The sequence below is a fragment of the Bos indicus genome, chromosome 9, assembly GCF_029378745.1.
Source record: "Bos indicus isolate NIAB-ARS_2022 breed Sahiwal x Tharparkar chromosome 9, NIAB-ARS_B.indTharparkar_mat_pri_1.0, whole genome shotgun sequence".
Lineage (NCBI taxonomy): Eukaryota > Metazoa > Chordata > Mammalia > Artiodactyla > Bovidae > Bos > Bos indicus.
This window is the reverse complement of record NC_091768.1, coordinates 2612213-2684301: the sequence shown is the minus strand read 5'-3', so window position 1 is coordinate 2684301 and position 72089 is coordinate 2612213.

The following is a 72089-nucleotide window of genomic DNA, read 5'->3' as shown; positions in this document are numbered from 1 at the left end:
GACGGAAATGACAACCCCCTTCATATTCCTACCTGAAAAATTCCATGGGCAGAGGAGCCTGCCAGGCTATGCAATAGTCCATGGAGTCGCAAAGAGCCAGACACAATTGAGGGACTGAGGACATAGACAGTCAACAATCTTACTTTGCAGCAATTTCATTAAATTGTATATATTTTTAAACATCCAAAGATTAAATGAAGTTGATAGTCTTGGTCTTTATAGCAAAGGCCATGGTGGAGGAGATGTGGAGACAGGAAGAGTGGGGATTGAAAACTAATACCTGTGACTCATAGTCTTCTGTACATCATCAAAAATATGGGTTTTCAAGGGCAATTTCCAGTTGTAAAAGTTTCCTAGAAATATGTGACAGCACTGTAAAGAGAATGTTATAAATCTGATTTTGTGTATTTTTATTTTAAAATGTGTACTTTCTCAGGTAATTATTATACATTTTATTAATCAGGTATTATATATACTAACATATATAATATGATATGATATATAATTTTCAAGACAAAAATATTTAATAAGCATAAAACAATCAGAAGTTTATAATTTGGGAAGCAAATATTTTGAGTTAACAAAATGTATCACAATTTTGAGTGGATTTTTAATTAATAAGAGAGCCCCTCTGTGGGCCTGTGTTACTCAAAATTTTTCATACATATCCATTAGCTTTCACCTACTATATAAACATACTCTTTCCATCATGTTATTAGACACTTACAGGTTCAGCAGGTCTAGACTTTCAGTTAAGAAGAAACATAGCTAGGATTAGTAGGAAATGGCAACCCACTACAGTATTCTTGCCTGGAAAATCCCATGGATAGAGGAGCCTAGACAGCTGTAGGTCATGGGATCACAACGAGTCAGACATAACTAAACGACTTTCACTTTATACCTAGTATTTCCTGGGGATTTATTCACATAAGGAATTAAGTGCAAATCACCTTGCTGCTTCCATGCCTTGTGCCTGAACTTTGTGCTGAAGTGTGTATGTGGATACCAAGGTGAAGCAGGGGCCTTTCTGTCTAATCTCACTAGTCAGGGTCATCCTACCACCCAGCCATTTTGTCCAAGATCTTAAGTACTTACTTCTCAGTTTTTAGTTCAAGACTTGAGTGCACGTTCTTTCCAATTCATCTCCATAGAATCCTTAACCGTCTCAAACTCTACCTGTAATACTGTAGAAGGAATAGAGGGAAAGTATATTTCTGATATTACATATACACAGGTCTTAAATGTAGATACACAGTCCTTAAACCCGTTGGGTCTGTCCATGTTTGAAGAAATAGCATTCTTCTTCCATGTCTGAGTTTGAACCAATGTGTAGTAAAATCACATCCATCAAACAGAGAACCAAAATATTAAACTGATTAATGATAGCATCTAGAAGAGTATAGCTAGTATAAGATCTACAGGGCATATTAGTCTGCAGGTCAGAATACTTAGGTTCTTACCTTCTTAGCTTCTTACCTGCCAGTGCTGTTGGAGACAATAGTATATTCTTCTGTAAACTGGACTTCAGAAAGATTAGCTCCACCTAAACTGAGAACTTTGAGCCAAAACTATTTCCTATCACACAAGTAATTCATCGCACCTATTTTTTGGGAAGAGTAACAGAAGGGGCAAAGAGGCCAAGGGTTTTGTTGTTGTAAAGATAAGATTCCTCTAAATGGAAACTAGGAACAGAAGACATTTCCTTCAACTGTAAATTTCTATCTGACTTGAACCCATCATTGGTGGAAGTGTTGATTTTTTCCCAGGCTCTTTGGATTAGGCTTCTTGGCAACAAGTCTGATTTTTGGCTATATATGAACAAGCTATAATTCTGACTTAATTTGAAATTAAAGGACCCTTCATCCAATTTTCCTTGTCAGACTATGTTCTGGCACTTACAGAAATTCTGCTGAGTCCCTTATTTTATTTTATTTTTCTACCTAGGAAGAAATTTAAAACATCAGGCTGTACAGTGAAATATTTGTTTATAATAAATTTAGTGGGTTTTTTAAAAGTTATTACTATATCCAAAGCCAAATACACCTAAAAGGAATTTAATTAAAATCAATTCAGTAGCTTCCCGACTGATAATGACTAGATTAATAAGCAAATTTTTCTGAGGATTAAAAGTCATTTATGTATAATTTCAGAAAGATAAATTCTAAAATAGATTGAGTTCGTTTCTTTCTAAAATTCTTTTTAAAATATATTATCATGCGGTTTTATCTCTATGTAATTTTTATATACTAATATACTCTGCATTCCAGCAATTCATTAACTCGCTTGACATTTGTAATGAAGTCTACTACTGCTGCTGCTAAGTCGCTTCAGTCGTGTCCAATTCTGTGCGACCCCATAGACGCAGCCCACCAGGTTCCTCCATCCCTGGGATTCTCCAGGCAGGAACACTGGAGTGCGTTGCCATTTCCTTACTGTTTTGTTGTTACAGAAACAATTGCAGGACAAGGTTCTCACTCTTAATTTTCTACTGTGAGAAATGACAACTAAAAATAAGAAATATACAAGGACTCATATGCATGTATGTTTCTCTGTGTATATACATTAATAAGGTCCATACAGCAAAATAAAACAGGGTGATATGAGAGAGTAACCAGAAAGCTAAGATAAACTACTTCAAGGAGTCTTCATTTTCACTAAAGTCTAAATAAGCAAGAGTTATCCCAGTGATAACATTCCAGGTTGAGAGGGCTGCTGCTACAGAACCCACAGGTTAGGATGTGTTAGGAAACTGAAGGTGCCCAGTGTATCTGGAAACTAATTAAGCAAGAAAATAGTGATGTGGGTTGCTATCTGATGGGTTGTCAGTGGCCATATCATATACACCAAAGAGGCTGCATTTTATTTGAAGTTCTAACATAAGTCATCATACTGTTTTATATATTGTAATTATATTAGATTTTTAAAAAGCACTCTAGATGTGATGTGTATGGTAGTATAGTGAGTGTTAGCACAAGGAAAGCAGTTAAAATATTATTTTCATTTGGGAGGGAAATCATTTTGATGGACTTGAATGTTAGTAATTGAGATGGTAATAAATAGACACATTTGGGCTATTTTTTACAGGTAAAGTAGCCAGAACCTGCTGATAAATGCAATGATTCATGGGGTTGCAAAGAGTCAGACACGACTGAGAGACTGAACTGAACTGAACTGAAGGAAAAATAATTTACAGTTAAGATTTTTAAATTTTCATCATAAATAAGGGAAAATAAAGATAGGGCTGCTCAGAGTGTTTTGCTTGCTCTTGTTACATTTGTGATGCCTACTAGATATTCCAGTGGTGTTACTATTGTGTAAAGTTAGTCATTCAATCCTGGAGTCCAGTCAGGAATGGAAATTTTAACTCCAGGGTCATGATATGGTTAATGTTTGCTTCACATTGGTTGATGGTTTTAGTTATGTGATCTGGAAATAGTAGGTGAAAATTAGATGCCTGAATAAGTAAATAATGAATAAGTAAATAGTGAATAAGTAAAAGATGACAGCAACAACCAATGGGCAGAAGATGATTGGAAAATATTTCAGGATCTGGGCAAACCACAAAAAATATAAACGGTATGAAGGAACTGAAGAGATAGAGTAAAGAAAGTATACACTGTTTGATATACTGTGTGTGAAACAGGAATCTGATTATTATATTTGTTTCCTGGTCCCTGGATCATCCCTCCTTTATGGTTTCTGTGAAGAAAATCCTAGCACAATCTGAGTGAGCCCAGAGGAAAAAAAGAAGTTGAAGAAACTATCATCAAGAAACAGATAAAAAGCTAGCTTAACATTGAAAAAAATTGAAACCGTGTGAGTTTGTGTCAGAATTGAAACACAGACCTAACATATATTAGGAAGAAAAATTGTTTATTAGAAATTAGCATCTAAAAATTATTTTAAAATAACATGTATAACACTTGATTATTTGTATTCTAGAAATTCAAAACCTGAAAGGATGCAAGATTGCTATTTTATTGAATGTATTCAAACTGGTTATGCTTAATAATTTGTCAAACAAGAAAAGATTTTACTACAGCTCACTGAATCAAATTATAAATCTCATTTAAATTCCATCTACATTTTGGCAATGAAAGCTTTTAAATGGTATACATGCACACCTTAAATACAGCCTATTGTTGTCAAATCATGTGGAACATAATCAGAAATTGAAAATAGTCAATCATAAATTATGTTTCTGACAAACTTAATGATATTCATTATATCACTTGGAATTTTAGTGTTTTGTTAATGATTTTTCCTAAATGGAATTGGGAATGATTATCTGTCCTTAAGAGACATAATATCCTTGCCATTTAGTGCATTCAGTCACTGTTACTTTTGCTTTCATTTAGCAAATATTTTTTGAGCACAATATGTGTTAGTAGCTATTCCAAGTGCCAGAAATACCAGAATGAATACTTACATTTTTTTTTCTTTCATAAACCTAAATTTTAAAGCAAAAGACAGATGCATAAGCACCTGCTTGCAGAAAAAGGTGTAAATGCTATAGAAACTGGTAATAATTGCCTGTACCTGGAAAGAATAGGCTGAAGTTTCCCAGGTTGACTTTTGATTGATATTTTAAAAAGAAGCCACACACGATTGCAGGCACTTAAAAAGTCATTGTTTCTTGGAGCAGAGGGTGACTGGAAAAAGGAGCACGTTGAGAGAGATATTGCCAGAAAGGTAAACCAGACACATATTCTGCTGTATGAAGGACTTTTTACTTTACCCTCTAAGTCTGTACTTCTCAGGTAGAGCTATATACTCTGGGGATTTATTTAAGGTCTCTTGTGGAGGCACAGGTCAACAGTGGCCTTCCACAGGGACAGGAGCTCTGGCTGTAGCAGACCTTGTCATGCAGCATGTTGCATAAGCCCTCTTGGAGGAGGTAGGCATTAGCCCCACCATACTTCAGGTGAGCAGATGATCCACAAACTGCAGAACAATTATACCAAAGAAATTTTCACACTGTTAAGAAAGTTCCAGGACCCACAACAGATTTCCCAATCTGGGGATCAGGCAAAGGGACTGAGAAGCCCCAGCGAATCTGATTTTGGAGCACAGTGAGATTTGATTACAGACTTTCACAGGACTGGGGAAACAAACTCTTGGTGGGCAAAAACAAATGGGAGGGAGGTTCAAAAGGGAGGGGATATATGTATACCTATGGGTAATTCATGTTGAGGTTTGGCAGAAAACAGAAAAATTCCATAAAGCAATTATACTTCAAAATCTTGTGTGCACCAGGAGCAGGAGGATAAGAGCAGAGACCTCTCAAGAGACTCAGCCAGACTTCCTGTGAGTGTCCAGGGGTCTCCAGCAGAGGCATGGGTCGACAGTGGCCTGATGTGGGATCAGGAGCACTGAATACAACAGTACATGCACAAATCCTTTTGAAGGAGGTTGCCTTTACCCATACCATAGTTTGGCCTCAGGACAAACAAAAGGGAGAGAACACAACCCTGCCCAACAAAAGAAAATTGCATTAAAGATTTACTGAGCATAGCCCTGCCCATCAGAGCAAGACCCAGTTTCCCCCACAATCAGTCTCTCTTATCAGGAAAGAGTCCATAAGCCTCCTATCCTTATCCATCAGAGGGCAGACATTATGAAAACCACAATCACATAAAAAAACAATCAAACTGATCACATGGATCACAGCTGTGTCTAACTCAATGAAACTATGAGCCATGACATGTAGGGCCAGCCAAGCTGGAGAGTTCTGACAAAATGTATAGAAGAAGAGAATGGCAAACCACTTCAGTATTCTCTCCTTAGTAGCCCAATGAACAATATGAAAAGGCAAAAACATATGACACTGAAAGATAAACTCCCTAGGTCAGCAGGTGCCAATATGCTACTGGAGAAGAGTGGAGAAATAACTCCAGAAAGGTTGAAGAGATGGAGCCAAGGCAAAACACACACACACACACACACACACATACACACACAAAATCCCGGTTTTGGATGTAACTAGTGATGGAAGTTAAGACTGATGCTGTAAAGAACAATATTGTGTGAGATCCTGGAATGTTAGGTCCATGAATCAAGGTTAATTGGAAGTGTCCAAAGACGAGATAACAAGAGTGAACATCAGCATTTAGGGAATCAGTGAACTAAAATGGACCGGAATGGGCAAAATTAATTCAGTTGACCTGTATATTTACTACTGTGGCAAGAATCCCCTAGAAGAAATGAAGAATTGCTCATAGTCAACAAAAGAGTCCAAAATGCAGTCCTTTGGTGCAGTCTCAAAAGTGGCAGAATGATACCAAGGCAAAACATTCAGTATCACAGTATCCAAGTCTATGGCTCAAACACTAATGCCAAAGAAGCTGATATTGAACAGTTCTATGATGAACTACAAGACCTTCCAGAACTAACACCAAAAAAAAAAAAAAAGTCTTTTTCATCATAGGGTACTAGAATGCAAAAGTAGGAAGTCAAAAGATACCTGGAGCAAGAGACAAGTTTGGCCTTGGAGAACAAAGATATGCAGAGCTTTTGCCAAGGGGCAAAATAGTTTTGCCAAGAGAACACACTGGTCATAGCAAACACAACACACAAGAGAGGACTCTACACATAGACATCACCAGATGGTCAATAACAAAATCAGACTGATTATATTCTTTGCAGCCAAAGATGGAGAAGCTTTATACAGTCAGCAAAAAAAAAAAAAAAAAAAAAGACCAGAAACTGACTGTGGCTCAGATCATTAATTCCTTACTACAAAATTCAGACTTAAATGTAAGAAAGTAGGGAAAACCACTAGACCATTCAAATATGGCATAAATCAAATGCCTTACGATTATACAGTGGAAGCGTTAAACAGATCCAAGGGATTAGATCTGATAGAGTGCCAAATAAATAAGGTCAGGCATATGTTACATTGTATAGGAGGTAGTGATCAAGACCATCCCCAAGAAAAACAAATGAAAAAATACAAAATGGTGTCTGAAGATGCCTTACAAATAGCTGGGAAAAGAAGAGAAACTAAAGGCAGAAGAGAAAAGGAAAATTATACCCATCAGAATGGAGAGTTCCAAAGACTAGCAAGGAGAGATAAGAAAACCTTCCTCAGTGGTCAATGTAAAAAAAAAAAAAATAAAAAAAAAAGAAAGAAAGAAAAAAGAAATAGAGGAAAACACTATAATGGGAAAGACTAGAGATCTCTTCAAGAAAATTAGAGATACCAAGGGAATATTGCATGCAAAGACGGGCACGATAAAGGAGAAAAACGCTATGGACATAACAGAAGCAGAAATTCTAAGAAGAGGTGGCAAGAATACACAGAGCTATTTAAAAAAATCTTAATGACCCAAATAATCATCATGGTGTGATCGCTCACCTAGAGCCAGATACAGTGGAATGCAAAGTCAAATGGGACTTAGGAAGCATCACTATGAACAAAGCTGGTTGAGGTGATGAAATTTTGGTTAAGCCATTTCAAATCCTTAAAGATGATGTTGATAAAGTGCTGCACTCAATATGCCAGAAAATTTGGAAGTCACACAGTAATGGCCACAGGCCTGGAAATGGTCAATTTATACTCAAATCCCAAAGAAAGGCAATGTCAAAGAGTGTTCAAACCACTGCACAATTTCATGCTTCTTGCACACTAGCAAAGTAATGCTCAAAATTCTCCAAACAAGGCTTCAACCGTATGTGAACTTCCAGATGTTCACACTGAATTTAGAAAAGGCAGAGAAACCAGAGATCAAATTGCCAGCATCCATTGGATCATAGGAAAAGCAAGAGAGTTATAGGAAAACAAACAAACAAAAAACAAACAAACAAAAAACCTCTGCATCCACTTTACTGATAACACCAAAGCCTTTAACTGTGTGGATCACAACAAACTGAAAATTACTAAAGAGATAGGAAAACCAGGCCACCTGATCTGCCTCCTGAAAAATCTGTATGAACGTCAAGAAGCAACCTTCAGAACCAGACATGGAACAATGGAATGGTTCCAAATTGGGAAAGGAGTATGTCAGGCTGTATTTTGTCACCCTGCTTATTTATCTTATATGCAGAGTACATAATGAGAAATGCAAGGATGGATGAAGCACAAGCTGGAATCAAGATTTCTGAGAGAATTATTAATGTCAAAAATGCAAATGACACCACCCTATGGCAGAAAGTGAAGAGGAAGGAAAGAACCTTTTGATGAAAGTGATAGAGGAGAGAGAAAAAGCTGGCTTAAAACTCAACATTCAAAATCCTAAGATCACAGCCTCCAGTCCCATCAGTTCAGTTCAGTCACTCAGTTGTGTCTGACTCCTTGCGACCCCATGAACCACAGAATGTTAGGCCTCCCTGTCCATCACCAACTTCTGGAGTCCACCCAAACCCATGTCCATTGAATCAGTGATGCCATCCAATCATTTCATCTTCTGTTGTCCCCTTTTCCTCCTGCCCTCATTCTTTCCCAGCATTAGGGTCTTTTCAAATGAGTCAGTTCTTCATATGAGGTGGAGAAAGTACTGGACTTTCAGCTTTAGTATCATTCCCTCCAAAGAAATCCCAGGGCTGATCTCTTTCAGAATGGACTGGTTGGATCTCCTTGCAGTTCAAGGGACTCTCAAGAGTCTTCTCCAACACCACAGTTCATAAGCATCAGTACTTCGATGCTCAGTTTTCTTTATAGTCCAACTCTCATATCCATACATGGCCACTGGAAAAACCATAGCCTTGACTAGACCAACTTTTGTTGACAAAGTGATGTCTCTACTTTTTAATAGGGTGTCTAGATTGGTCATAACTTTCCTTCCAAGGAGCAAGTGTCTTTTACTTTCATGGCTGCATCACAATCTGCAGTGATTTTGAAGCCCAGAAAAATAAAGTCAGCCACTGTTTCCCCATCTATTTGCTCTATCATAATAAATAGATGGAGAAACAATAGAAACAGAGACAGACAGAAAATAAACAGGACTTTATTTTTTGGGGCTCCTAAATCACTGAAGATGGTGATCAGATCAGATCAGATCAGTTGCTCAGTCGTGTCTGACTCTTTGCGACCTCATGAATCGCAGTACGCCAGGCCTCCCTGTCCATCACCAACTCCCGGAGTTGACTCAGACTCACGTCCATCGAGTCAGTGATGCCATCCAGCCATCTCATTCTCTGTTGTCCCCTTCTCCTCTTGCCCCTAATCCCTCCCAGCATCAGAGATTTTTCAATGAGTCAACTCTTCTCATGAGGTGGCCAAAGTACTGGAGTTTCAGCTTTAGCATCATTCCTTCCAAAGAAATCCCAGGAATGATCTTCAGAATGGACTAGTTGGATTTCCTTGCAGTCCAAGGGACTCTCAAGAGTCTTCTCCAACACTGCAGTTTAAAAGCATCAATTCTTCGGCGCTCAGCATTCTTCACAGTCCAACACTCACATCCATACATGACCACAGGAAAAACCATAGCCTTGACTAGACTTGAACCTTTGTTGGCAAAGTATAAGGCAGCCATGAAATTAAAAGACACTTGCTCCTTTGAAGAAAAGCTATGACCAAATTAGAGAGCATGTTAAAAAACAGAGCCATTACTCTGTGGACAAAGGTTGTCTAATCAAAGCTATGATTTTCCCAGTAATCCTGTATGGATGTGAGAGTTGGACCATAAGGAAAGCTTAGCACCAAAGAATTGATGCTTTTGAACTGTGGTGCAAGAAGATCAAACCAATCAATCCTAAAGGAAATTATTTCTGAATATTCATTGGAAGGGCTGATGCTGAAGCTCCAATATTTTGGGCACCTGAATCAAAGTACTGATTCATTGAAAAATACCCTGATGCTGGGACTGATTGAAGGCAGGAGGTAAAGGGGATGGCGGATGACAGAAGATGAGGTTTGGATGGTATCACTGATTCAATGGATATGAGTTTGAACAATCTCTGTGTGTTGGTGATGGACAGGGAAGTTTGGTATGCTTCAGTTTGTGGGGTTGCAAAGAACGACTGAACTTATACTGGCTAGTTAACATCACAAAAGTAATTGAAGTTTCATCTTTGACTTTCAAGTTTTCTTGCAGGTTGATATGCAGTGTGATGTTGAATGAATGATATTTAAGAAGTATAAAATATGCTATAAAATTCAAGATTTCTATAACTTTAAAATCAAAGCTTCAAACAAACAAAACAAGACAAAAACCTTACTTGTAGGTATCTTGTCAAACTTTCCTAATGCCTGAGATCATACACCCCTTCCCTTCATCAATTAAAACTTTTATAGAGATGAGTTTAAATGTATAGATAAAGGGTGGGGACAAATTGAAGACTTAAGTCTAGGATATTTCATGACAGTTTGTTTTAGAAATATAAGTTGGTAGCAGTAAATATTCTGTGTGATTGGAGGAAGCTGAGATCAGACGACTCAGACATACTAAACGATCAGGACCTGAGTGAGGACTGCTGATCCATTTCACCTAGTGTGGAGAGAAGACCCACGTTTCCCTGACTTCACCAGAGAGTAGGATTAGAATCAAATTGAAAATATGAAGTTGTATTTTTTTAACATCTTTCCACTGCAGCCATGAAATTAAAAGACGCTTACTCCTTGGAAGAAAAGTTATGACCAACCTAGATAGCATATTGAAAAGCATAGACATTACTTTGCCAACAAAGGTCCATCTAGTCAAGGCTATGGTTTTTCCAGTGGTCATGTATGGATGTGAGAGTTGGACTGTGAAGAAAGCTGAGCGCTGAAGAATTGATGCTTTTGAACTGTGGTGTTGGAGAAGACTCTTGAGAGTCCCTTGGACTGCAAGGAGATCCAACCAGTCCATTCTGAAGGAGATCATTCCTGGGATTTCTCTGGAGGGAATGATGCTAAAGCTGAAACTCCAGTACCTTGGCCCCCTCATGCGAAGAGTTGACTCATTGGAAAAGGCTCTGATGCTGGGAGGGATTGGGGGCAAGAGGAGAAGGGGACGACAGAGGATGAGATGGCTGGATGGCATCACTGACTCGATGGATGTGAGTCTGAGTGAACCCCGGGAGTTGGTGATGGACAGGGAGGCCTGGCATGCTGTGATTCATGGCATCTCAAAGAGTCGGACATGACTGAGCAACTGAACTGAACTGAACTGATGCTTTGGGAACTCCAAGGCTGTAGGAATCTTCACCAAGTATCTCACCAGTCACAAGACTTTAACCTGGACTTTGCCCTCAGGTTCACTGAAGTTTAGACAAGGTCCTCTGCCCTTCCTGCCTCCCTCTCACCACCACCCTCACCTTGACAGAGTCAAAAATACCTAGCATGGATTGCTCTCCCCTCCCTTTTCTTAAAGCATTTGGTTCAGCAAAATTTGTAAATGTTGTGTCTTCCCCTGTTCCTTTGAAGATTTCTTTACTAATGAAACTGTATAAAACAGTTAAGTAATGAGAGCTTACTGTATGGTAATAATCCATGGAATTCTACTCTATACTCTGTAGTGACCTGAATAGGAAGGAAATCCAAAAGGGAAGAGATATCTGTGTACATATGGTGGGTTCAGTTTGCTGTACAGTAGAAACTAACACAACATTGTAAAGCAACTATATGTGTGCTTAATCACTCAGTCATGTCCAACTCTTTACAACCCCATGGACTGTAGGCCTCCTTGGTACTATGTCCTTGGGACTTCTCAGGCAAGATTACTGGAGTGAGTTGTCCATTCCTCCTCTTCCCAACCCAGAGATCAAACTTATGTCTCCTATATTGGCAGGCAGATTCTATGCCAGTTTTTTTTTTTTTCTTAATTAATTTTTGTTGGTGAAAAGCAACTATACTCCAATAAATTTAATTAAATATATAGGTATATAAATTAATTGAATATATATATATATATATATATATATATATATATATATATACACACACACACACACACACCAGTTCTGCAGTTCAGGGCAGCCTCTTAAGGACATGAATTATGCCCTTTGTGATGAACTCACTAGAGAGGATAGGCCCCTGCCTCTGGATTTCTGGTGAACAGAAGCCTAAGTTTGGCAGACACCTTGATCCAAGTTGTTAAACTTCCTCCTGTCTTGAAGATTAAGAAAGTTTACTTTTGTTTTGGGTAATACCAATTAGAAACACAGATAGCCTGTGATCACCAGTCCTAGTTTTATAAACTCTTTCCTCCTTCGGTACACTGGAACAAAGTCCGGCTCACACTGAATTCTGGCCTCTCTCCCTTATTTCAATAACCTTAAATAATGTCTGTCTTGCTCTTTATCTTTAGTGAAACTTTCGTTTGACAATAGACTCCCCAATTTCTAGTAAATTACATCACCATACCCGGGATACTTGTGCAAACTCAATTGTTTGCTGATACATGCACCTTTTAGATTTTAGTGAAAGCAACATACCACCTCTTCTAGGATATATTAGTTAGTACATACTAACTAATATATATATAATCTAAAGCTTATGTCCTATCAATATTTATAAAAAAATAAACTAGAGGGGAAAAATTGTCTTGAAAGCAATATATAAATATATCTCTGCCTCAGCTATCCCATAATCAATTTTTGAATATCATTAAGAAGAATGTACTAAATTCTATAGGATTGTTTTACTTGTTTGTTAGGTCCATACCATTTCTGTCCTTTACTGAGCCCACCTTTGCATGAAATGTTCCCTTGGTATCTCTAATTTTCTTGAAGAGATCACTAGTCTTTCCCATTCTGTTGTTTTCCTCTATTTCTTTACATTGATCGCTGAGGAAGGCTTTCTTATCTCTCCTTGCTATTCTTTGGAACTCAGCATTCAAATGGGTATGTCTTTCCTTTTCTCCTTTGCTTTTTGCTTCTCTTTTCACAGCTATTTGTAAGGCCTCCTAAGACATCTATTTTGCTATTTTCCATTTCTTTTTCTTGGGGATGATCTTGCTCCCTGTCTCCTGTATAATGTCATGAACCTCCATCCATACTTTATCAGGCACTCTGTCTATCATATCTAGTTCCTTGAATCTATTTCTCACTTCCACTGTATAATCCTAAGGGATTTGATTTAGGTCATATCTGAATGGTCTAGTGGTTTTCCCTACTTTCTTAAGTTTAAGTCTGAATTTGGCAATAAGGAGTTCATGATCTGAGTCACAGTCAGCTCTCAGTCTTGTTTTTGCTAACTGTATAGAGGTTCTCCATCTTTGGCTGCAAACAATAGAATCAATCTGATTTCGGTGTTGACCATCTGGTGATGTCCATGTGTAGAGTCTTCTCTTGTGTTGTTGGAAAAAGGTGTTTGCTATGATCAGTGCGTTCTCTTGGCAAACTCTATTAGCCTTTGACCTGCTTCATTCTGTACTCCAACGTCGAATTTGCCTGTTACTTCAGGTATTTCTTGACTTCCTACTTTTGCTTTCAAGTCCCCTATAATGAAAAGGACATCTTTTTTTTGGGGGGGGGGGAGGGGCGATGTTAGTTCTAAAAGTTCTTGTAGGTCTTCAAAGAACCATTTAACTTCAGCTTTTTCAGCATTATGGTCAGGGCATAGACTTGAAATACCATGATATTGAAAGGTATGCCTTGAAAACAAACAGAGGTCATTCTGTCATTTTTGAGATTGCATCCAAATACTGCATTTCGGACTCCTTTGTTGATTATGATGGCTACACCATTTATTCTAAGGGATTCCTGCCCTCAGTAGTAGGTATAATGGTAATCTGACTTAAATTCACCCATTCCAGTCCATCTCAGTTCGTTGATTCTTTGAATGTTGATGTTAACTCTTGCCATCTCCTGTTTGACCACTTCCAATTTGCCTTGATTCATGGGCCTAATATTCCATGTTCCTATGCAATACTGCTCTTTACAGAATCAAACTTTACTTCCATCACCAGTCACATCCACAATTGGGTGCTGTTTTTGCTTTGGCTCTGGTCCTTCATTATTTCTGGAGTTATTTCTCCATTGATCTCCAGTAGCATACTGGGCACATACCAACCTAGGGAGTTCATCTTTCTGTGTCCTATCCTTTTGCCTTTTCATACTGTTCATGGGGTTCTCAAGGCAAGAATACTGAAGTGGTTTCCCATTCCCTTCTCCAGTGGACCACACTCTGTCAGACCTCTCCACCATGGCCTCTCCATCGTGGGTGGCCCCACACAGCATGGCTTAGTTTCACTGAGTTAGACAAGCTGTGGTCAGTGGATCAGATTGGCCAGTTGTCTGTAACTATGGTTTCAGTCTGTCTGCCTTCCAATGCCCTCTCTCAGGGCCTGCCATCTTGGGTTTCTCTTACCTTGGACTTGGGGTATCTCTTCACAGCTGCTTCAGCAAAGCACAGCTGCTGCTCCTTACTTTGGACGTGGGGTAGCTCCTCTCAGCCTCTGCCCCTGACCTTGGACATGGATAAGGAAGATAGAATTGGTCCTGTGTATTCCCATTTTTAATTTTTTTTTTTATTTGTAGTTTTTGTGTGTGATGTGTTTGTTTAACTATGTCTTATGTTTGTAGATTATAAGAAATGCATGTAATATGTTTGATAGAAGAAGATTGAAAAAAGTATTGGAATTGTTTAGAAATATCGGCAGGGCCATTATCTGTTTATATAGAACTAGGTGTTTTCATTACTGTAAAGCAAGCTAACAGGTGAGTTATAATGTGTTGTGTAGTTTTACCTTGGAGAGGTGTGGTCTATATAAAAGAATAATTTATATCAATACAGACATGTAAAAAAGAAGATGGAGAAAGTTTAGGGCAATGAGTAATAACTGGAATAAGAGCATATAATTTATTTTGTTGAGCAGAATGAAATTTAGTATGAAATACTATATTTTTTGAGAGACCAGAATGAGGCTTTGGCATTTTTTAGTTCAGTTCAATCACTCAGTCGTGTCCGACTCTTTGCGACCCCATGAATTGCAGCACACCAGGCCTCCCTGTCCATCACCAACTCCTGGAGTTCACTCAAACTCACGTCCATCGACTCGGTAATGCCATCCAGCCATCTCATCCTCTGTCTTCCCCTTTTCCTGCCCCCAATCTCTCCCAGCATCAGAGTCTTTTAGTCTCATTTAATAGAAAACATCAGTTTGAGGTATAGGTTGTGATGTAACAATATGAGAGATAATATAGTATTTTTAAAGAAATTTTAAAGTTTATTAGAAGGATAACAAAATGATTTGTTTTTTCAAGAGTCTAAGAAGGCTATTGGAAAATTGATAGAAGTTTGTAATGTATTCTTAAATTGAGCTTTATTAATAGGTAATGCTATTTTATGAGGACTGGAGCCAATTAAAGATGTAGTTTGTTTTTATTGATAACTATTCAAGATAAATCAAGATAGGGTGTAATTGACCTTGTCCCTTTAAAGTGGGTATAGACCCATTTTATCAGGTGTTTTTGTTGGGCAAGAAGTCCTGTGGGGGAAAGGAGAGAAGGGAGTACAAATAACTTTAGAGATAATTTAAGTCTAATATAAGTAAGAAACTGTTTTTTTAATTTATTTTGTAAAATACAGGGTTTTCTTGTGTCTCTTGTGAAAGTGAATGAGGGCTATTTAAATCAGGATCTCCTTTTAAAGTATTAAATAAATTAGTCAGTTGACAATTTGCAATGTTCAAAGAAGGTCTAATCCAGTTTATATCATCTAAAAGTTTTTGAAAATCATTTAAGGTTGATAATTTATCAACATGAATTTGTGTTAGTTGTGGAGTAATATGTTGTCTATTAACAATAGATCTTAAGTAATGGTAAGGTGTAGAGGTTTGGATTTTTTCAGGAGCAATAATTAATCCAGACTCTTTTAAGCATCATTGAGCTATATCAAACATATGTTAATTTTTTAAGCAGATGGAGTTGAAAATAATGTATTATCTATATAATGAATAACAAGAAAGTTAGGAAATTGTTTTCTCACAGGTTCAAGGTCTTTGGCTATGTAATATTAACATATAGTGGGAGACTTTTAAGGGAAATAAGATTATTTAATATGTTTTAATTTTAAATGTATATCAATAAGTTTCTTAGTAGTTTTTAGTTTCTGTTTTGTGAGGGGCCATTGTTTTGTCCAAATAGGCTCATTATTTTTTAAAGTTATTTTAATAATTGCATTGTTTTTAAGTGAGCAGTGGCCCCTAGGAAAAATGTGGAATACTTTGTCATTGTATAAGTAAATATTTTCATTAAATTAAGGGATGTATCTATCACATAAGGTCATAATGTTGTGGGCTGGCCTCTTGTTCCCTCACATGGATATATTTGGACACTTTGATAAACCTCTTGTATTTTGGTTTAAGAAACTCCTGTAATTTGGCAAGAAATTTTCTGTATAGGCCAAGATTTGGGCCATAAATGTTTGGAAATAATAGTAATATTATTATTATTATTTTATTTTTTTTGATGAACCATGCATCTTTATTGGTCTCAGCAATTGGTAGTACATTCATTTTGTCCAAGTTGGCCATTACTGTTTTAGTGATTTGTTCATCATTTAACAGTTCTAGATGAAATATTTGGGATGTAGGAAGCTTCTTTTCTTAAATTCAGAGTTACTTGAGGGAGAGAATCGTGCAGTTACCCCTAGCTGTCTTAATTTCCATTAATATTAGATTCAGTATCAAGAAGACCAGGACATTTTTTGCCATTAATTTTGATATTTATATTTGGTTGGGTATATTTAGATATTATTTATATTTATAAGGATTGTTTTTGATCTGTATTATCAAATCCACCTGTCTGTATGTTATCAGAGGAGTTAATAGAAATGTAAGATAAAAGAAGTAATTGAGCAATTTTGTCTCCGTTTTTGAATTGTTATAATATCTGAGATGACATCATAACTGGAATTTCTCTCTTATAATTTGAATCAATTACTCTAGGGTGAACAATATTGGCCAAATAAAAGACCAGAGGTTTGGGGGGGGGGTAGGGGTCTAAAAAGTCTGGTAGGTATTTTAGAAGGGACTACTTGAGGAAACAAGAGAAAATCATTTAAGGCTGATATATTGATGGCAGCATTGCTGGATATTGAGGGTTTGAGGAAAAAGAAGGAGCTTGCCCTTGTGTGTGTGTGTGTGTGTGTGTGTGTGTGTTTAATGGGGACCCGAGGAATCCCCAGCTTGGAGTTTTCTGAAATAGGCTTATTTTTAATATCATATTTAGATTGACATTTTCTGGCCCAATGTATCCCCTTATGGCAAAGAGGGCAAATTTCTGGAGGTTTTTTAATAGTTTCAATTTTTTCTGTGTGCTTTTTAGAACAATGCTATTTTAAAGGAGTTTTATGCCCACCTGCAAAACATCTTTTATATCTCTTTTTAAAGACAGCAACCATTGTTTCAGTTAATGTTTGTATTTTTTGAGTTTCTGATCCTAAATGTGATAAGCCTTTAAATAATAATCTTGATCTCATGAATTGGATTGATAGCTCTTTAACATTTTTGGTTTGTATTTTTATAAGCAAGCAGATTTTCAAGCTGTATTTTGACCTCTTCTCTGATAACATTATGGGAAATAGCAACTTTCAATCTAGCTAAAAAATCAGCATAGGCTTCATTAGGTGCTTGAAATATTTTAGTGTAGCTGTCTTCAGGTATTATTGACTTCTAACTTTTCAGGGGAAAATATGACATTGTGGTTTACTCACATCTATAGGTTGGGCTCAAAGAATGGACCATCTTTGTCAGAAATGGGTGGCTCAATTATTTGCAGTTTATATTTGGCAAGGATTTGGTCAACTAACAGCAGATGTGATGTGGTGAAGGCTAAAAAGAAATCGTTTTCCATGTCGCAGTCTAGTAACCCATAAAGCTTTTGTTGAGGAGAATGAGTAGAAAGTTTTTTCTTACAAATGTGAGGCTGTGTTAAAGGCTTGTCATTGTCATTAAAAAATTTATTGTTACCTTTAATATCAAAAAGAGCCTCAGAAGCGTCATGGTTAGAGTCATATTGTCTTTGAGTTGAGAGGACTTTAAATTTGGTGTTCGTTTTAAGAGGAGGAGGAGCACTTGGGGCAGCTAGAGCAGGGCTGGTGGGATAATTTGGAAATACTCTCAGTTCAGTTCAGTGGCTCAGTCGTGTCTGACTCTTTGTGACCCCATGAATTGCAGCACGCCAGGCCTCCCTGTCCATCACCAACTCCCGGAGTTCACTCAAACTCACATCCATCGACTTGGTGGTGCCATCCAGCCATCTCATCCTCTGTCGCCCCCTTCTCCTCCTGCCCCTAATCCCTCCCAGCATCAGAGTCTTTGCGATTAGTGAACTCTTCGCATGAGGTGGCCAAAGTACTGGAGTTTCAGCATTAGCATCAGTCCTTCCAAAGAACACCCAGGACTGATCTCTTTTAGAATGGACTGGATGGATCTCCTTGCAGTACAAGGGACTCTCAAGAGTCTTCTCCAACACCACAGTTCAAAAGCAGCAAATTTTCTGCACTCAGCCTTCTTCACAGTCCAACTCTCACATCCATACATGACCACTGGTAAAACCATAGCCTGGAGTAGATGGACCTTTTTTGGCAAAGTAATGTCTCTGCTTTTGAATATGCTATCTAGGTTAGTCATAACTTTCCTTCCAAGGAGTATAAGCGTCTTTTAATTTCATGGCTGCAATCACCATCTGCAGTTATTTTGGAGCCCCTGAAAATAAAGTCAGCCACTGTTTCCACTGTTTACCCATCTATTTCCCATGAAGTGATGGGACCAGATGCCATGATCTTCGTTTTCTTAATATTGAGCTTTAAGCCAATTCTTTCACTCTCCTCTTTCACTTTCATCAAGAGACGTTTTAGTTCCTCTTCACTTTCTGCCATAAGGGCGGTATTATCTGCATATTTGACGTTATTGATATTTCTCCTGGCAATCTTGATTTCAGCTTGTGCTTCTTCCAGCCCAGCGTTTCTCATGATGTACTCTGCATAGAAGTTAAATAAGCAGGGTGACAAGATACAGCCTTGACGAACTCCTTTTCCTATTTGGAACCAGTCTGTTGTTCCATGTCCAGTTCTAACTGTTGCTTCCTGACCTGCATATAGGTTTCTCAAGAGGCAGATCAGGTGGTCTGGTATTTCCATCTCTTTCAGAATTTTCCACAGTTTATTGTGATCCACACAGTCAAAGGCTTTGGCATAGTCACTGAAGCAGAAGTAGATGTTTTTCTTGAACTCTCTTCCTTTTTCTATGATCCAGCAGATGTTGGCAATTTCATCTCTGGTTCCTTTGCCTTTTCTAAAACCAGCTTGAACATCTGGAAGTTCACGGTTCATGTTTTGCTGAAGCCTGGCTTGGAGAATTTTGAGCATTACTTTACTAGCGTGTGAGATGAGTACAATTGTGTGGTAGTTTGAGCATTCTTTGGCATTGCCTTTCTTTGGGATTGGAATGAAAACTGACCTTTTCCAGTCCTGTAGCGACTGTTGAGTTTTCCAAATTTGCTGGCATATTACGTGTAGCACTTTCACAGCATCATCTTCCAGGATTTGAAATAGCTCAACTGGAATTCCATCACTTCCACTATGTTTGTTCATAGTGATACTTCCTAAGGCCCACTTGACTTCACATTCCAGGATGTCTTGCTCTAGGTTAGTGATCACACCATCATGATTATCTTGGTTGTGAAGTTTTTTTTTTTTTTTTTTTTTGGTACAGTTCTTCTGTGTATTCTTTTCACCTCTTCTTAATATCTTCTGCTTCTGTCGGGTCCATGCCATTTCTCTCCTTTATCAAGCTCATCTTTGCATGAAATGTTCCCTTGATATCTCTAATTTCCTTGAAGCAATCTCTAGTCTTTCCCATTCTGTTCTTTTTCTCTAGTTTATGCTGTTTGAATTGGGTCTTTTGTAAAATTTTATCATCTAATTTACATTCATGTAACAAGTATTCTGCCTCTATGAAGGGGCTAGAATTTTCTTGAAATGGCAAAATTATGGCTTTAATGAGGGCCCATAAGGGCCAGAAATCAATTGGAATGTTGCCCCCCACCCCCACTCATGCATATTGCAGCTCATTTAACATTTTTTCTAACCTGGTTCCAAATCTTTAAATCAATTTTTTTTTTTTTTTAATCAAGGAGCTAGGGCTTATGTTCAATTACCATTTGGAGATAAGCCTCTAATCATTATGCAAAACCAAAAGTCCTTGAACTTTAAATAAATAATGAAATACATTAAAAAAGTAGTGGTCTTTCCATCTATTTGTCCCATAACCCCGCACTTACCTGGCCTCAATAGGTCCCAGTCACTCCGTCCTGAACCCATGAATTCCAGGTCCCTGTTTGGGCAGCACTTGTTATGGTCTTCTTGACAGACTAGAACCTGGGGACAGGAGTTAATGAAAAGAAGGTGAAGAAAAGAAGTTCGTGGGGGACCCAAGTCTCTAGTGGAACAAGGGTACTTTATTTATGATAACGTGTGCTTATATATTATTATACAAAGAAATTTTAGGCAGAAAAATAGAGTTAAAAAAATGCCAAAATCAGATGCATAACAAGAGTAACTAAGGAAATAACAATTGTCATGGGGCCATAACAAAAGTAACTAAGGGAATAACAATCGTCATAGGCCAGAAGACAATCTATGTATTGGAAATAGGAACATGACTAAGTAGTTTTACAGAAAAATAAAAGGTTACTGAAGGGAATCCACGTATGCATTCCATCTCATGACCTCAGTCCTGAGAACTGCATGCAGCTCTGCTTGTTCCTATTTCCAGGAACTGATAAGGAACAGAAGGCCCTTGAGAAACAGAAAGCAACATAAAGGATTCCTTAAATTTAAATGTTCCCTGGCAGGGTAGCTCTTCTAGGTCGCCTCCCTGACCTTGGATGTGGATACCTCCTCTCGGCCACTCATGCGCTGTCTTGCATTTGTGGTTCCTTTGAAATGGTATTGAAATAACAGAAGCAGAAGATAATAAGAAGAGGTGGCAAGAATACACAGAAGAAGTCTACAAAAAAAGATCTTCACCACCCAGATAATCATGATGGTGTGATGACCTACTTAGAGCCAGACATCCTGGAATGTGAAGTCAAGTGGGCCTTAGGAAGTATCACTATGAACAAACATAGTGGAAGTGATGGAATTCCAGTTGAGCTATTTCAAATACTGGAAGATGATGCTGTGGAAGTGCTGCACGTAATATGCCAGCAAGTTTGGAAAACTTGACAGTGGCCAAAGGACTGGAAAAGGCCAGTTTTCATTCCAGTCCCAAAAAAGGCAATGCCAGAGAATGCTCAAACTACCGCACGGTTGTGCTCATCTCACACACTAGTAAAGTAATGCTCAAAATTCTCCAAGCCAGGCTTCAGGAATAAGTGAACCATGAACTTCCAGATGTTCAAGCTGGTTTTAGAAAAGGCAAAGGAACCAGGGACCAAATTTCCACATTCACTTAACCTTAAAAAAAAAAAAAAGAGAGTTTCAGAAAAACATCTATTTCAGCTTTATTGATTATGCCAAAGCCTTTGACTGTGTGGATCACAATAAACTGTGGAAAATTCTGAAAGAGATGGAAATACCAGACCACCTGACCTGCCTCTTGAGAAACCTATATGCAGGTCAGGAAGCAACAGTTAGAACAGGACATGGAACAGCAGACTGATTCCAAATAGGAAAAGGAGTATGTCAAGGCTGTATCTTGTCACCCTGCTTATTTAACTTATATGCAGAGTACATCATGAGAGATGCTGGGCTGGATGAAGCACAAACTGGAATCAAGATTGCTGGGAGAAATATCAATAACCTCAGATATGCAGATGACACCACCCTTAAGGTAGAAAGTGAAGAAGAACTAAACAGCCTCTTGATGAAAGTGAAAGAGGAAAATGAAAAAGTTGACTTAAAGCTCAACATTTGGAAAATTAAGTTCATGGCATCCGGGCCCATCACTTCATGGCATATAGATGGGTAAACAGTGGAAACAGTGGCTGACTTTATTTTTTCAGGTTCCAAAATCACTGCAGATGGTGACTGCAGCCATGAAATTAAAAGATGTTTACTCCTGGAAGGAAAGTTATGACTAACCTAGACAGTATATTATAAAGCAAAGACATTACTTAGTCAACAACGGTCCACCTAGTCAAGACTATGATTTTTCCAGTAGTCATGTATGGATGTGAGAGTTGGACTATAAAGAAAGCTGAGTGTCGAAGAACTGATGCTTTTGACTGTGGTGTTGGAGAAGACTTTTGAGTGTCCCTTGGTCTGCAAGGAGATCCAACCCGTCCATCCTAAAGGATATCGGTCCTGGGTGTTCATTGGAAGGACTGATATTGAAGCTGAAACTCCAATATTTTGGCCACCTGATGCAAAGAACTGAGTCATTTGAAAAGACCCTGAAGTTGGGAAAGATTGCAGGCAGAAGGAGAAGGGGATGACAAATGATCAAATGGTTAGATGGCATCATGGACTCAACAGACATGAGTTTGGGTAAACTCCGGGAGTTGGTGATGGACACATTTAAGTGAAAATGAGAACAGGCCTGGTATGCTGGGGTTCATGGGATTGCAAAGAGTCAGACACAACTGAACTACTGAACTGAACTTTACTTGTTTGAACTTTAATGGCCATAGCAACATTATATTGATGGAAGCTTTAAGAAACAAATCTATGAAACTCATCTTTTGTCATGTGCAAGAAGGTCTTGGAGAAGTCACCCATGCCCTCTCTTTGAGGACCTTCTAGTAACATTTCTCCTGGCTTTAATTAACTTGATTTCTATGGATTACATGTTAAAGTAATTTAAAGTAACTGCCTGTGAATATTATTATATAATACTTTATATAATATATATAAATATATATACATACATATATATGTACATCCATATGCATCTATATACATCCATACATATGTATATATACACATATATTAATATGTATGTATACATATACACATATATTAATATAATATATGCACATTAAATAATATATATAATATATTTACATATATTAAAATATGTATATAATATATTATATATTAATACATAATATAAATACAATATTATATATTATGCATTATATATTTTATATGACATATTTTCATGTATATTATATATATTTATATATATGGATATCATATATAATATAATTATAATATAATATATATAATATTATATATATATTATGTATATTGTATGTATACAAATGTATATACAATATATATACAATATATATAAGATTTATAATAAAATATAATATATATTAATATAATATATTAATATATAATATTATTGATATAGTAATATTAATATAGTAATATTAATGTATTATATCTTATATATTATATACATATATATTTAAATATAAATATATATAATATATTATATTATATTATATATAATACATAATACATAAATATATATTTTATATATTATATAAATACTATAATGTATATATGTATAAATTATGTTATATATATTTCATATTTTATATATATATTATATTTATATATGTTATATATGTTATATATAGTATATATGTATATATGTATAAATTATATTATATATATTATGTTTATTTATAATTATGCAGATGTATGTGATATATAATACAATATATATAATATATGTATATTATATATATTATATATACATATATATTATATCATATGTATACATATAATATATAATATATATACAATATATATTATATTTTATGTAATATATACATAAAATATATGAATATAATATATAAACATTATATATTATGTATGTCATATGTATATTATATATAAATATATACCATATATGTAATATATATTATATATATTATGTATTACATATACATATATTGCATAATATATATAAACATATATATAATATAAAGTGTGTATCATATATAAATACATTTATTTATATATATAAAATATATGATATATAAAATATGTATTAATATAAAATATAACATATACCATATACAATTTTTATATATTTATATGTATATAAACATATATAAATATATATTATAAATATATTATAATTATATATTATATAATTATATAATATATAATATAATATGTATAATTCATTTATTATATAAATATATACACATATGTTTATTATTTATAATTTATATAAATATATATGTATTATATATATATATATATACACACATAGCTTCTGTATAGCAACTCAGGTCTCATAAACTTTAGCACATTTCTTCCATTGATAACATGACTGATCTTCCTTTTATCTGTTTTTCCTATCTCCCTGTACTTCCTTTGAATGGTGTTCTACTTGAATTGGTTTTATATGTGACTTCATTTTTCTCTCATGTTTTCCTTAAGTGTGTTTTGCAGTATAATTTCTTTACTCTTATAAAATATTTTATTTCCACTTTAATATTTATCATTTCTTTTATGTATCATCTTATTTTGTGTATATAATGTTTTTCCATATTTTCATGTGAAAAATGACTGCAATTTTTGTAAAAAAATTCTCAATTTCTCATTAAATTTCCCCTGATTGGTTCTAGGACTCAATCATGAAAATCATTCTTCATTACCTTCTCAGCTCTGCCTCTGCTTCATCATTCACTCACTTATGTTAGCTTTCATCACTTTGAAATGTCATTCCACATAAAAATACTTCCCTTAATCAAACTCTTCCTCTTGAATATTCTTTTTTCTATTTATATGAAATCAAAAGAGTGGAATCAAAATGTCATGATATTTTTTAGTTAGGCAAAAATTCATAATTTTTCTAAAAATTTATATATTGTACATGTTTATATATATGCATACAAAAGCTTTTCTAATACACTTGATACAGTCTTGAGAAAGAACATAAAAAAAAGAAAAGAAGAAATGGAGAAATTGAAGCACAATAAGTACATTAAATGGGAGCATTAAGTATGAAATAGAAAAAAAATGAAACAAGATAAAAGTAAAAATTCATCATACAGTCCAGTTGTTTTTAAACAAAACTGCTTATTAGAAACATATCTAGAATTCTGGAGAAAAAAAAGCAGTACCTGAACATTTGTATTTTTCAAAAAATTTCAAGATAATTTTTAATATGCATCTGAATTTTTAAAAATGATTACAGATTTTTCTATTAGATACTAGTTTTGGTGATATAGAGTTCTATTATTTTTCTGTTGACCAATCATGATGCAATGGTATTAAGTGAGTAATAGTTACATAATCACATAATCACAATAGTAAATTCTGTTTATCAGTTTTCACTATCAATAGCCAGGCAAAAAATAAAAAGTAATTACAATTGCAAGCCATAATGCAAACGTGATTAACTTAACAATATAAAAAAATTGCATCCAAGTTGGGGAAAGGGTCAAGCAGAGTGATATGCTAAGTGGAAGTGCATACATGCACATGTTTTCATCCACCCAGCCAGTCTATGTCTTTTGATTGGTGCATTTAATCCATTTGCCTTTTAGGTAATTATCAATATGTATAATCCTATTGTGTGTGTGTGTGTGAACATCACTCAGTGGTGTCTGACTGTTTGCGATCCCATGGACTGTACCTGCAAGATTTTTCTGTCCATAGGATTTTCTAGGCAAGAATACTGGAGTGGGTAGACATTCTCTTCTCCAGGGGTCTTCCCAACCAGAGATCTAATGCAAATGTTACACATTGCAGGCAGATTCTTTACCATCTGAGCCACCAAAGAAGCCCCAAAATATTCCTAATACTCTTTTGTTAATTTGGGTTTATTTTGTGTAGGTCTTTCCCTTCTCTTGTGTTTTCTACCTAGATAAGTTCCTTTATCATTTGTTGTAAAGCTGGTTTGGTGATGCTGAATTATCTTACTTTTGCTTGTCTGGAAAGCTTTTGATTTCTTCATCAAATCTGAAGGAGAATGTTGCTGGTTAGAGTATTCTTGGTTGTAGTTTCTTCCCTTTCATCACTTTAAATTTATCATACCATTCCCTTCTGGCTTGCAGAGTTCCTGTGGAGAAATCAGCTGATAGCCTGATAGGAGTTCCCTTGTATGTTGCCATTTTCCCCTTGTTTTTTTTAATATTTTATCTCTGTCTTTAATTTTTGACTAGTTTGATTTTTTGGGTGTCTTGCTGCATTCCTCATTGGGTTTATCCTTCCTGTCACTCTCTGTGCTTCCTGGACTCGGTTGAGTATTTCCTTTCCCATGTTAAGGAAGTTTTCAGCTATTATCTCTTCAAATATTTTCTCAGGTTCTTTCTCTCTCTCTCCTCCTTCTAGTGTTCTGATAATGCAAATGTGGATGCATTTAATGTTGCCCCAGAGGTCTCTTAGGCTGTCTTCATTCCCTTTAATCCTTTTTTATTTTTTTTTAATATACATTCTGTTCTGAGGCAGTGATTTCCAGCATTCTGCCATCCAGATCACTTATTTGTTCTTCTGCCTCAGTTATTCTGCTATTAATCCATTCTAGTGTATTATTGCATCTCAGTTTATTTATTATTTATTTGTTTTTTATTCTAGGTCTTTGGTAAACTTTTCTTGCATCTTCTCAATCTTTGCCTCCATTCTTTTCTTGAGATCCTGGATCATCTTTACCATCATTATTCTGAATTATTTTTCTGGAAGGCTCCCTATCTCCACTTTAGTTGATTTCCTGGGGTTTTATCTTCCCCTTTATCTGGAACATAACTCTGCTTTTTCATTGTGATTAATTTTCTCTAATATGGTTTTTGTTTTAGCCTCTATCAGACTGTGTTTCCTCTTGCTTCTTCTGTCTACCCTTTGATGGATGAGGCTAAGAAGCTTGTGTAAGCTTCTTGATGGGAGGCAAAACTGGATCTTGCTCTGGTTGGCAGGGCCTTGCTTGGTCCATTGAGACCTCATGGAATGCAGTACTCCAGGATTCCCTGTCCATCACCAACTCCTGCAGTTTACTCAAACTCATGTCCATTAAGTCGTTGATTCAATCCATCCATCTCATCCTCTGTCATCCCCTTCTCCTCCCCTTCAATCTTTCCCAGCATCAAGGTCTTTTCAAATGAGTCAGTTCTTCGCATCAGGTGGCCAAAGCATTAGAATTTCAGCTTTAGCATCAGTCTTTCCAATGAATATTCAGGGCTGATTTCCTTTAGGATGGACTGATTGGATCTCCTTGCAATGCAGGGGACTCTCAAGAGTCTTCTCCAACACCACAGTTCAAAAGCATCAATTCATAGGCACTCAGCTTTCTTTGGAGTCCAACTCTCACATCCATACATGACTACTGGAACAACCATAGCCTTGGCTAGATGGACCTTTGCTGGAAAGTAATGTCTCTGCTTTTTAATATGCTGTATAGCTTGGTCATAAGTTTTCTTCCAAGGAGCAAGCGTCTTTTAATTTCATGGGACTTGCTCAGTAAGGGTTTAATCCAAATTACCTGCTAATGGGTAGGGTTGCACTCCTTCCATGATTGATTGGCCTGAGGGGACCCAGCCCTTAGGTCCACAGGCTCTAAAATAGGGTTAATACTTTACTTCAAGGGGGTTTAGACCAAGGGGGACCTTGCAGTCCCCATCCCTGTGGTGAACCCCTGACTACTGACACCTCTACAGGAGGCCCTCCAACACTAGTAGGCAGTTTTGGTTCGGTCTCCTGTGAGGTCACTGCTCCTCTCCTCTGCACCTTGGTGGATGAAAAATTTTATTTGTGTCCTCCAAGACTGTAGTCTCTGTTTCCCCCAGTCCTCTGGAAGTCCTACAATCAAATCCTGCTGTCAATGAAGGCCAGATTCCCTGGGGATTCAAAGCCCCTTTGTCAGATTCCCAGGCTGGGAAGACTAATGAGGGGTCCAGAACCTTCAGAAAAGTGCAAGACCTTCTTTGGTATTATTGCTTTCCAGTCTGTGGGTCACCCATCCAGCAAGATTGGTATTTGACTTTATCGTGATTGCGCCCCTCCTATCATCTTGCTCTGGCTTCTTTTTGCCTTTGGACATGGGATATCATTTTTTGGTGAGTTCCAGTGTCCTTCCCTGAATGTCTTTTTAAAAGCTAGTTGCAATTTTGGTGTTAAAGCAGGAGGAGATGAGTACATGTCCTTCTACTTTGCTATCTTGAACCAGAAGCTCCTTATTTTCCTTGTCTGTGTTTAAATAAGACATGCTCCTGTTATTTTGCTAAGCTATTTTTAAAGTAAATTATAGACATGACTCCTGACAAAGGCTATAATGAAAATCATGACAATAATATTCAAAAAAAGTTGCATTAAATAAATTTGCATGTAAACATTCTCCCTCTGTAAATAAAATGTATTGGTCTATGTTGTGATTACTGTCATGTATTCACTTCATAAGTATCAGACATAGGATAAAAATTATTCCTAAATTTTGCACTTGAAGATAATTTAGTAAACTATTATTGACTATTAATTATTATACCATTGATAAAAGCATTTTAATTGAAGAAGAATTTAGATTTTGCAAACAATATAACTAGGAATAATTCTGACAAAAATACTAGGAATTGAATCAAAAGCAAACCCCAAACTATGGTTGTAGGGAACATGTTATAGTAGTTTAAGAAAACCCCTTAGTGCAGAGGACACAGGGAGGAAAATAGGATGAATAGTGAATGCTTTGGAAAAAGCCAAGAGGCTAAGTGGGAGACAAAGGAAGAGGAAAATAAGTTAATGAAGACAGAAATGGGGGCCTAGAAATATGATTAAAACCCTACTCCATGTTATGCAACATAAGCCAATGATTTGAAAACAAAGTTAGCATTAGTGTTTCAGAAGATGGTAGTGGATTCTCACTATGATATGTTAATTTCTATTGATCTATCTTCAAATTCACTGATTATTTCTTCTTCCCTGTAACATCTGCTGTTAAGCTGTTAGAAAACTTTTCAGTTCAGTTATTTGAATTTTCAATATAGAAGTCCCTTAGACTTATGTTTAAAACTTGTCGTGTGTGTTTGTGTGTGTGCGTGTGTGTGTTCAGTAGCTCAGTTGTATCCAACACTTTGCAACCTTTGGACTGTAGCACACCAGGCTCTTCTGTCCATGGGATTTTCCAGGCAAGAATACGAGAGTAGTTTGCCATTTCCTCCAGAGGATCTTCCAGACCCAAGAATAAACACATGTCTCCTAGGTCGCCTGCATTGCAAAGGGATTCTTTATGGCTGAGCCACCAGCGAAGCCCAAAACTAAAACATATATATAAAAGAAAGAAATGTAAAACATCGTATTTCTTTTTATATACCACACCCATTTGTTACCATAGTAATTCTTACAGTGGCCTTTGTCAATGCAGTTTATCACTTATTTTGATAAAGAATTGTCATGCATTAAAATATTTTTTCCCTATGTGTGTGTGTGTGCTTGTGTATATTTTACATTAGGAGGAAGGTTTAATATAGATAAAACCTTTGTTTTCAAGAATGGAAAAAGTGGTAGAATGCTCAATACGTTTCTTATTGGTGAACAAATACCATACAACTGTCGTCATTACAAGTCATAATGTTGCTCCAATATATGCTCCCATGAACGATTCCTAGTTCTACTCCTGTGGGAATGATTGAAAAATAAAAGCAATGAATAATCTTGCTGCTGCTGCTAAGTCACTTCAGTGGTATCTGACTCTGTGTGACTCCATAGATGGCATCCCACCAGGCTTCCCTGTCACTGGGATTCTCCAGGCAAGAACACTGGCATGGGTTGCCATTTCCTTCTCCAGTGCATTAAAGTGAAAAGTGAAAGGGAAGTCGCTCATTCATGTCCGACTCTTAGCTACCCCTTGGACTGCAGCCTACCAGGCTTCTCCATCCATGGGATTTTCCAGGCAAGAGTACTGGAGTGGGTTTTCATTGCCTTCTCTGCATAATCTTTAGCCAATGAGTAATTGAAATTTGTTTTAAAAACCATGAATCCATCAGGTTTTTTTTTTTTTTCCTTATTAACTCTAAGAGACTGGTTTTAAGATGTGGTTAAGCATCTTAAGAACAATAATTTTCAGAAAATATGTGATCACCTATATAAACTTAATATACTGTTTTTAATGAACAAAAACTTAAGATTTAAAATTACATGACAGAAAGCAAAAATAAGATCTCTGGAGAGATGAATTTTGATATATCTCCAACTCCCAGGAACAAACAAAGATTTTCAAATGTGCCTTTATCTTCACAAAGCTGATCCACACTTAAAATTACCAAATAAATGTTTTTAAGGTATAAATAAAGAAGTTTTCATTCATTATTAACTTTCATTTCATTACTAATCATTTATTTATTTTTTGGCTGCATCTCAAGTCATGCACGGAGAAGGCAATGGCACCCTGCTCCAGTACTCTTGCCTAGAAAATCCCATGGATGGAGGAGCCTGGTAGGCTGCAGTCCATGGGGTCACTATGAGTCGGACATGACTGAGAGACTTCCCTTTCACTTTTCACTTTCATGCATTGGAGAAGGAAATGACAACCCACTCCAGTGTTCTTGCCTGGAGAATCCCAGGGACAGGGGAGCCTGGTGGGCTGCCGTCTATGGGGTCGCACAGAGTTGGACATGACTGAAATGACTTAGTAGCAGGAGCAACAGCAGCAAGTCATACAGGATCTTAGTTCTTCAACTAAGGATCAAAGCTGTGCCCCCTGCAGTGGGATCATGGATTCTTAACCACTGGATTGCTAGGGGAGTTCCTCATTACTAGTTATTAATCAATGAATTTAAATTAATTAATAATTTCACTTTTTCTTCACTTTATATTCTAAGTCATATTGTCAGTTAATATTTCATTGTGTCAGTGACAAAGGTAATATCAATAGATTTTATACATACTTATGTTCTTTTCCTTTTAGCTACATATTACATTAATTTTTCTCCAGCTCAGATTCATTTCACTATTTAGAGAAAAATTAATAATATTAGGAAGATTTCCATTCAACTAATTTATAAATACAGTGTGTTATGTGTCACTGTCTTTTTAAAAAATTTTTTTGTCAAATATTGGAAATGAATAGTTACTAGAAGTCAGTAATCAATTCAGTGTCAGTTTAGGCTATATTTCTAACTCTGAAAATTGACAAACAGTCAAAGTGATATAATATGAAGTCAGTTATAGCAACAAAAGTTCTAGGTGGAGCAGTAGTGGGAAATTTGGACTGGAGAACTAGTTAACAGGTAATGTTAAAACCATATAGTTAGCAGATGTTTCTGTTTTCCCTTATTTCTATATAGCCCTGGTTTGTTAACTAAACAGAAAGAGTTGTGATTCATCACCATGCCTCCAGAGTACTACACATAGCATGGATAAATTAAAATGCATCTGTTCCCTTGACTTTACTGGTAAGTAGTGTTTGACAATTGTGCCTTGTAAAGAACATTTAGCCCTGGGGGACATACATCAGGATATTATTGATTCATTAGTATTTCTTTTTTGTTGCTCTTTAAATTTCCCTTAGCTGAACATTTGATTTGCATTTCATTAACATGAAGCATCTATTCTACCGCTAGACTCCATATCAGAAGATAAATTAGTGCACATCTAAGCTGTCTTTGCCTACCAACTCAGGGATTAGTCTGCATTTAGTAACACCAAAAGAAGATTCTGCCATGTGTAATAAAATGAAATTAATGAGCTATGACACTAATATATGTGACATTCTTATCTGAGGAGTTTAATCTCAAATATCACTCCTGTAAGGGTTAAAATGCTTAAAATGGACAAATTTAAGAATGATAGCCTGGCACCTGCTTGTCTTATTAAAACTTACAATCTTTTTTTTTTTTCAAATTTATAAGATATGAAATAGATGTAGATGGGTATGGTTTACATATTTGGAAGAATGGAGCTGCCTGCATTGACCAAGCTGGTAATTACTGCAACCAATGAGTGCCTCTATTTAAAGGCAACAAACATGAAGGGAGAAGAAAAAGCAAACATAATTAACTTTAAAGAGCATTTCTTTCTCTTGTCTGATCTCATTTCAGACTCCCAACAACATTATTGAACCTTCATTCCCTTAAAGTCAGCTTGTAAAGTGATTAACCAATTATTCCTTATATAGAAAAAAGAATTAAATGAACTTTGTTTATACATACACCAAAATCATCAAGATTATAATTTTCCTATTAGAAATGCCACCCTACAATCAAATGATAAAATAAAAAGTAATGAAGAAATATATAATCGGTCTATCATGTTACATTGGAAATACTGTTTCTGTTATTCACCTTTTCATGTGATTGCTAAGGTTTCTTTTTTTTTCTTTCTTTCTAAACAATCATTTATCTAATTTTTGAATGTAGTCATACTGTGCTTGGAGAAGGCAATGGCACCCCACTCCAGTACTCTTGCCTGGAAAATCCCATGGACGGAGGAGCCTGGTAGGCTGCAATCCATGGGGTCGCTGAGGGTCGGACACGACTAAGCGACTTCACTTTCACTTTTCACTTTCATCATTGGAGGAGGAAATGGCAGCCCACTCCAGTGTTCTTGCCTGGAGAATCCCAGGGACGGTGGAGCCTGGTGGACTGTCGTATATGGGGTCGCATAGAGCAGGACACGACTGAAGCGACTTAGCAGCATACTGTGCTTAGCACATAGCAGACATTAACAAATACTTTTTTTTTTTTTTTCCACTAAGAAAAACAGAATCTTTATTACTTGAAAAAAAAATATTTTGCTCAATTGCAATGCATATGCTTATTTTGAGTACTTTCTCTCTTTTTTAAATTAATTTACAATATTGTGGTGATTTTTGCCATACAACAACACAAATCTGCCATGAATATATATGTATTCACCACATCCTGAACCCCCCTCCCACCTCCCTCCCAATCACATCCCTCTGGGTCATCCCAGCGCACCAACTTTGAGTGCCCAGTTTCAAGCATCAAACTTGAACTGGTCAACTATTTCACGTATGGTAACATACATGTTTCAATGCTATTCTGTCAAATTGTCCCACACCCACCTTCTCCCAAGGAGTCTAAAAGTCTGTTCTTTATATATGTGACTCTTTTGCTGTCTTCCATATAGGGGAGTCATTACAATATTTCTAAGTTCCATATATATGCATTAATAAACTGTATTGGTGTTTTTCTTTCTGACTTACTTCACTCTGTACAATAGGCTCCAGTTTCATTCACTTAATTGGAACTGATTCAAATTCATTTTTAATAGCTGTGTAGCATTACATTGTGTATATGTATCACAACTTTCTTATCCATTCATCTGTCAATGGACATCTAAGTTGCATCCATGTTCTAGCTATTGTAAACAGTGAGGCAATGAACATTGGGGTACATGTGTCTCTTTCAATTCTGGTTTCCTTGGTGTGTATACCAAACAGTGGGATTGCTGGGTCATATGGCAGTTCTATTTCCAATTTTTTAAGGAATCTCCACACTGTTTAGTTTGTTTTCAACTTTGATGATACTGTTCATTTTAAACTGAGAAATTATATTTTTTCTTCAAAAACTAAATAAATATACACTTTATCTTGTAAATATATGTTTTGATAAATTGCAAACTAGTATATAGAAGGTTAATCATTGAATATTTCCTTGAATTTTAGTATCTTTTTTTATGCTCTGAAATTTAAAAGTTGTGTCACTTACAGAAATAGAACCAATGGGATTTATATCTATACATCCATATCTATATGAAAGTGAAAATGTCAGTCGTTTGGTCCTATCCAACTCTTTCCAACCCCATGAAATGTAGCCCTCAAGGCTCCTATGTCCACAAAATTCTCCAGGCAAGAATGCTTGAGTGTATAGCCATTTCCTCCTCCAGGGGATCTTCCCGACCCATGGATCAAACCTGGGTCTCCTGCATTGTAGGCAGATTGTTTACCATCTGAGCCATCAGCCATATATCTATATCTATTATGAAGATGCATTATGAGGAACTGGCCCACATGGTGATGGAGGATAAAAATTGTCATGGTCTGCTACTGTTTTTGAGCTGAGAACCTGAAAATTGGTGGTAAAATTCCAGTTTGAGTTTAAACCCTGAGAACCAGGGAAGCCAATAGTGTGAATTCCAGTCCAAAGTCTGGAGAAAATGAATGTCCCAGTTCAAGGATGCAAGCAGGAAATGAACACATTTTCTCTTCTTTCATTTTCTGTTTTACTCAGTCCTTCTGCAGATTGAATAATGCCTACTCCTATTGGGGAGGGTCATCTACTTTAATGGGTCCACTGATTCAAATGTTAACCTCATTAGAGAACATCCTCACAGACACACCTAGAAATGATGTTTAATCTGAGCCTCCTATGACTCAGGCAAGTTATTAATAACATAAAATTAACAACCCCATTGTTCAACTTAAAATAATCAATTTAGACATTGTTAACTGTTAAACTTAACCTTGTTTTATAATTATTAATAAAAATACATATCATCTGGCCAAGTTCAAATGTTTAGCACTAAACTCACTATAGTGTTTTTATTTGTTAAATGGAGATAAGAAATATGTAATTGATTTTAATGCAAATTAGGTAGGACAAATCATATAAATACCACATTGCCAGATGGAAATGAACATTTTTCAAGTGTTTAATTGTAATTTTAAATAATTTTCTAACATGCATATGTAAAATCTATACAGTAAGTAATATTTTATAATGTTTAGATAGGTAGGATTCAATACGAATTTACTTAGACATTTTAAAGACCCATAGTATAAACAGTCTCAATCAAGAAAAACCTTAGATTTTATTTACAAAATAATAAAGTTTGCTCAGTGCAAAAATTATGATTTCTTATACTAATCTTGGTAAAAAGAACTAGATCTTCTTAGAGATCTAGTTGATTCTGGGACTATGACATGTAATATACAAATGATTGTGGAGACTTCAAATACTGAAGTACTCAAAAAACAAAACCATGAGAGAATGTCAAAGGAACAAAAGTGCCAACTCCCAATGACCAGAATCTTTTGAGCAGCAATATATAGGAACATTGGTTTATTATCCAAAATATAAAATAAATATCCATGAGTCCATACTCATAAAATAGGAAAAATAGGCACATCTATACAAAACAATCACAAGTAATTTGTGCAGATAAGTTACACTCAAAAAGACTGATGTTAATAGTAAAAACACTGATGTGCAAGCTGGTTTTAGAAAAGGCAGAGGAACCAGAGATCAAATTGGCAACATCCACTGGATCATGGAAAAAGCAAGAGAGTTCCAGAAAGGCATCTATTTCTGCTTTATTGACAATGCCAAAGCCTTTGACTGTGTGGATCACAATAAACTGTAGGAAATTCTGAAAGAGATGGGAATACCTGACCACCTGATCTGCCTCTTGAGAAATTTGTATGCAGGTCAGGAGGCAACAGTTAGAACTTGACATGGAACAACAGACTGGTTCCAAATAGGAAAAGGAGTACGTCAAGGCTGTATATTGTCACCCTGTTTATTTAACTTCTATGCAAAGTACATCATAAGAAACGCTGGACTGGAAGAAACACAAGCTGAAATCAAGATTGCTGGGAGAAATATCAATAACCTCAGATATGCAGATGACACCACCCTTATGGCAGAAAGTGAAGAGGAACTAAGAAGCCTCTTGATGAAAGTGAAAGTGGAGAGTGAAAAAGTTGGCTTAAAGCTCAACATTCAGAAAACAAAGATCATGGCATCTGGTCCCATCACTTCATGGGAAATATATAGGGAAGCAGTGGAAACAGTGTCAGACTTTATTTTTCTGGGCTCCAAAATCACTGCAGATGGTGACTGCAGCCATGAAATTAAAAGATGCTTGCTCCTTGGAAGGAAAGCTATGACCAACCTAGATAGTATATTCAAAACAGAGACATTACTTTGCCAACAAAGGTTCATCTAGTCAAGGCTATGGTTTTTCCTGTGGTTATGTATGGATGTGAGACTTGGACTGTGAAGAAGGCTGAGTGCTGAAGAATTGACGCTTTTGAACTGTGGTGTTGGAGCAGACTCTTGAGAGTCCCTTGGACTACAAGGAGATCCATCCAGTCCATTCTGAAGGAGATCAGCCCTGGGATTTCTTTGGAAGGAATGATGCTGAAGCTGAAACTCCAGTATTTTGGCCACCTCATGCGAAGAGTTGACTCATTGGAAAAGACCCTGATGCTGGGAGGGATTGGGGGCAGGAGGAGAAGGGGACGACAGAGGATGAGATGGCTGGATGGCATCACCAACTCAATGGACATGAATCTGAGTGAACTCCGGGAGTTGGTGATGGGCAGGGAGGCCTGGCGTGCTGCAATTCATGGGGTCACAGAGTCCGACACGACTGAGCGACTGATCTGATCTGATCTGATCCGATGAAGAAATGACAATGACACTTTATGAACTTCGGCTTAAAAGCATGTTCATTAAGTCTAAACATCAGAAATCATCAGGCAAATCTCACCCAAGGGACACTCCACAAAATGCTGGGTCAGTAGTCTTTATGAATGTCAAATCCATCAAAAGCAAGGAAAGTCTGTGGAGCTCTCAGGAGATATGACAAACGAAAGTAACAAGGTATCTTGGATTGGATCTTTGAAAAGAAAAGAAAGTGGTATTAGATTAAAACTATGCATATCCACGGAGAAGACAATGGCACCCCACTCCAGTATTCTTGCCTGGAAAATCCCATGGATGGAGGAGCCTGGAAGGCTGCAGTCCATGGGGTCGCTGAGGGTCAGACACGACTGAGCGACTTCACTTTCACTTTTCACTTTCATGCATTGGAGAAGGAAATGGCAACCCACTCCAGTGTTCTTGCCTCTAGAATCCCAGGGACGAGGGAGCCTGGTGGGCTGCCGTCTATGGGGTCGCACAGAGTCGGACACGACTGAAGTGACTTAGCAGCAAGGATATCCAAATAATATATGGGCCTTGGTAAAAAATTATTTATCAGTTTTGGTTCATTAATTGTGATAAATATAGCATAGTATTTAGCATAATGTATATATAGCAGTGGAAGCCAGTTACAGTGTTCAGTTTCACTGTACTATCTTTGTTTCTATTAAGCATATCTAAAACTATTCAAAAATAAAGTCATTTAATTAAAAATGAATGATTGCAAATAATTCCTAATTCAAAAGAGTTTACAGTTAAAGAAAACAGAAAATATGTAAAATATAGTAAACTTAGATAATCCTAAATGTTTAACCTTTTACATACTCATTTTTATTTTTATTAATATATGTGACTTAATATAAAATGACTACAGACATACCTTGTTTTACTGCTATTTATAGACATTACATTTTTCATAAAATAAGGTTTTCACAAAAAATGTTTGTAGCAACCCTATGTAGGCAGGTTATTGGCACCGTTTTTCTAACAGTATTCTCTCACTTTGTATGTCTGTGTCACATTTTGGTAATTCTGCAAATACTCCAAACTTTTCATTATTATTGTATTTATTATGATGATGTGTGATTAGTGATATTTAATGCTGCTATCGTAATTGCTTTGGAGCTGTAAGAATTGCATCAATATAAGATGGGAAATTTAATCAGTATATGTTGATTATGTTCTGACTGCTCCACTGACTGGCCGTTCCCTAGTCTCTCCTCAGGTCTACCTGTTCCCTGAGACACAATGATGTTGAAATTAGTCCAATTAATAACTTGGAAGTATTCAGGTGAAAGGAAGAGTCACATGTTTTTTCCCTTAAATCAAAAGTTGGAAATGATTAAGCTTAATGAGGAAGGAATATAGAAAGCTAAGACAGGCTGAAAGCTAGGCCTCTGGCACCAACAAACAAGTTGTGGATGCAAAGGAAAAGTTCCTGAGGAAAGTTAAACATGCTGTTGCAGTGAGCATGAATTAATAAAGAATTAAGAAAGTGAAACAGCCTTATTGTTCATACAGAGAAAGGTGTAGTGGTCTGAAAAGAAGATCAAACCAGTTACAAACATTATCTTAAGACAAAATCTAATCCAGAGCAAGGCCTATTAGACTCTGTTAAGGCTCAGCACAGTGGGAAGATACAGAAGGAAAACTTGAAGCTAGCAGAGGTTGGTTCATGGGGTTTAAGTAAAGAACCCATTTCCATAGCATGAAAGTACAAGGTGAATCAACAAGTACTGAAATAGAAGGTGAAGCAAGTTATCCAGAAGGTCTAGCAAAGATGATTCAAGAAGGTGACTACCCTAAACAACGATTTTCAGTGTAGATGAAACAGCCTTCTATTGGAAGATAACATCATCTAGGGTATTCATACCTAGAAAGGTTAAGCCAATGTCTTATTTCAAAGCTTCAAAGTCAGGCTCAAATTCTTGTTAGCAGCTAATGTAGCTAGTGACTTAACTTGAAGCCATTACTCATTCACCATTCTGAAAGTCCTAGGGTCCCAAAGAATTATGCTAAATCTACTCAGACTACACTCTATTAATGGAAGATCTTAGCCTGAATGACAGCACATCTGTTTACAACATGGTTTACTAAATATTTTAAGCTTACTGTTGAGACCTACTGCTCAGGAAAACAAAAAAAAGTATTCCAAAATATTGACTGCTCTCTTTGAAAATGCACCTGGTCATCTAAAAGCTCTGATGTAGATGGACAAAGGGATTAATAGTTTTCATGCCTGCTAACACAAGATCCATTCTGCAGCTCATAAATCAAGGAGTCACTTTGACTTTCAAATCTCATGATTTAAAAAATACATTTTTATAAAACTATAGTTGCCATAGTTAGTGATCCCTTTGATGGGTCTGAACAAAGTTAATTGAAAAAGTTTTGGAAAGGATTCACCATTCTGATTGCAATGAAAAACACTCACAATTCATAGGAAGAGGTCAAACTGTTAATTTTAATGGGAATTTGGAAGAAGTCATTTCAAACCCTCATGGATGACTTTGAAGGGAGCAATACTTCAGTGGAGGAAGTAACTGCTAGTGTAGTGGAAATAGCAAGATAGCTACAATTTGAAATGGAGCCTGAAGATGTGATTGAATTGCTGCAACCTCATGATAAAATTTGAATGGATAAGGTGTTGCTTCTTACCGATGGGGAAAGAAAGTGAGTTCCTGAAATTCTGTGAGGATAATTGTAATGGCAATAAAATAATTTAGAATATTCTATAAACTTAGTTGATAAAAATAGCACCAATATTTGAGAAATTTTACTCCAGTTTTGAAAGAAGTTCAATTGTGGGTAAACTGCTATCAAATAGCATTTCAAGCTACAGAGAAATCACTCAGAAAAGAAAGTCAATCAATGTGGCAAATCCCATTGCCCTATTTTAAAGAATTACTGCAACCTACCTCAACCTTAACCAGTGATCAACCTCTTGGCAAGATCCTCCATCAGCAAAAAGATTACAACCTGCTAAATGCTCAAAGAATTATTTGCATTTTTTAAGAAATAGAGTATATTTTAATTACGGCTTGGATGTGCATTTTTTAGACATAATGCTATTACACACTTAATAGACCACAGTAGGGTGTGAACATAACTTTTATATGCTCTTAGAAACCAATGACAAAACAATATATATAGAAGTGCTTTGTTGAGATTTTCAAATTTTGTTGTGGCCTGGAATCAAACCCAACATATCTCAGAGATATATCTGTACTAGTTAATATTAGTGCCCTATATTTGTAAAACATATTAAAATGTTTAAAGGGATTTCATATAAAGCAATAAATATAACAAGTAAATAAAATAAAATAAAATGCAGGAGGAAAAAAAAAAACAAATTAAACGAAAAAGCAAAAACAAAATTAAACAAAGTTAAATGAGCCTAATAATGCATATAGTATTTTTGGATAATCATGTGATTTAGTAACATTTATGCTAGAAATACTACATACAAAATACTATATAAAAACAATCGAGAATTTATAAATTATTTTGTATTTTTATACATCTGTCAGCAGAAAACTTGTAGTAGAAGCTATTTGCTTGGCTCTTATTTTCCTTTTCTGGTACAATCTTAATTATCCTGCATATATATGAGACTGTGTAAATGAGGTCTGACCAATTGAAAATGGATATTTTTATCTTGCAGTTACATTGATAAAACTGTCCTATAAATCTTTTGCTCTTTTTTTAAAAAATTTTATTGAAGTATAGTTGATTTAAAATGTAGTATTAAATTTCTGCTGTATAGCAAAGTTACTGAGTCATGTTTTTATTATTCAGTTGCTAAATCATGTCTGAGTCTTTGAGACCCCATGGATTGTAGCGTGCCAGACTTCCCTATCCTTCACTATCTCCCGGAATTTTCTCAAATTCATGTTCATTGAATTGGTGATGCTATCTAACCATCTCATACTCTGCTGCTTCTTCTCTTTTAGCCTTCAATCTTTCCCAGCATCAGGGTCTTTTCCAATAAGTCAGCTCTTCGCATCAGGTGGGCAAAGTTTTGGAGATTCAGCTTCAGGATCAGTCCTTCTATAATGTATATTCTGAGTTGATTTCCTTTAGGAGTGACTGGTTTGGTGTCCTTGGAATCCAAGGGACTCTCAAAAGTTTTCTCCAGCACCACAATTCAAAGGCATCAATTCTTAGGTGCTCAGCCCTCTTTATTATCCAACTCTCACATTTTTACATGACTGTTGGAAAAGCCTTAGCTTTGACTATGTGGACATTTTTCAGGAAAGTGATGCCTTTGTATTTTAATACTCTATCTATGTTTGTCATAGCTCTTCTTTCAAGGAGCAAGCATCTTTTAATTTCATGGCTGCAGTCACCATCCATATACACTTTATATATATATATATATATATATATATATATATATATATATATATATATAAATATAATTTTTCATATATATATTTCCATTATGGTTTATCCCCAGATACTGAATATAGTTGCCTAAACTCTACAGTAAGAAATTGTTCTATATCAGTTTTCTATATAATAGTTTCCATCTGTTAATCCCAAATTCCCAATTCTTCCCTTCCTCATCTCAGTATCCTTTTTCAACCATAAGTCCGTTCTCTATATCTGTGAACTTGTTTGTTTTGTTTTCATAAAAAAAAAATGTCTGTTTATGTTGCACTTTAGATTCCACAAAAGAATGATATTATGTGGTATGTGTTTTTCTCCAACTTACTGCACTTAGTGTGGTTATCACTAGGTCCATCTATGTTGCTACAAATGGAATTATTTCATTCTTTTTAAATTGTTGAGCACGGTTCCATTATATATATATATATATATATATATATATATATATATATATATATATATATCTCGGAGAAGACAATGGCAGCCCACTCCAGTACTCTTGCCTGGCAAATCCCATGGACCGAGGAGCCTGGTAGGCTGCAGTCCATTGGGTCACTAAGAGTTGGACACGACTGAGCGATTTCACTTTTAATTTTCACTTTCGTGTATTGGAGAAGGAAATGGCAATCCACTCCAGTGTTCTTGCCTGGAGAATCCCAGGGACGGGGGAGCCTGGTGGGCTGCTGTCTATGGGGTTGCACAGAGTTGGACAGACTGAAGCGACTTAGTATATATATATATATATATACATTCATATATATATATATATGAATGTATATATGTAGATATACACTTATATTGAATATATCATATATATATGTATGTCACGTCTTCATTTTCCATTCATGTTGATGGATATTTAAATTGCTTCTCTGCTTTGACTACTGCAAATAGTGTTGCAATGAATATATCTTTTCACTCCTTTTCTTCTTCAACATTTTTATTGAAAGTGAGACATCTGAAGAACTAAAGACAAGAGTCAGAAGTTGGAAGATCACAGGTCACTGAATAAATTCCCATGTAGAACATACTGATGACCAGGAACATCCACATGCACTCAGTGAATAAACAACAATAAAGAGAAAAGCTTGTTTTCTAAGATTAAAAAGAGAGATTAAAGATTTTAAAAAGATTAAAAAATCTTTCAGTTCAGTTCTGTTCAGTCAGTCAGTCGTATTAGACTCTGTGCGACCCCATGAATTGCAGCATGCCAGGCCTCCCTGTCCAGCACCAACTCCCAGAGTTCACTCAAACTCACGTCCATCGAGTCAGTGATGCCATCCAGCCATCTCATCGTCTTTCGTCCCCTTCTCCTCCTGCCCCCAATCCCTCCCAGCATCAGAGTCTTTTCCAATGAGTCAACTCTTTGCATGAGATGGCCAAAGTACTGGAGTTTCAGCTTTAGCATCATTCCTTCCAAAGAACACCCAGGGCTGATCTCCTTTAGGATGGACTGGTTGGATCTACTTGCAGTCCAAGGGACTCTCAAGAGTCTTCTCCAACACCACAGTTCAAAAGCATCAAATCTTTAAGGTTCAGCTTTCTTCACAGTCCAAATCTCACACCCATACATGACCCCTGGAAAAACCATAGCCTTGACTAGATGGACCATTGTTGGCAAATTAATATCTCTGCTTTTGAATATGCTGTCTAGTTTGGTCATAACTTTCCTTCCAAGGGCTAAGTGTCTTTTAATTTCATGGCTGCAATCACCATCTGCAGTGATTTTGGAGCCCCCCAAAATAAAGTCTGACACTGTTTCCACAGTTTCCCCATCTATTCCCCATGAAGTGTTGGGACTACATGCCATGATCTTCCTTTTCTGAATGTTGAGCTTTAAGCCAACTTTTCACTCCCTTCTTTAACTGTCATCAAGAGGCTCTTTTGTTCTTCTTCACTTTCTGCCATAAGGGTAGTGTCATCTGTATATCTGAGGTTATTGATATTTCTCCCGGCAATCTTGATTCCAGCTTGTGCTTCTTCCAGCCCAGCGTTTCTCATGATGTACTCTGCATATAAGTCAAATAAGCAGGGTAACAATATATAGCCTTGAAGTACTCCTTTTCCTATTTGCAACCAGTCTGTTTTTCCATGTCCAGTTCTAACTGTTGTTTCCTGACCTGTATATAGTTTTCTCAAAAAGCAGGTCAGGTGGTCTGGTATTCCCATCTCTTGAAGAATTTTCCACAGTTTATTGGGATCCACACTTTATAGCAACTAAAATCCTTTACAATTCTTTGAAAATATTATTACAATTAATTTTTTTAAATCCATGATTAATCTCTTTTTCTAAAGAGAAATAAAAAAATGTAATGCAGTTACAAATCCAGTTTTTATGTGAATATTCATAATTATTTAATTTTGTAATTATTCTATTATTAAGCTTTCTCTAAGCCTATAAGCAATTTCAAAATCTATTTCAAAAAGAAATAAAAAGTGCATTAAAATGAACTGTCAAAAGTGTTAAAATAGTGAGATAAAGTTTAGTAAATATTGAGTTATAATGGTAGGTGTTGCAAGAGGGCATCAGAGGGCAGACACACTGAAACCATAATCACATACAACTAGCCAATCTGATAGCATGGACCACAGCCTTGTCTAACTCAATGAAACTAAGCCATGCCATGTGGGGCCACCCAAGATGGGAGGGTCATGGTGGAGAAGTCTGACAGAATGTGGTCCACTGGAGAAAGGAGTGGCAAACCACTTCAGTATTCTTGCCTTGAGAACCCCATGAACAGTATGAAAAGGCAAAATGATAGGATACTGAAAGGGAACTCCCCAGGTCAATAGGTGCCCAATATGCTACTGAAGATCAGTGGAGAAATAACTCCAGAAAGAATGAAGGGATGGAGCCAAAGCAAAATCAATACCCAGTTGTGGATGTGCTGAAGCTGAAACTCCAATACTTTGGCCACCTCATGCGAAGAGTTCACTCATTGAAAAAGACCCTGATGCTGGGAGGGATTGGCGGCAGGTGCAGAATAGGACGTCAGAGGATGAGATGGCTGGATGGCATCACTTACTCGATGGACATGAGTTTGAGTGAACTCCAGGAGTTGGTGATGGACAGGGAGGCCTCGCGTGCTGCAATTCATCGGGTCGCAAAGAGTCGGACACGACTGAGCAACTGAACTGAACTGAAGGTTCTGTTCAGTTTAGTGGCTCAGTCTTGTCTGACTCTTTGTGAACCCAAGGAACGCAGCACTCCAGGCATGCCTGTCCATCATCAACTCCCAGAGCCTGCTCAAACTCATGTCCATTGAGTTGGTGATGCCATCCAACCATTTTCTCCCCTGTCTTCACTTTCTCCTCCTGGCTTCAATCTTTCCCAGAATGAAGGTCTTTTTCCAGTGAGTCAGTTCTTCACATCAGGTGGCCAAAGTATTGGAACTTCATCTTCAGCATCAGTCCTTCCAATGAACATTCTGGGTTGATTTCCTTTAGGATGGACTGATTGGATTGCCTTACAGTCCAAGGGACTCTCAAGAATCCTCCAACACCACATTTCAAAAGCATCAATTCTTCTGCACTCAGCTTTCTTTATCATCCAACTCTCATACCCATACGTGATTACTGGAAAAACCATAGCCTTAACTGGATGGACCTTTGTGGGCAAAGTAATAACCTTTGCTTTTCAATATACTCTCTAGGATGATCATAGCTGTTCTGCCAAGCAGCAAGCATCTTTTCATTTCATGGCTGAGGTCACCATCTGCAGTGATTTTGAAGTCCAAGAAAATAAAGTCTGTCACTGTTTCCATTGTTTCCCCATCTATTAGCATAAAGTGATGAGACTGGATGACATGATCTTAGTTTTTTGAATGTTGGGTTTTAAACCAGCTTTTTCATGCTCCTGTTTCATTTTCATCAAGAGGGTCTTCAGTTCCTCTTTGCTTTCTGACATAAGGGTGATGTTATCTGCATGTCTGAGGTTATTGATGTATCTCCCAGCAATCTTGATTCCAGCTTGTGTTTCATCCAGCCAGGCATTCTGCATTATGTACTCTGTATATAAATTAAATAAACAGAGTGACAATATACAGCCTTGACATGTTATCAGCAAAATACGTTACAATAGTGGGATTAAGTTTAGTAAATATTGTAATAATTTTTTTGTGAATTTTATTATATTAAATATAGTAGTAAATTTTAGTGAAAAATTAAAATTCAGTAAGGTTAGTCTTTTGTGTTAGTGAACTGTCCAGTAGGGGAAGTCCAAGCTCCTCCCTGTTGGTGCATCTCATGATCAGCACACTCATCCATTTATATACTATTGACAACCATTTTAGACAGAATTTAGAGTGCATTGAGCTGCCAAGTCTAAATCATTAATTATGTGGCTGTTTCAAAACATGTTTATTGACCCTAGGTATAACTATAGAAAATACTCAATAATCCATTTTTTAAACTCTGTCTTATGGACTTCTGTTTTGTGTAATCCAAGTTTCCAATTCTGGTTCTTTATCTAGATATCATATATTTTGTTATAGTGATGTAAAAGTATTTTTATAGGCAAATGTAATTCTATTTCATTGTACTAGAGGAATATCATACTTATTTCATTCTAAGTAAAATTTATGCCAGAAAAAATGATACATTCATAAATGCATGAGAATTTTTTTTTGAAAAACCTTAAAAAATATGTACAATCACTGTTTACCAGCTATTTGAGTTTATAAAGTATAGTTTTTTAAGTGTTTAGTTTGAGTCAATACTCTAGTTAAAACATTTTGCCATTTAGAGAGATTATATTTCATTTAGTCATAACAGTAAAGCATCCACAGAAAAATTAATGTATCCAAAAAGTTAATTGTGATTATACAGTTCATTTATGGGTATAATAGAAAAAAATATTTACCTAATTACTTCTGAAAAATTAAGTGATTTTAATGCTTTTATAGTGAGTTATTGTCCAGCATCATAATTACAGATCTTCCACAAATACTATATCTTTCACACATAATGTTTAATGCTGTATGTGTCTTTTGAAATCTATAGACTTTGTTTTTCTATTTTCACAAAGTGTAAAATAAAATAAAAAATCTTTTTATAAATGAATAAGAAAGAATAAATTCCTCTATACAATCATTCTTCCATACTGGTTAGTGAGAGTTTGCATCTATGTTGTTTAGCCACTAAGTCATGTCCCATGGACCTTAGCCCTCCAGGCTTCTCTGTCCTTGGGGTTTCCCAGGCAAGAGTACTGAAGTGGTTTGCCATTTCTTATTTGAGGGGATCTCTCCAACCAAGGGATCAAACCCATGTTTCCTGAGTCTCCTGCATAGACAGGCAGACTCTTTACCACTGTGCCACCTAGGAAGATTAATTAGAATACAAATATATTAATCAATCATTGTCAATGATCTATATTAACATGAGCCAGTTTGTTGTCGTGGCTAGTCACTGTTCCCTAGCTCTCGCTACTGAGACCACCACTTCCAAACAATGAAGTGATATTAATAGTAAATTATCTTGCTGTGCAAAATGTCCTTTGTTGTTATTTTATTTTATTTATTTATTTATTTTAATTGGAGGCTAATTACAATATTGTGGTGGTTTTGCCATACATTGACATGAATCAGCCACAGGTGTACATGTATTCCTCACCCTGAACCCCCCTCCCACCTCCCTCCCCATCCCATTCTCAGGGTCATCCCAGTGCACCATCCCTGAGTGCCCTGTCTCATGCATCAAACCTGGACTGGCGATCTGTTTCACATATGATAATATACATGTTTCAATGCTATTCCCTCAAATCATCCCACTCTCGCCTTCTCCCACAGAGTCCAAAAGACTGTTCTATACATCTATGTCTGTTTTGCTGTCTTGCATATAGGGTGCCTGGAGAATCCCAGGGATGGGGGAGCCTGGTGGGCTGCCATCTATGGGGTCTCACAGAGTCGGATACGACTGAAGCAACTTAGCAGTTAGCATATAGGGTTATTGTTACCATCTTTCTAAATTCCATATATATGCATAAGTATACAGTATTGGTGCTTTTCTTTCTGACTTACTTCACTCTGTATAATAGGCTCCAGTTTCTTCAACCTCATTAGAACTGATTCAAATATATTCTTTTCAATTTTCATTTATATTTCATATGAAGAAAGAAAATTTACACAATTTGTCCTAATGGAGACAAATCAGCCTTTAATGTGTAAATTTTCCTTCTTCATATGAAATATAAAAGAAAATTATCATTACACACAGATACATATTTACACACACAGATCTTGGGTTAAGTACACTTATTCATCCTCCCTCCAGGATTAAATGCAATTGTTAACATGGTCATGTTTTACAGAAGTTAATTATTACTCTTTATTAAAAAGGCATAATCATTGTTAAATAGTAAGTCATTTTCCAATCATCAATTTTAAATTGCATTAATAATATCCATAAAATATAATGGAGGTAAAAGAGAGTTGTGATGATGGCTAGCTATAATGAAAATATTGCTCCTGATAAATTCAGCCTGTGATTCAATTAAAGAGGCAAAGTCTGTCTCAGAATTTGGAATGTTTCTTAGTAGATGAAGCTGGCCCAAACTCTCAAATTGCCTACATTGAACTTCGAGTGACACTAAAGTAATGTGATTCTCCATAGAAAAGTATGATTCAGTTAAGTTCAGTCACTCAATCATGTCTGACTCTTTGCGACCCCATGAATTTCAGTACGCCAGGCCTCCCTGTCCATCACCAACTCTCGAAGTTCACTCAAACTCATGTCCATCGATTGGTGATGCCACCCAGATATCTCATCCTCCGTCGTTCCCTTCTCCTCCTGCCCCCAATCCCTCCCTGCATCAGAGTCTTTTCCAATGAGTCAACTCTTCGCATGAGGTGACCAAAGTATTGGAGTTTCAGCTTCAGCATCAGGCTTTCCAAAGAACACCCAGGGCTGATCTCCTTTAGGATGGACTGGTGGGATCTCCTTGCAGTTCAAGGGACTTTCAAGAGTCTTCTCCAACACCACAGTTCAAAAGCATCAACTCTTCGGCGTTCAGCTTTCTTTAGAGTCCGACTCTCACATCCATACATGACTAATATTTGGCAAAACTAATACAATTATGTAAAGTTTAAAAATAAAATTAAAAAAAAAAAAAAAGAAAGAAAAACTATAGCCTTGACTAGACGGATCTTTGTTGGCAAAGTAACGTCTCTGCTTTTCAATATACTATCTAGGTTGGTCATAACTTTTCTTCCAAGAAGTAAGCCTCTTTTAATTTCATGGCTGCAATCACCATCTGCAGTGATTTTGGAGCCCCCCAAAATAAAGTCTGACACTGTTTCCACAGTTTCCCCATCTATTCCCCATGAAGTGTTGGGACCAGATGCCATGATCTTAGTTTTCTGAATGTTGAGCTGTGGCTGGGAGGAGCTACCCCACGCCTGAGGTCAGGGGTGACGGCTGAGAGGAGCAACCCCATGTCCAAGGAGCGGTGGCTGCCTGGGAGCAGGAGGGCTGAGAGGAGCTACTCTACGTTCAAGATCAGGAGGGGCAACTGTGAGGAGATATCCCTTATCCAAAGTAAGGAGGAGTGGCTGTGCTTTGCTGGAGCAGCTGTGAAGAGATACCCCACTTCCAAGGTAAGAGAAACCCAAGTAAGACTACCTGTAGGTGTTGCAAGAAGGCATCAGAGGGCAGACACACTGAAACCATAATCACATACAACTAGCCAATCTGATCACAAGCACCATGGCCTTGTCTAACTCAATGAAACTAAGCCATGCCATGTGGGGCCACCCAAGTTGGGCGGGTCATGGTGGAGATGTCTGACAGAATGTGGTCCACTGGAGAAAGGAATTGCAAACCACTTCAGTATTCTTGCCTTGAGAACCCCATGAACAGTATGAAAAGGCAAAATGATAGGATACTGAAAGGGGAACTCCCCAGGTCAATAGGTGCCTAATATGCTACTGGAGATCAGTGGAGAAATAACTCCAGAAAGAATGAAGGGATGGAGCCAAAGCAAAATCAATACCCAGTTGTGAATGTGACTGGTGATAGAAGCAAGGTCTGATGCTGTAAAGAGCAATATTGCATAGGAACCTGGAATGTTAGGTCCATGAATCAAGGCAAATTGGAAGTGGTCAAACAGGAGATGGCAAGAGTGAACATTGACATTCTAAGAGTCAGCTAACTAAAATGTACTGGAATGGGTGAATTTAGCTCTGATGACCATTATATCTACTACTGTGTGCAGGAATCCCTTAGAAAAAATGGAGTAACCATCATGGTCAACAAAAGAGTCTGATAAGTATGATGGGTCAATTCAAATTTTAAGTGTATATTAACTAGGAATTAACTAATCTGTTGATGAATTTATAATTCTTGAATGATTTGCATATTGAATTTCAGTAATTAATGTAATACCAAAAGAAAATAATATTGCATATATACTGATACTGAAGCTGAAGCTACACTATTTGATCACCTGATGCAAAGAGCTGACTGATTTGAAAGGACCTTAATGCTGGGAAAGACTGAGGGTAGGAGGAGAAGGGGGTGACAGAGGATGAGATGATCAGATGGCACCATTAACTCAATGAACATGAGTTTGAGCAAACTCTGAGAGATAGTACAGACTAGGGAAGCCTGACATGCTCTCTTTCATGGAGTTGCAAAAAGTTGGACGTGGTTTAGTGACTAAACAACAACAATATACCATTATTATAACATTAGTCTTTCTATTTCCACCACATTTTGATGGTGAGAAATAAGTTGTTACTTTTTGTTTCCTAAAATATAAAGGCTTCCAATATCTAACACAAAGAAGACATCCTTGATGTAAATTCTTGTTTGGTTCTCAAGTAATAAGTGGTTAAGCAAATAAGAACACCATTTTAGCAAGACTAGGTATGAGGAAGTGAAATTGAAATATTATTTGAGCAAAACTTATCTGCTAAAACTTTAATGACACACATCTCTAAATGTGTAACAAATGACATTTTAAAAAAAGAAGTGGTGGTTAGCCATTAAACATGTTGGCAAATGAAAGTAAACAACAACAACATAAAAGAAAACACAACAAAATGCTTAAAAATGCACTGTATGTTGAAAATCTGAATAGTGTTCTATGGATAGGATTTTTTGTGTGTGTGATGAGAACTTGATAACTAGAAAGTAGATTTAAGCACATATTTTTAAGTGTTTGTAAAAAGAAAAAGACTAGGATATAGGATATAAAATTAATTTGAGCTTCCACAGGCCATAGCACAATCACTTTTATGCTGAGTCATGGTAGAACTAGAAATGTTGTGATTCATTGCTCCAGAGCAGCCAATCCACAGTTAGACTAACATTCCCAGAGGCAACATATTTCACCAGGGCTACACAAGCCCATATCTAATTTTCTGAAAATTTCTCAAATTCAACTACAGATCTTTTTATTATACTAACAGAAAGTCAATTTTCTTTATTTTAATGAAAGTAATAATATGTGTTACTTTGAAGGGGCTAAATAAATGAGCTGAACTATAAAGTACTGAGTTCCTAACAAGAATCTGATAGAAAAAAAAAAAAAAAAAAATTAATAGATGGTGTTCCTTCTCCTCTGCAAAAAAGTTAAAGAAACATATCAAGCACCATAAAAATAAATTTGTGCCCAAATTTCAACAGAAGAATGAAAATTAGATCAACAAGATGGTCATTGCTATACCATCAAATTCACCAATGATCAAAATCAACCTCCAGATTCAATAATATGCGTAGTTTGATAAATTACAGTTCATCATTTCAGCAGAATATTAAATGACTAAAGTTAACTTCAAGATTATTCTGGATATTTTAAATCTTTAACAAACTTTGATATAATTTTAAGTTTTTAAAAATTGTAAAATTTCACACTATTTTTACAGCTTTGTAAAACATTGATGTCATTAAACCAAAATAATGGACCCCCCCAAAAAGTCAATGGTTTTCACTATGTATGATTTTCAAGATGACCAAATCTATTCATATGAGCTGACAAATTTATTCCCATGATGTGGAAAATGAAATTTTATCTTCAGATTGAAAGAACTACCTGCTGATGATTTATAAACTGTCATGTATATCTTAACACTATGACTGTTGCAGGAAGAAATTTCAAATAAAATAACATATGGTGAGCAGAGAAAGAAAGCATGGGAATTCAAAGGACTCAAAGATGTTCAGTGTAGACAAAAATTACTCTGAGAGCAATGAGGTTGGTGTATTAGGTACAATCAAAATCAGAAACATCATCTTAGGAATATTTAGGACAATGGGGAGCTGTTAAACTGATAAATTTAATCAAATGTAGAGTTTGAGAGGTAATTCTAATCATAAAACAGGATGGGGAACACATGTACAATTTTTCATGTTGATGTATGGCAAAACCAATACAATATTGTAAAGTTATTAGCCTCCAATTAAAATAAATAAATTTATATTAAAATAATAAATAATACATTCTAAAAAATAATATAATTTTATTTCTTCCTTTTCTTTTATAGAAGGGTTACATATGAAGGAGGGAAAAATGTCAAATGCTCGCAACAATCAGTTGTCTAGAGCATAGATACGAAAACAAGGCTTGACGTAACTGGATCATTTCAGAAGATATTTAGTTAACAATATAACAGGATAGATTTGTATGGTGTTCAGAAATGTAAAGTAAAAAAGAGAAAAAAAAAAAAAAAAAAAACCCTGCTCAGATCCCCAGAATAGATAAGTGGGTAATTGCTCTGGGGTCACAGGAGGAGAAGCAGTGTGTTCAGTGGAGCCACAAAGCAGCGGAACTGCAGACACACTGTGTGTGCGAGACTGTAAACTATTGTAGTAGAGTCTTTCCTGCATAATCCTAATCTGTGCATCAAAGCAGAGGGGACAGTCCTGGAGGGCCTGCCGTTTCTACAACATCAGTTAGGAAGTGACAAAGGAAAGAATGACAGAGGAAAGACAGGCACTTAGGGAAACCAAAATATGGGGATGGATAGACAAAGGATTACACCATTGGAATCAGAAGTAAAAGGAGGAGAAGAGAGTGTGTGAGATAAGAAGAGATGGTGAGAAATTGCCAAATATTGTGGGACAGTCCAGTACAATTTGGTGTGAAAACTGTCCAGAAAAAAATACTCTTAGAGAAGTACTGAAGAACAGTTTCAGTGGCACTTAGTGTTGCTGATAATGTTGAAAGGGGAAGGGGAGAGATAGATTAAACAAGAAAGTGGAGGAAGCAAGATGAAATTACTGCCTGAGAATATTTGAGAGGTCAGGGGAGAAGGTGCTATAAGTCTAAAGGGGAAAGTGTGAAAGAAGAGAAAGTTTGTTTTTCTCTGAAATTTTAAGTGTCTCATGGAGTATATGGATATCTCCTATTTGTTTTCCAGATCTACTCTATATCCAGGAGGATACCTTGCTTTAAATTTAAATTTGGAAAGTGAGATCCTCTGTAAAAAGAAAGGAGGAGGACACAGAAGTTGGTTCCTCCCTTTGTGGGCTCCTACAGCCTGCTGTCCCCCATCTCTGATCATTGCTTCACATTACTCCCAAGCCTCAGTCTCCACAGAGCCTCCCTGGGTTGGGCTCATGTATGTCCACTCAACCCCTCAGATTGACCAGCAGAAAAGATCCAACCTTATCTTTCAGTTTTCAGTACACCTGCCCCCATTTGTAAGTAGTATTCTACTAAATATCCTCAAATTTATTGTTTTGAATGGGTCATCTCATTCTTGCCAGGATCCAATCTTGTTTATTAATATTTGTGTACTCATGGGATGTTCTTAATACAGAGAGGAGAAATACACAGGAAACAGATAATAATCAAAAGAGAGAGGGGATATGGTAAGACAAAGGTCTAGAAATCCCGTGACAACATTATCTTTAGACTGGAAGAGAGACAGATCTGTCATTAAGCAGAAAATTAACCAAATGGAGAGAACAGATACATATAAGTCAGAGTAGAGATTTGGGGGAGAATTTTGGGGAGTTATCATCTGATGACACCTATTTTCTGTGGAATTCAGAAGTTTAGTTATCTTCTGTGAATGATGGGAAAAGTGATATATTTGAGAATACAAGGAGAGTGAAAAATAGTTCATATGTAATTGAGTATCTATTTTCTTGCATGTTGCATTGAATTTAATTGAAAAATAATCCTTGCAGCTACATTTTTCTGCGGGAGCTGTAACTTTAATTTGAGTTTGCATCTTCCTTAAACCAGAGTCAAGGACCATTCTTGGGATTTAGATTGAGGAATTTGAGAAAATGATGCTCAGACTGGGTTTGATATTGGAAATGCAAAACACAACCCACAACTATTGGCAAAAAATTTTGCTCAACTTTGTGGGAGAAATTTGATGAAATAGAATTTTGAAGAAGGGGAGAAGCAGAAAGATATCCGAAGGAACTAAAGAGAGAGAGAGAGACAACCAAATGTGGCAGAGTTCCCATCCCTAATGGATCTGGGCCAATGACATTGTTCCCACTCCCAAGTTTACTGTTTACTGTTTAAACAAATAAATTTATCACTGTAGTAGTGCTGATCCTACTGGGTTCTGTCTCTTTTATTAAAAAAAAAAAAAAAAGCTTCAGTTGCAATAACTTAGGTAGTATTAAAGTTCAGTCAAAAGTAGAGATCATAAATATATGTTGGAATCTATCTTCATAATTGTGTGGTCTTCCTCCAGCAGTGTTGAGGAGCTGAAGTAGAGAGAACAAGGGAACTGGATTAAATAGGAATTGAAGGAATTCAGGGAAAATTACATTTTTTTTTCTTTTTGTGTGTGTGTACCAGTTAATTATAAGAATTGGCTCCACTCCTTGACCTTGAAATTTCAGTGGTATAGAAAAAATTGCTGCCTTGAAGAGGGCTGGATGCAGTATGACATAACTACAATGGAGAAGGTTTTAATACAAAAAGGTAAGGACTGTTCTTAATAAATACATAGGAAGCTTATTAATTATAAAAGGAATGCAATGACAAGGTTGAGGATACAATAGCAGTGGGTGGTTGATTCATGAAAGAGGCACAATGTGGAATAAAGGGATTAGAAAAAATGCACAGTAAATATTTTATTTTGGCAATTATCAGAGCTTACAGAGATCTGAGATAAACTAGGCTTATGAAAGCACACCAAAAGAGGTCATACTTTAACCTAGAGACTTCTGGTAACAGTGGGATAGTATAGAGACAAACGTAAACATTGAACAAATTACAATAAAAAACAAAACAACAACAACAAAAACACAACTATTTGAAAACACTAAACAGGACCAGAAGTAGGCAGACACTGGAGAGGAATCAACTCATAAATGAAAGAAACTCTTAATTGGATTAAATCTGTGCTTATATTCTTTCCCATCTTAGGGCACCTTCAGTCCACTTTGTACGGGCAGTGGAAGCAGTAGCAGAAAGCTACAATCTTTCAGATGTAAAGAGTCAGAAAAGAGTTTGAGACTTCCAAAAGAGTACAAAAGTGGCCCAGGAATGGAGGGAAGGAAATATGGAGGGGCACATAGGTTTTATACTGAGATCACAAATCCTTGGTTAATTCCTGAACAGTACATATATAGGGGAATTCCAAGATTCCCAATGAAATCAACCAGTCAAAATATGAAGAGCTAAGCACTTTCAGCTGCTTCCAAACCAGTGAGACAGAATTTGGAGTTTTATTTCAACCATGCTAACATTCTACAATAATTAATTAATATTATTATATAAAGGAAGAAAACAAAAACCAAGAACAACACAAAGTATCACAATGTGGAGAATCAAATTAAATATTACTACAGAGATTTCATTCTTAGAATACCTTCAGTATAAAACATTTTGAAGGAGTTCTTTAGGCTGAAGGGAGATAATGCCAAATGAAAACTCATTTATAAGTGGATAGGAAGGTTTTCAAAATGAGAAATATCTAAGAAAATATATTAAAATATATAATTTTCTTATCTTTATTTGTATAATTTATTATATTAAACAAGTGTTTCAAGAAAATTTTATAACACTGAATTGTGGCATTTACAACATAAATATGCATAATAGATATGACAATAATAGTATAGCAAATAGGGTAGATGGAACTATATTGATGTGATATTCTTATATTTTATGTGAAATAGCACAAATTAACTCTAGTAGACTATACAATCAGCAACAATTTAAAAAATAATACAGATATGTATGAACATGATTAAAACCAATAAATATATTTAAATAATATTATTTGACAAAAATGAAAACAAGAAAATGTATAGTATAACAAAAATGAAATAAGCATAAACAAACAGAAGAAAATGGAAAACAAAAGCCAAATGGTTGAACAAAAATTCTCATAGCATAATTATATTTAAAGTCAATGAGCTAAAAAATATACAATTGAGATTCACATTGTCCAATCTATTTAGACTCAGGAAATGCATATAAATATAAAGACATAAGTAAGTTAAAAAGAAAGTCTACACTATTTTTAAAAAGCATGAACAATTAATGGAGCTATGTTTGTTAACTAAAAATAACTGACTGCCTATTGTGCAAAAGCCAACAAAGGGTCAAGATTGGTAGAAAGGAAAATTTGCTTTATTTTGGATGCCAGCACCTAGGGGACACTTGTCCAAAGACTAACTCCCCCATCTCTGACAATCAGTGAACAAGAGCTTTTATAGATGGAGGGAGAGGGCTGCGTGCAGAAATAGCACAGTCAGCTCTGATAGTCATATTGAAATTGGTCATCAGTGGTCTGATCAGCATCATCTTGATTGTTTTAAGTACAGTTAGTCTTTAATTCCAGGGTCAATTTGTTCCCAATTCTTTGAGGTGATTTCTCAGAATTGTGGCAGCACATGTCATGACTACAATCTGATCGTACTACCAGATTGTAGTAACTCCTTCCACTGCTAAGGATTTTCTGCACAATGGCTCAAAGGATATGACTCAAATTATCTATAGCCCTTGACATGGAACTAAAGGTCCTTGACTTTGCTTAATGTATATACTCTTATTATTTGGGCTTGCTGGACTATTTTCCTTTGCTTTCCTTTTGCTTTTTCTCACTACTTTCATTAAGCTTAATCTTTAACTTTTTTTCCCCCACAAACAAAAGGCAAGGTGAGAATATGGGGCCAAGGACCACAGGTTCCTTCTCCATATAATATTCATCTTAGAAAAAATATATATTCAGGAAAAAAGTAGAATGTGAGTATAATAATGAAAGATTTATTCATCATTGACTCCAGCAAGCAACATGCAGAGTGGCAAGACCACCTGTCAACACACATATTTTTGTGAAATAGTACACGTGTTTGTTATAAGTCTCTATGAGGATTGTTGTCTGTTCCATAGGTAAAGATAATTGAACTAGAAATAGTATCTAGAAGTGCTCTCATAACTAAAACCAAATGCATGTGGCATTGGGTTGATTTTAGGAACAGGATGCAAGGGCATGGATATAATTTTAATGACATCTACAAGAGCAGTGAGAAACCTATAGATGCTGGCCAAGGAGGATGATGTCATGTGGGACCACAAACTGGAGATCCTTTCCATGTCCCATGTTGAAATGACAGATAAAAGATACACATAGAAGTCTCATAGATATGACAAATAATATTCTATGGCAAAATGTTGAAATTGCCCACTAGTTTAGTTGAATGACCTTTGAACAACTAGAAGAGGAAGAAGATGAGCTAATGATATTTTCAACCAGATTTTAGAAAAAAAAAAAATATTTTTAACCCAGGACTGTGGTGCTGAAAATAAATATGATAGTTATTTCCAGACTACATCTGGCAGAGATTTTCAAAATGTACTCAGAATAATGATCAAATCTAGGACATTGCCCGTAAAATTGAGCTTCATGGGCAAGGTGAAGGGTGTATGGTTTTTAAACAGCTGTTAAGACTGTAGAATAAGTTAAGACAGAGGCATATAGATCTCTTTAGCTAGACAAAAAAAAAAAAAACAAAAAACAAATAAGTTCTAAACACCTTGAAGACAACATCTAACTGTCACTCTAAGGTAGAGAGGAAATAATACAAAGAAGCAGATAGATCTGGCAGGAAGGAATCTGAGAAAACTATTCCTTATGGTTTGCAAAGCAGGATTCACAGAAGCACTGTGCATCAGGCTTTACTTTGTACATTTCTCCTCTCCTCTCTCCTTGAATGAGAGTCCATTGCTTGCATATTGACAGTGTGGGCAAGCAGATAAATTATATTTTTAATCAATGTATCTCTAAATCAGGACAAGCCAAATACAAACACTAAAACAGAGAAAGTATAGTTAAGTATATTCTTCTATATCTGGGCTTAATTTATTGAAACATGTATAATATCATGTATGAAACGAGTCGCCAGTCCAGGTTCGATGCACGATACTGGATGCTTGGGGCTGGTGCACTGGGACGACCCAGAGGGAGGGTATGGGGAGGGAGGAGGGAGGAGGTTTCAGGATGGGGAACACAGGTATACCTGTGGCGGATTCATTTCAATATTTGGCAAAACTAATACAATATTGTAAAGTTTAAAAATAAAATAAAATTAAAAAATAATAATAATAATAAATAAATAAATGACAACTTAGATTTCAAGCTAAGTCCAATGAGACAAAGAATTTGTGAATGAAAATAATATGTCTTTCATATTAAGCATGTGAGTTATAGTGACCAGAAATTGGACTGTGGCATTAAACATCTTAAAATAGCCATGGGTTACCCTCTGTAGTCAGATGGTGCTGATTGACCACCCTTCTGTCTTATGGCCTTCAATTTAACTATCTCAGGCTTTCTTACAACATGACAGTTCAAAGGTAATAAGATTTTTTAAAAGCTAATTATTTTACAAAAGTGATTCTCAAATAGTGATTCTCAAATGATTTGTCCCTCCAGGGAGCTTTTGCAAAAACCTAGAGATATTTTGTTTTTCAATTCTGGAGGGATGAGGAATATCTAATGGTTATTATATCAGTAGAACTGTGTCCTCGCCAAATTTATATGTTGAAGTCCTAACCCCTCATACCTATGAATGTGGCATTATTTGGAAATAGGGTCTTCTCAGACATTAGTAGTTAAGATGAAATCACATTGGTATAGGGAAGACCCTAATCCAAATGAACATCATCTTTCTCAAAAGGGAAAATTTAAACACAGACCCACACTAAAGAAGGTCCCGAGGTGAAGATGAAGACAGAGATCAAGCTAATGCTCCTACAGACTGTGAAACACCAATAACTATTAGCAATCCAGAGACTGAATTGGAGAAAAGCATGAAACAGATTAAATCTCAAAATCCTCAGAAAGAATCTACTTTGTCAACATCATGATCTTGGATTTCTTGCCCCTCCAAAACTGTGAGATAATAAATTTTTGCCATGTAAGTCCTCAAATCTTGCTGGTGAAGCCCTAGAAAACTAAACAGGTGTGGGGGAAAGGATACTGAAAATACCTTATAACAAGCAACAACAAATAAAGATTTGGTGGAAATTTCAGTACTGCTGATACAGAGCAAACTTTTTCTTAGACGAAGTATCTGAGGGAAGGTATAAAAAACTGTCAGTCTCTTAAGATCTATGATGCAAAATTAATAAAGTAACACTTACATAGGACAGACCATTTCCAGAGCTCATCCAGGTTTAGGAAAGAGCACAGTCCTTCCCTGCTCAGTCTGCATGTGCTCAAAGAGTATTTACATGCCATCTACATGCAGGATCCACACTTCCCTCCAAGTCTTCTTCCATCACAGCATCAGGGTTATGTAGACATTAGGAAATAAAAATTTCTAAAATTTTCAGCCCTTATCAAGAGCTACAAAAACATAAAAGCTTAGGGTTAAATTAAAATTTAAAATAACTATGTAGAAAACTATAAAATATTGCTAAAATTAAAGAAGATTTATACAGATGGAAAAAATGTAAACTTAGAAGAATATATCTATAAGTTCAATGCAACTTGTGTTATAATACAAGCATTATTTTTGTAATTGACAGTTTGACTTTAAATGGGAAAATTGTATGAACTTACAATGACAAAAAAATCTACTGAATAAAACACATCCTTTGGTGGTTGTAATAGCTGACTTCATGATTTACTATCAAGAGAATATTTTACTGGAAAGGAAGGAAGAAAAGAAGGGATGGAGGGAGGAAAAGAGGAACATCGATCAATGGAAGTTAAGTGAGATTCCAGATATAGAATCACACTTATGCAATTCATTTTCAACAAAGGATCTGAAGCGATTCAACAGGCAAATGAACATCTTTTCAGCACATCCCAATGAAATACAGAGATATGTCTGTGGTAAAATTGTCCTTGACTTCCACCTAATACCCTACATGTATACATTTATCACGTTATACTTTACTAGAATACGACAAGTGGTATCAGATGATTTGATTGAATTATTAGGGTTAAATAAGTAAGTTAATGAATTGTAATTAATGGCAATCAAATTGCTCACCATCAAAGAAAAGTGCTGTAAATAAATAAGAAGGTTAGAATAAACTCTGTGGTAATGGATTAGTCAGAGATATCTGAACAGGTACTTGGTGTCCGACAGTATTTCCAAACTGTTAGGTAGACTTTTGGACTCTGCTCTACTTATTGGGCTTCGCTGGTGGCTCAGCTGGTAAAGAACCCACCTGCAATGTGGGACACCTGGGTTTGATCCCTGGGTTGAGAAAACCCCTGGAGAAGGCAATGGCTACCCACTCTGGTATTCTGGTCTGGAGAATTTCATGAACTGTATTCCATGTGGTCGCAAAGAGTCAGACACCATCGAGCAATTTTCACTTTCACTTTCATCTATCTGGTAATTTTCATTCAAGTCTACTTTGCTTACTGAAATCCAGTCAAAAACAATTTGCTTCACCCTGCATGTATATGTTTGTTATCTGTCTATCAAAGTCAGGCCTCTCCCATTGCAGGCAAATTCTTTACCAGCTGAGCCACAAGGGAAGCCCATTAAAGATGAGTTTAGGGCAAATACATTCTCAGTGCGGCAGTTTCTGTGAAGGATCAGAACATGGTCTTTAAAAAAGTTTATAAACAAAAAAGTCTCATTCATATATATGTATATATATATATATATATATGCCTCATTCACATCATAGAACATTGCTATTGGTTGGTTTCATTCTCTCAGAATTAATATACTAACATTCTAATCCCCTAGTAACTTAGGATATGACCTGATTTGGAAATAGAGCTAGGGCTGATACAGTTAGTCAAGATATTCTGAGGTTTAACTGGAGTAAAGTGAAGTGAAGTCACTCAGTAGTGTCCAACTCTCTAGACCCCATGGACTGTAGCCTACCAGGCTCCTCCATCCATAGGATTTCCCAGGCAAGAGTAGTGGAGTGGGTTGCCATTTCCTTCTGCAGTTCCTGGAGAAAGGAAGGCCCTATTCCAATATTACCAGTATGCTTATAAAGATAGGACATTTGGACACATGCTCAGGGGGAGATGGGCATGTGAAGATGAAGGAAAAGATCAAATGATATTTCTGTGAGCCACTGAACAACAAGGATGGCCAGCAGACCACCAAAGCTAGGGGAGACTTGGAACAAATTTTCTCTCACAGCCTAGGAGGAACCAACACTGCCACACCTTGATCTTGTACTTCTTACCCACAGAAATGTGAGACAATAAATTCCTGCTGTTTAAGCCACCCAGTTTCTATCCTAGTACTTTGTTAGTGGTCTTTTACAATTTTTTTAATGTATTTACTTATTTTTTTTTTATTGAAGGATAATTGTTTTACAGAATTTTGTTCTTTTCTGTCAATCCTCAGCATTAATCATCCATCAGATCAGATCAGATCAGATTAGTCACTCAGTCGTGTCCAACTCTTTGCGACCCCATGAATCGCAGCACACCAGGCCTCCCTGTCCATCACAAACTCCTGGAGTTCACTCAGACTCACGTCCATCAAGTCAGTGATGCCATCCAGCCATCTCATCCTCTGACGTCCCCTTCTCCTCCCGCCCCCAATCCCTCCCAGCATCAGAGTCTTTTCCAATGAGTCAACTCTTCACATGAGGTGACCAAAGTACTGGAGTTTCAGCTTTAGCATCATTCCTTCCAAATAAATTCCAGGGCTGATCTCCTTCAGAATGGACTGGTTGGATCTCCTTGCAGTCCAAGAGACTCTCAAGAGTCTTCTCCGACACCACAGTTCAAAAGCATCATTTCTTCGGCGCTCAGCCTTCTTCACAGTCCAACTCTCACATCCATACATGACCACAAGAAAATCCATAGCCTTGACTAGACGAACCTTTGTTGGCAAAGTAATGTCTCTTTTGAATATGCTATCTAGGTTGGTCATAACTTTCCTTCCAAGGAGGAAGTGTCTTTTAATTTCATGGCTGCAGTCACCATCTGCAGTGATTTTGGAGCCCAGAAAAATAAAGTCTGGCACTATTTCCACTGTTTCCCCATCTATTTCCCATGAAGTAGTGGGACCAGATGCCATGATCTTCGTTTTCTGAATGTTGAGCTTTAAGCCAACTTTTTCACTCTCCACTTTCACTTTCATCAAGAGGCTTTTTAGTTCCTCTTCACTTTCTGCCATAAGGGTGGTGTCATCTGCATATCTGAGGTTCTTGATATTTCTCCTGGCAATCTTGATTCCAGCTTGTGTTTCTTCCAGTCCAGCGTTTCTCATGATGTACTCTGCATATAAGTTAAATAAACAGGGTGACAATATACAGCCTTGACGAACTCCTTTTCCTATTTGGAACCAGTCTGTTGTTCCATGTCCAGTTCTAACTGTTGCTTCCTGACCTGCATACAAACCGAATCAGCCATAGGTATACATATATCTCCCCTGTTTGGAACCTCCCTCCCATGTCCTTCCCTATCCCATCCCTCTAGGTTGATATACAGACCCTTTTGAATTCCCTGAACCATACAGAAAATTTCCATTGGCTATCTATTTTACATATGGTAATGTAAATTTCCATGTTACTCTTTCCATACATCTCATCCTCTCCTCCCCTCTCCCCAAGTCCATAAGTCTATTTCCTATCTCTGTCTGTCTGTTTCTAATTTCTGCCCTGCAAATTAATTCTTCAGTATTATTTTTTATATATTCTGTATATATGCATTAGAATATGATATTTATGTTTCTCTTTCTGACTTATTTCACTCTGTATAATAGGTTCTAGATTAATTTACCTAATTAGAACTAAGTTCCTTTTTATGGCTGAATAATATTCCATTGAGTATATGTAACACTACTTTTTAATCCATTCATCTGTTGATGGACATCCAGGGTGCTTCCATGTTCTAACTATTATAAATAGTGCTGCAATGAACAATGGGATACATGTTTTTCAATTTTATTTTCCTCAGTGTATATGGCTAGGAGTGGGATTGCTGGGTCATATGGCAGTTTTCTTCCTAGATTTTTAAGGAATCTCCATTCCATCTTCCATAGTGGCTGTATCCACTTACATTCCCACCAACAGTTCAGGAGCATTCCTTTTTCTCTACACCTTCTCCAGCATTTGGTGTCTGTAGACTTTTTAATGAGGGCCATTCTGACTGGTATGATGTGATCTCATTGTAATTTTGATTTGCATTTCTCTAATAATGAGTGATGTTGAGCAACTTTGCATGTGTTTGTTAGCCATCTGTATGTCTTCTTTGGAGAAATGTCTGTTTAGGTCTTTTCCCCACTTTTTGACTGGCTTGTTTGTTTTCCTGTCATTGAGCTGTATGGGTTGAAAATTATTCCTTTGTCAGTTGTTTCATTTACTATTATTTTCTCCTATTTTGTGGGTTGTTTTTTTTTCACCTTGCTTATAGTTTCCTTTGCTGTGCAAAGCTTTAAAGTTTAAACAGGTCCCACTTGTTTACTTTTGTTTTTATTTCCATTGCTCTAAGAGGTGGATCATAGAGGATCTTGCTTTGATTTATGTCATCAAGTGTTCAGCCTATGTTTCCCTTTAAGAGTTTATAGTTTCTGGTCTTACATTTGGTCTCTGACTTATTTTGAGTTTATTTTTGTGTATAGTGTTAGGAAGTGTTCTAATTTAATTCTTTTACATGTAACTATTGAATTATCTCATAAACATTTATTGAAGAGGTTGTCTTTGCCCCCATTGCATATTCTTGTTCCCTTTGTTAAAAATAACGTACCCATAGGTGCATGGGTTTATTTCTGGGCTTTCTCTCTTGTTCTATTAGTCTATATTTCTGTTTTTGTGCGAGTCGTACTATCTTGATGACTGTAGCTTGGTAGTATTACCTGAAGTTAGGAAGCTTGACTCCTCCAGCTCCATTCTTCTTTTTCAAGACTGCTTTGGCTCTTCAGGGTCTTGTTTGTTTCCATATAAATTGTGAAATATTTTGTTCTAGTTCTGTGAAAAATGCCACTTGTAATTTGATAGGTATTGCATTGAATCTGTAGATTGTGTTTGGTAGTATATTCATTTTTACAATATTGATTCTTCCTACCCAGGAACATGGAATATTTCTCTATCTGTTTATACCATCTTTGATTTCTTTCATTAGTGTCTTATAATTTTCTGTGTACAGTTATTTTGTCTCCTTAGGTAAGTTTATTCCTAGATATTTAATTCTGTTTTTGCAATGATAAATGGGGTTGCTTCCTTAATTTCTCTTTCTGATTTTTTGTTTTTAGTATATAGAAATGTAAGTGATTTCTGTGTATTGATTTTATACCCTGCAACTTTGTTAAATTCACTGGTTAGCTCTAGTAATTTTCTGATACTATCTTTAGGATTTTCTATGAACGGCATCATGTCATTTGCAAACAGTGAGAGCTTTACTTCTTTTCTGATCTGGATTCCTTTTATTTCTCTTTCTTCTGTGATTGCTGTAGCTAAGACTTCTAGAACTATGTTGAATAATAGTGTGGAAAGTGGACACCCTTGTCTTGTTCCTGGTTCTTACTTCTACTTTTAAGTAAACTCTTTTATTGAGGCCCTTATAGCCAAGACCATGAGAAACTCAATACTGTATTTGAACAGAGTTTAAATAAGTTTAACTCTGTTTAAACCTAACAGAGTTTAGGTTCTTGACTCCACACAGTAAGGAAACAGAATACCATGGACCATCTGGTGTCATTTTGGTGCAAGGGATTATTGTGATATTTGGGTTTCTGTTTAGTAAATTTGGAGATGTTTCCAGGAATTTTGTGTTTTAGTCTACAATGAGTGTTGTTACCAAAGGGGAGTATTTTTAAAATATTTAACATTTAATTTGGAAGAACAGATCAAGCTAAAGGTATAATTTCCAAGATGCAGCAGAAAAGGCAGGAGAAGGTGTTCAGTTCAGTTCAGTCACTCAGTAGTGTCTGACTCTTTGTGACCCCATGAACTGCAGCAGGCGAGGCCTCCCTGTCCATCACCAACTCCCTAAGCTTGTTCAAACTCATGTCCATTGAGTCAGTGATGTCATCCAACCATCTCATCCTGTGTCATCCCCTTCTCCTCCTGCCTTTCGTCTTTACCAGCATCAGTTCCCCCCCCCCCCACAATGAGTCAGTTATTCACATCAGGTGGCCAAAATATTAGAGCTTCAGCCTCAGCACCTGTACTTCTATGAATATTCAGGGAGTGTTTAGCAATTTTGTACTTGAATAATGTTCTTCTTTTGTGAATGGACAGACATGAACTTGAAAGGATCTAATTTTTATCTCATAGACATAGAGAAACACTGTCTGATAACAGTATTTCTGGAAATGAGTTACTTAAGCAGAAGAATAGCACAGCAAGAATATAGAGTCATTTCAGTCAGTCGGCCCCAGGCAAGGACAGCTTTGTTCTCGCTCCATTTTATAACTCACAAAATGTTTTATTAATATTTTTAGATGATAAAATAATTTTGTTATATATATAATATAAAATTGAAAGACTTTATCCAAACATGGATTTTAATACTTCATTCATCCCTACTTGAAGATATATTTAAGGTGTGTTTCATTATTTTAAAGAATAATGAAAACTCTGAAGAGTCAATTAAAAAATTAAGCTGAAAATAATTGAGTTGATATGCTTGAATTCAGGCTGAAGCAGCAACCTGTTTTCTTAAGTAAAAAATAAAATTAAAAACCTCAGTCAACAAAATTAAAAAAAAAAATAAAGTGGACTAACTCAAACTAAATAGTTTTTACACAACAAAGAAAACCTACAATAAAATGAAAAGGCAAGCTATACATTAGGAGAAAATATTTTGCTAACCATGTATCAGAAAGGCTTAACATACAAGATTTATAAGGAATACATGCATTCATTACCAAAAAGAAAAACAAACAATCCAATTAAAAATGGGAAATGGGATGGACATCTTTCAAAGAAGACAGTTGCTGTTGTTTTTCAGTTGCTAGGTTGTGTCTGACTGTGATCCCAAGGAGTGAAGCACACCAGACTCTTCTGTGCTCCACTGTCTCCCAGTGTTTGCTCAAATTCAAGTCCCTTGAGTCAGTGATGCTAACCATCTCATCATCTGATGCTCCTTCTTTTGCCTTCTTGCCTCAGTCTTGCAAACATCAGGGTCTTTTCCAATGAATCAACACTTTGCATCAGATGACCAAAATATTGGAGCTTCAACTTCAACATCAGTCCTTCCAATGATCATTCAGGGTTGGTTTCCCTTACTATTGACTGGTTTCATCTCCTTGCAGTCCAAGGAACTCTCAAAAATCTTCTCTAACACCACTGTTCAAAAACATCTATTCTTTGATTCTAAGCCTTCTTTATGGTCCAACTCTCACATCCATCCCAGGGTTTTCCTGTGGGTCAGATGGTAAAGAATCTCCTACAATGCAGTAGGCCTGGGTTCCATACCTGGGTTGGGGAGATCCCCTGGAGATGGAAACAACTATCTATTCCAGTATTCTTGCCTGGAAAATCCCATGGATAGAGGAGCCTGGCAGGTTACAGACTATGGGGTCACAGGGAGTCAGACAAGACTGAGCAACTAACACACTCATATCCATACATGACTACTGGAAAAACCATAGCTTTGACTTTAGGAACATTTGTTGGTAAAATGATATCTTTGCTTTTTTTTTTCTTTTTATGTTTTTATTTTTTTAAGTAAATTTATTTGTTTTAATTAGAGGCTAATTACTTTACAATATTATATTGGTTTTGCCATACATCAACATGAATCTGCCGTGGGTGTCTAGGTTTGTTATTGTTTTCCTTCCAAGGAGCAGGCATCTTTTAATTTCATGGCTGCAGTCACCGACAACAGTGATTTTGGAGCCCCAGAAAATAAAACTGTTACTGCATCCACTTTTTTTTTTTTTTCACTTTTTCTCCTATTTGTCATGAAGTGATGATTGGAGCCAGATACCATGATCTTAATTCCTTTGCATATCAAGTTTTTTTTTATTTTATTTTTTTTTATTTTTAAACTTTACATAATTGTATTAGTTTTGCCAAATATCAAAATGAATCCGCCACAGCCATACATGTGTTCCCCATCCTGAACCCTCCTCCCTCCTCCCTCCCCATACCATCCCTCTGGATCATCCCAGTGCACTAGCCCCAAGCATCCAGTATCGTGTATCGAACCTGGACTGGCAACTCGTTTCTTACATGATATTTTACATGTTTCAATGTCATTCTCCCAAATCTTCCCACCCTCTCCCTCTCCCACAGAGTCCATAAGACTGTTCTATACATCAGTGTCTCTTTTGCATATCAAGTTTTAAACCAACTTTTTCACTCTCCTGTTTGACCCTCATCAAGAGGCTCTTTAGTTCCTCTTCACTTTATTCACTTAGAGTGGTATCATCTGCATATCTTAGGTCGTTAATATTTCTCTTCCAGGTTGTAATTCATCCAGCCAGGCACTTTGTGTGATGTACTCTGCATATAAATTTTCCAAGTGGAAAACAGAAAAAAGATGTACAAACTGTCAATAGGAACACATAAAAATGTGTTCAACATTACACATCATCAGAAAAATGTAAATTAAGACCATGAGATAGCACCTCACACCTCTTAAGGTAGAAATTATCAAAAATAATAAAAGATAAGAAGCATTTGCAAGAATATGGGGAAAATGGAATGTATCCTTATGCACTGGTGGTGGGAATGTAAATTGGCATATTTCTGTTATGAAAAACAGAATAGTGGTTCTTAAAAAATGAAAAATAGAGCTATCTTATGATTCAAGAATTATTTTCTAGGTATATAATGGAAGTAAAATCAGTACTTGTGAAAGATATTTGTACTCCCATGTTCACTTCAGTATTATTTACAATAGTCAAGTTATGGAAATAATTTAAGTGTCTGTGGAACAATGAATAGATAAAGAAATTATACCCTATATGTGAAAAATATTTAACCTTAAGAGGAGGAAATTCTGCTTTTGCAGATTTCAAAATTGGGATGAGTTGATTTACATATCATTTATCTTTATAATGAATGACACTGTGCCTTTATTATTGTCACTTATACTTCCTGTATGACTTCTATATGACTATAAGTATTAGTAGATGTTTATAAAAATGTGAAGAAGCTAAAGATGAGTCTTATGAGTCTAGTAGGTTATCCTACTAGAAAGATAGCACTTAACCTATTATTTAATAACTTATAAAATTGACACACTTTTATAAATATCTGAATTCTGCTATCACTTTAAAACTTTAAAGTTTCCTTTGAGTTTACCTAAATCACCATCAATTAAAATGCAATCCACTAGATGCATAAGATTCATCTTTAGCTTCTTCACATTTTTATAAACATCTACTAATACATCCACTTAGACGCTTCAAAAGCAGTATTTCCCTTTAAGAAGTTTAACAGTGTCATAAAGAACTTGATCCTGAAAGTGATGCATAAACTCGAAAGTAACAGACTTATGTGATTGCTGCAAATTTCAGCCAGAGGAAAAGCAGTCAGCAACATACACATTTCTACTAACATTACAATTTCAGTGGAAAGTTCATAATTTGTGATTTTTCAAGTTAAACTCAGAGTTATAAAAAGGAAACTCATGGAAATAGGTTCTTATTTTTTCATACCAATGATGTACGCAAATAAAATGTATACTATCTTGGTTCCTCAGTTTAAATAATGTCAAAAGGAGTTTTCAGAAAATAAAACGTTAAGGAAAAATAAACAGTATATATGTTAAAAATATAATGTAAATAAAATGTGATTCTCAGTATGAAAAGGCCAAGTATACTGCATTACCACTTTTTAAGGTGTATTTTAAGGTTTTAACAGTTTTTTCAATGTGTACAGATTCAAGTCCTGTGATTCATAAAACATTTATTGATCTCTCAAATAACAAAAAATTTATTTCAAATTAGTGAAGTATATTTAAAACATTATCACTTTTATCACATATTAGCTAATATTATCAAATAATAACAATAACACTTCAGTATTCTTGCCTTGAGAACCCATAAACAGTATGAGAAGGAAAAAAGATAGGACACTGAAAGATGAACTCCCCAGGTTGGTAGGTGCCCAATATGCTACTGGAGATCAGTGGAGATATAACTCCAGAAGGAATGAAGCGATTGAGCCAAAGCAAAAACAATACCCAGTTGTGGATGGGACTGGTGATAGAGGCAAGCTTCAATGCTGTAAAGAGCAATATTGCATAGGAACCTGGAATGTTAGGTCCATCAATCAATGCAAATTGAAAGTGGTCAAACAGCAGATGATAAGAGTGACCATTGACATTCTAGGAAGTAGCAAACTAAGATGGACTGGAATGGGTGAATTTAACTCAGATGACCTGTGGGCATCTACTACTACTCTGGGCAGGAAAAAGCTTATAATAAGTGGAATAGCCATCATGGTCAACAAAAGAGTCCAAAATGCAGTAATTGGATGCAATCTCAAAAATGACAGAATGATCTCTGTTCGTTTCCAAGGCAAACCATTCAATATCACAGTAATCCAAGTCTATGCCCCAATCAGAAACACTAAATAAGCTAAGTTGAACGGTTCTATGAAGACCTACAAGACCTTTTAGAACTAACACCCAAAAAAGATCTCCTTTTCATTATAGGGGACTGGATTGCAAAAGTAGGAAGTCAAGAAATACCTGGAGTAACAGGCAAATTTGGCCTTGGAATACAGAATGAAGCAGGGCAAAGGCTGATAGAGTTTTTCCAAGAGAATGCACTGGTCATAGCAAACACCCTCTTCCAACAACACAGGAGAAAGCAATACACATGGACATCATCAGATGGTCAACACCAAAATCAGATTGATTATATTCTTTGCAGCCAAAGATGGAGAAGCTCTATACAGTTATCAAAAACAAGACTAGGAGCTGGCTGAGGCTCAGATCATGAGCTCCTTATTGCCAAATTCAGACTTAAACTGAAGAAAGTAGGGAAAACCACTAGACCACTCAGGTATGATCTAATCAAGTTCCTTATAATTATACAGTGGAAGTGAGAAATAGATTTAAGGGCCTAGATCTAATAGACAGAGTGCCTGATGAATTATGGAGGGAGGTTCATGACATTGTACAGGAGACAAGGATCAAGACAATCCTCATGAAAAAGAAATGCAAAAAAGCAAAATGGCTGTCTGGGGAGGCCTTACAAATAGCTGTGGAAAGAATGGAAGTAAAAAGCAAAGGAGTAAAGGAAAGATATACCCATTTGAATGCAGAGTTCCAGAGAATAGCAAAGAGAGATAAGAAAGCCTTCCTCAGGGATCGATGCAAAGAAATAGAGGAAAACAATAGAATGGGAAAGACTAGAGATCTCTTCAAGAAAATTAGAGATACCAAAGGAACATTTCATACAAAGGTGGGCTCGATAAAGGACAGGAATGGTATGGACCTAACAAAAGTAGAAGATATTAAGAAGAGATCGCAAGAATACAGAGAAGAACTGTACAAGAAAGATCTTTATGACTCAGATAATCACGATGATGTGATCAATTACCTGGAGCCAGACAGCCTGGAATGTGAAGTCAAGTGGGCCTTAGAAGCATCACTATGAACAAAGCTAGTGGAGGTGATGGAATTCCAGTTGAGCTCTTTCAAATCTTGAAAGATGATGCTGTTAAAGTGCTCCACTCAATATGCCAGCAAATTTTGAAAACTCAGCAGTGGCCAAAGGCCTGGAAAAGGTCCATTTTTGTTCCTATCCCAAAGAAAGGCAATGACAAAGAATGCTCAAACTACTGCACAGTTGCACTTATCTCACAAGCTAGCAAAGTAATGCTTAATATTCGCCAAGCCAGTCTTCAGCAATACATGAATCATGAACTTTGAGATATTCAAGCTGGTTTTAGAAAAGGCAGAGGACCCAGAGATCAAATTGCCAACATCCGCTGGATCATGGAAAAAGCAAGGGAGTTCCAGAAAAACATCTATTTCTGCTTTATTGACTATGCCAAAGCCTTTGACTGTGTGGATCACAATAAACTGTGGGAAATTCTGAAATAGATGGGAATACCAGACCACCTGACCTGCCTCTTGAGAAACTTGTATGCAGGTCAGGAAGCAACAGTTTGAACTGGACATGGAAAAACAGACTGGTTCCAAATAGGAATAGGAGTATGCCAATGCTGTATATTGTCACCCTCTTATATGCAGAGTACATCGTGAGAAATGCTGGGGTGGAGGAAACAGAAGCTGGAATCAAGATTGCTGGGAGAAATATCAATAACTTCAGATAGGCAGATGACCACCACCCTTATGGCAGATAGCTGAAGAAAAACTAAAGAGCCTCTTGATGAAAGTGAAAGAGGAAAGTGAAAAAGTTGGGTTAAAGCTCAACATTCAGAAAACGAAGATCATGGCCTCTGGTCCCATCACTTCATGGCAAATAGATGGGGAAACAGTGGAAACAGTGTCAGACTTTATTTTGCGGGCTCCAAAATCACTGCAGATGCTGATTGCAGCCAGGAATTTAAAAGACGCTTACTCCTTGAAAGGAAAGTTATGACCAACCAAGACAGCATTTTAAAAAGCAGAGATGTTACTTTGCCAACAAAGGTCCATCTAGCCAAGGCTATGGTTTTTCCAGTAGTAATGTATGGATGTGAGAGTTGGACTATATAAAAAGCTGAGTGCCAAAAAATTGATGATTTTGAACTGTGGCATTGGAGATGACTCTTGAGAGTCCCTTTGACTGCAAGGAGATCCAAATAGTCCATTTTAAAGAGATCAGTTCTGGGTGTTCATTGGAAAGCCTGATGTTGAAGCTGAAACTTTGGCCACATAGTGCAAAGAACTGACTCATTTGAAAAGACCCTGATGCTGGGAAAGATGGAAGGCAGGAGAAGGAGACAACAGTGGATGAGATGTTTAGATGGCATTACCAACTCCATGGACATGCTGCTGCTGCTAAGTCGCTTCAGTCGTGTCCAACTGTGCGACCCCGTAGATGGCACCCCACCAGGCTCCTCCATCCCTGGGATTCACCAGTCAAGAACACTGAAGTGGGTTGCCATTTCCTTCTCCAATGCATGAAAGTGAAAAGTGAAAATGAAGTTGCTCAGTCGTGTCTGACTCTTCACGACCCCACGGACTGGAGCCCACCAGGCTCCTCTGTCCATGGGATTTTCCAGGCAAGAATACTGGAGTGGGGTGCCATTGCCTTCTTCAAATGGACATGAGTTTATGTAAACTCCGGGAGTTGGTGATGGGCAAGGAGGCCTGGCGTGCTGTAGTCCATGGGGTCGCAAAGAGTCAAAGATGACTGAGAGACTCAACTGAACTGAACTGAATATCTTGCCCCTCTTGTGGAGAACTCTTGTGATTTTCTCTTTCAGGTCTCTCTCAGGACCTACCTGGTAAACCACTATAATCTCAACATACCAAGATCTTATTTTAACCACATCTGCATATTAATGTTTATTAGTTAAGGTAATATTCACAGACTCCAGGAATTAAGGTCTGGATACCTCTGTGAGGAGGCATTATTCAACTTACTACACTACACTTAGGAGAAGGTAATGGCACCCCACTCTAGTACTCTTGCCTGGAAAATCCCATGGACAGAGGAGCCTGGTAGGCTGCAGTCCATGGGGTTGCTAAGAGTCACACATGACTGAGTGACTTCACTTTCACTTTTCACTTTCATGCATTGAAGAAGGAAATGACAACCAACTCCAGTGTTCCTGCTTGGAGAATCCCAGGGACAGGGGAGGCTGCTGGGCTGCCTTCAATGAGGTCGCACAGAGTCGGACACAACTGAAGTGACCTAACAGCAGCAGCAGCACACTACATTTAAATTTTCTTAAAATAAGTGGCCTCCCATAATTAATGAAATATGGTGAAGCATTTATTTCTTGATTTGTTTTGCCTTGGGACCTATTGGATTTCAATTTCCTGGGCTTATTCTAATGTTCATCTTCTCTAGAATTCCCTTCCCATTCCTCTATTCAACATGCCTTGTCTTGATAATGTATGTCAATTTTTTAAGACTCTTTTAAAAATATACATATTAGAATATAGCTGTTTTAGAATGTGTTAATTTCAGGTGTACAGCAAAATGAATCAGTTATTTACAAACATATATCCATTCTTTAGTTTCCTTTCTCATATAGGTCATTACAGAGTGTTGAATGGAGTTCCCTATGCTATACAATAGGTCCTTATTACCTTATTAGTTATCTATTT